This window comes from Eucalyptus grandis, chromosome 9 (genome assembly GCF_016545825.1).
Source record: "Eucalyptus grandis isolate ANBG69807.140 chromosome 9, ASM1654582v1, whole genome shotgun sequence".
In the NCBI taxonomy this organism is placed as follows: domain Eukaryota; kingdom Viridiplantae; phylum Streptophyta; class Magnoliopsida; order Myrtales; family Myrtaceae; genus Eucalyptus; species Eucalyptus grandis.
The window spans coordinates 15,751,412-15,823,500 of record NC_052620.1 but is presented as its reverse complement, the minus strand read 5'-3'; the positions used below and the strand labels follow the sequence as shown (position 1 = coordinate 15,823,500).

Below are 72,089 nucleotides of genomic sequence, written 5' to 3'. Positions count from 1 at the left end.
TAGTATAACCAAGTCCCCGTACCCATAGTCTCTGGTTCGTAGGAGTAAAGTAAATCTCCTGTTACTTTACTAGGGTTTCTAATCGACTCACCAAAAATAGATTAGTGGCGACTCCTAATTAAACAAATTGCTTGTTAACAATTCAAACCTAAGTCACGAATTGGTATGGGCTTGGGAGAGCCCGAGTTAAGTCTAGGCTTAACAATCCATTAGCCAAAACCTAGGTGGTTCACACCCCGAAAAAAAATGGGTCGCGACACCTGTTATAATGAAGTATTTGCATAAGTTGTATCATTAAAGATGAGCTTAACATGAAAGTAAAAAAAGAAGTAAGGAAAACCTGAATTTTACTCTCCCACCATTCGTCACTCGCATCAATGGTTTTCTTCCTTGCATCTTATCTTAATCTAGTTTCATTGTAAAGCAATGACCTCAATCTTTTCTATTATTCCTTGAAGTTATCCCATTTACTTTTCATTTGTTGTTTATCATACATTTTGCTTGCTAGCTTCTCAAACTTACTAATAATGACTGTCAATCTATCTCTTTTGTTGTTTACAGGATGATTGCATTTTTTCAATTTGTTCAATGCACAACTTACAAAAGGTTTCTACATTTTCCGAACCTCCACAATGCATTTTCCTTTTATAAACTCATCTACTAGTAAAGTGATATGAACAAATTTAAGAGACACAAACAAACAATATCAATCATGAATCAATCCAAATGAAGAATATAAACAAACAAGTACAAACAAATGTATTCTGTCAATTTACATTTGACAATTAGAGAATAGCACACAAAAGTAGAAATGACACAAACACATAAAGTTAAAGCACATGACTTCATTTCAGTTATTGCACCTTGCAGTGAAATGCCTCATCTTGGATCAAAAGCATTTTTAGCCATAAGAAGCAAAGAGCAATCAACCAAGGTCATTGGTTCACATGTCAAAGCAACATAGAGAATCTAACACAAGGAGAGTGAATTTCATTACTGGATTAGTGGTGTATGTGCATATCTTATCAACATATGAACAACAATAAGATATTCTTCCTAACCAATGAATTAATGCAATAGTGATTGCATGTGTGTATCATTTTATAAAAGCTAACGATTGTACACAACACTTGTAGATACTTCTAGCCTATGAGAACTGAAAAACCATTCAATAGTTGCTTCAAAATCCTCAATGTAACTGGCAAGTCAATTAAATTGCTGCACTTTGTGTAGCCTTTATCATGAAGATTGGATGCAAGTGAGGAAGCAACATTCGGCACTATTTTGAAAGAATATTGACATTAATGGGCAACATGAAAAGCTCCATATAGAGAGTCAATCTTGATACGTGTGTCAATACTTCACTAGAAACACTCCTCACATCATTACGTGGATAGCGAAATAACCACGACTCGCCTCCTAAAATATGACATCAAAATGAAATACATATCATATTTCTTTTCTCAATGTCCTTCCTAATTTATATCCATCTTGTTCTTCTAAGAGGGCTCTAGGGAAGAAGTTCATCGGTGCAAAAAAAAATAAAAAATTGCCCCCCACATTGCCCTTTTGTTTACTAGAAGTGCAACCAATTATTACAACATAAAATGCACTTCATGTTTAGGAGAGCAATTCTCTTCCCAAGGAGGATATCATTAGACGTGAATTCAAATAAAGCTACCCCATAGAACAACAATCCCACACAAATTGTAATCAAGAACCTAAAGTAACTCTAAAGATATAGAAGCGCAAATAGCCCACTTACAAACAAAAATCCCTAACCCTCAATTATTCAAGGCAATCCCACAAAATAAAAAATAAAAAAGAAGTCACTCGGGTCATTCAAAGGCCAATGTAAGTGGGATGATAAACCTCGATGCCTTCCAATCACCAAAAAGAGAAGTTTTTTTTTTTTTTTTTTTTTTTTTTGCGAAGGAAACAACCCTATAGATACCACTTAAAACATAGTTTGCATTATACCGACAATGGTAGTATTAACGCAGCATTGAGACAAATTAAAAACGAACATAGCAGAAACCAAATGCAAGAGGAGATCCAAAGATGAAGATGCACCTACACGACCTCAATAGAGAGAGAGACCAAATGCAAGAGGAGATCCAAAGATGAAGGTGCACCTACACGACCTCAAAGACAAAAAGAGAGAGACCAAATGCAAGAGGAGATCCAAAGATGAAGGTGAGAGCAACCTCAGAGGAAAGAGAGAGAGAGAGAGAGAGAGAGAGAGAGAGAGTTAGGGTCTTGTTTTGTAAATGGGTAAAATTGGAATTTTCATAATATTGAGGGTAAAATAGGCAACTAGCCAAAATTCATTAATTGAGAGGAGTAGCATTTCAAAAATGCTGAAAGCCTAAAGCAAGTGGGGACTTGTTTAGGCTTTTGGCATTTTTTTTTTTTTAGGTCAAAATATTCATTGCTAGCCCACTAAAGGGGCATCATCAGTTGGAACATCTAAACATAAGATGGAAATTAAAGGTTGAGGAGGATGTGATAACCAATTACTAGGAAGAGAATTTGCTTGATGGGCTTTAGTGACCCAATCCACGACTTTGTTGGTTTCTCGAGGCTCATAGATGATCGAAATTCCACTTAGCTAGGCTAGTAAGCTTTGCAATCCTCCACAATGGATTGGGCCGACCAAGGGGGCTCTTCCTAGCCCGGTAAGCAACACATAAGGGATAAGTGGTCTGAAGATAAGATCACCTACTCTTAGCTTCCCGCTAGAGATTAGTTCATGCGTTTCCATTCTGTTTAACCTATAACATAACTTCTCTCATAGTTAGGGTTTTGGCTACCCAAACGGACAGCACATGGATCCTCTTAGTGAAGCTCGTGATGAGAAGACCGACAGCATTCCCACACACGCCAGCCACCGATCTCGCCGTCGTCGAGGCACACCGGGAGCTGTCAATGTTCAACTTTAGCTCGTTTGTACCGGGTGGGTTCCATTTCAGCATGCTATTTGGGCTTTGTGTTGATCCTCTGTTGCCGCTGATCCCCTTGGCACACCATTTTGTGTACAGAGCAAGCGAGCAGTTCGTGCCTCTTCTTGGGTGTTAGTTGGATTAGGCGAAATTCCTTGGACAACCGTTGAGTTGCGGGTCCTCCAAATCCGTCACGACAGGCTTGCGAAGAGGGTTTTCGATTTAAGTTCTGCTCTTGAGGTGAGATTCTCAAAGATCCATTTGTCAACTCAGGTAACATTTGTTGGAGATGTGTCGGCTTGGAAATCAGGGGTTGACCATAAGGTTTTTGTTTAGTTGCATAAGAGGAAGAGATGCTCTGCTGTCATTGGTGCATGACCACAAATTTGACAAGTTGGATAAGGTATCATGTGTCTTTTATACACGTTTTTCTTTGTTGGAAGAGCATTGTTACATATTTTCCATTGTAGGGATTGAATTTTGGGGAAGGTAGGGAGTTTTCATATCTTGTTCCATAGGGATTTTTGAACTTGGTAGAAAGGAGATGGGTTATGTTTGGTGAGGATTGCTGCTCTATTATGTATTTGGTTGTAGCCGCTCTTAATGGTATAGGACCTCGAACTGTTGGCTGTCCACACAAGTTGATTAGAATAGGGATTTAGGCTAAGAGGGTTAGCTAAGATCTCTTAAGATACTATTTCCTCAAAAAATTCATTAACTCTTATAATATCCCATTCCTTGGCTTCGTTATCAATCAATTCAGCCACCACTCTTGGCTCATTCCAATTTGCTGGGCCTATGAGTCTTCCAGAAGGAAGCCACCACTCTTGGCTTATTCCGATTTTTTGTCCATCTAGTGGTAAGTTCGATTGCATCTCTCCCCACCAATAAACTTTGACAACCCCACGAAGGACGGAAACCTTTGTTTGCTACCCAAAAATCACCTCGAGAAAATAGATACTTTTAAGAACTTGACACCATAGGGCATTCAGTTGTTGAACAATTCTCCAAGCTTGCTTCCCCAACATTGCTTTATTAAAATCCACTAAATTCTTAAAACCTAGGCCTCCACAATCCTTCATAGTTTTCAAATCTTCTCAGTTTTTCCAATGAATACCTCTTCTAGTAGCATTTTGTTTTCACTAAAAGGAGGCTATTCGCTTTTTAATAGCGCGGCAAATGGAAGTTGGAATTTTAAAAATGGACATAGCATATTGTGGTAGAGCTTGAATAACTATCTTAATGAAAACTTCTTTTTTCACCTTCGATATCAGCCTCTCTTTCCATCCTTCAAGTTTCCTCTTAACTTTAGCTAGAATCCCTGCAAACATTTGCTTTTTTGTGCAAACCCAATCCGATGGGATTATAAGGTATTTCCCTATGTCTTTTGAGATAGGAACTCTCAACTCAACTGCTAAATTCTGTTTCAAATTATGTGGGCAATCCCTCTCAAAGAAAATGCCTGATTTATTGAGGTTGATAGCTTGTCTTGACACATAACAGTATTGGTTCAGTACATTGGCTACATTATGAGCTTCTCTTATCATTCCATCTAAGAAAAAGATGGCATCATCAGCAAAGAGGAGATGCGAGAGTGTTGGGCATGTTGGGTTTAGGTGAATCTCCTTTATACTCCCATCTTGGACAGCTTTACTCATAAGGGTCAAGAGGGCGTTGGCCATGACAATGAATAGATAGGGGGATAGAGGGTCCCCTTGCCGAATACCTCTAGTAGGCCTAAAGACAACTGAAGGCTCACCATTAACTAAGATGCTGAAGGATACCGATGAGATGCATTACTTTATCCAATTGACCCATTTTTCATGGAATCCTAGCCTCAGCATATAATCACATAGAAAGTCCCATTCAACTCTATCATATGCTTTTTGCATATCTAGTTTTAAAATGGCTTGAAATTTACACTTCATTCTTCTCACCCTTAGTTGGTGAACCACCTCTTGGACAACAAAGATGTTGTCTTGGATATGGCGATCACTTATAAAAGTAGTTTGCTCCACAAAGATTATCTTTGGCAGCCAAGTTTTCAGCCTATTAGCCAGTACCTTCACAATGATCTTATAATTGAAGTTGCAAAAGCTTGTAGGTCTGAATTGGGTAATGTTTTCTGGATTTGTTACTTTAAGGATGAGAGTAATAAGCATTCTATTGAGCTCTGGTTCAAACGTACCTTGGTTGAAAAAAGATTGCACCATGCTGAAGATGTCGTCATTAATGATAGGCCAATGACTTTGATAAAATAAACCATTTAGCTCGTCCGATCCTGAAGCCTTTGTAGTCCCTAGTTGAAAAACAACAGCTTTAACTTTCTCTCTTGTGATTGGTTTAATCAGATCTTCATTCATCTCCTCGTTGACCACTGCTTCACATTGATTTAATATAGGTTGGTAGTTCTTGTTACCCACCGAAGTAAATAAAGATTGGTAGAAGCTTCGGATATGGTGTTTGAGGGTGAGGGGTCCTTGCACCAGGTTTGATCATCAATTTGCAGCATGGATATTTTATTTTGTTGTCTTTGTTGGACTGTTGTTACATGAAAATACTTGGTATTTTGGTTTCCCCATTTCAACCAGCTGATTCTTGACCTCATGCACCAATACATCTCTTCTTGCTTCCACAAATCTGTAATTTTCTAATAATGTTGATGATCTCTTCTTTATTTTGCTCCCCATTTGCTTTGTTCTTCAGCTCCATAAGCTGAGATTTGAGGGAAAAGATTTGTTTTTGAGCACTTTTAAATTTCCTCCTACTCCATTTTATTAATTCAACAGCAACCAGCCTTATTTTATATACAAGATTGATTTTTGTTCTATTCTCTTACCAAGCTCGCTTGATCACCGCCTTATACTCGGGGTCTTCTAGCCAAAACGATTCAAATTTGAACATTTTCTTGATTTTCTTTTCCCTTTAATCGAGAGATAGTATAATTGGACTGTGATCCGAACCTATCGTCGATAGTGCAAAAGCCATCGCATTTGGGAATAGTACTATCCATTCCAAGTTACATAGCGCCCTATCTAATCTCTTATTTACTAATGCGCTGCATTCTCTGTTATTTGACTAGGTATAAGCATAGCCCTTACTTTTGATGTCCATCAAGGAGCAATCATCTAAAAACCCCCCAGAAAGTTGCAATTCGATAACGGTCCACCTCTCTACAGCCGACCTTTTTCCAATGGTAAAATATTTTATTGAAGTCTCTAAGCATAATCATGGGAGTGGATTGTTTTAGTTATTGTCTTTTAGCTCGCCATAGCCTCATTCTCTCTTGAAAATTTGTTGGTGCATGTAAAAATGATATCCGCATCAGGTCACCTCGAACGAGATCCTTGCATTGAATATTGATTAGTTCCCCGAAACTTCCCTCCACTTCCACTTTTACCTCCTCATCCCACATAAGCGCCAAGCCTCCAGCTTTACCAACTGGTTCAAGAATAAAAGAAAATTTGAAATGAGTCCTTTTTCTCACTCTCTACAATGGTGTTTTTGTTTTTTGTTTCCGTGAGGAAAATCAAATTGGGCTGTTCTTGAGCCACTAAGGCTCTGAGATGCTGGATTGTCAAGGAAGTGCTCAGCCCTTGACAGTTTCAGCTTAATAGTTTTATCTATTCTTTGGTGGCTTATTAGGGCCAGCTATCAAAGCCCATGCACTAGCCCCTTCCCATGTTTGAATTGGGGCATTCAAGAGTTTTTTTCATCCACCAAGAGATCCTGTGAGGTTTTCTTTTTCATAAGGACTAACCCACTTTTGTTTTTATTTTTTATTTTTTTTTTGCCACATGAGCTTTATACACTATCTTTCCTTTCTTAGAGGTTAGTGAAAGGATCTCATTGCCTATTAAAGAAGGGAGCATCATTGTTGTTTGCTCTGTGCATTGCCCACTGAGTATAGTAAGTTGCTTTGGCTTTCCTGACTCTTCCATAACCTTCTATGCACTATGCTGGACAGTAACAATTGCTAGTTCATTTGGTTCATTTGCCTCAAATCTTAGGGGTATTTCGGTAGCCATTGTTGGAGTTTCCATCACAACCTCTTCTTTTATGGCAGAAAGTTCAAGTTTGCCACAAAAAGTCTTTCAAAAGGGGCTAACCTCTTGGACTTCAGCCTTTAGCAATGAACAATACTACCTTGGTTAATCTTGGCAAGTTCAGTTTCTTCATAGGGTATTTCAGTGCAAAAGTTTGCATAATACCCAATGTGACCACAAGAATAACAAAAGTGAGGGAGCCTTTCATACTTGAAGTATTTCCACCATTTTTTCCCCATAATTAATCACAGTTCTTGTTTTGAGTGAGCAGGACAGATTTAGCAACACTCAAACCTTTCCATTTTTGCGTGCATTGTTATTTTGGCTTCAATTTTAACCTCCTCAACTTGCCCCAAGTGAGAAGCTTACAAGTGTATGGCATTTTCAGTGATTCTAGCACGAGGAAGGCCTATAAAATGCACCTAAAAAGCATAATGTGTAAACTCACAACAGTGTTCAGGTATATTTGGGTCTCTTTCTTTGAGGACTAAGAGATTACTTGTAAGGGACCATGGTCCCGATTTTAGCACCCTCCTTTTTTCTTCACTTGATTGGAATAGAAAAGAGAAAAAACCTGGTTTAATTAACTCACATTTTATTGAATCTATTTTCCATGTTCTTTTCATAGTATTGATGAAAGCCTGTAAATTAACATTTGGCTTAAAAAATAGCTTGTCGTAGAGAGTGAACTCACTTTCTTGCTTTTCTTCCTCTAGAATTTCAACCCCAAGATCAATGATATCCTCGTTTGATCACAAGTCTCCCATTTTTCGACATAGAGCTACCAATCGGAGATGGTTATCCTCACCGCCTTCCATTTCCTGTCACATTTGCCAGATGTGCTGAGAAGCTATAGATGGTCTATATGGACTGAAGGGATCTCTAAAGATGATGGCCATTCAAAATGGGGTTTTATTGAGAAAACAACAACCAAGGGATACTCTCTTCGAGCAAGTAGAGCTAATAAATGGATGCGCAAATACCTAGAGATCCAATACCCTCCTTCCACTTTACACAAATGGGTAGAAAAGACACTTAGGCGCAATGATTTCCATGGGTCGCCTGGATGAAGACAAATCTAGGGGATCTACAAAGAAAACCCAGTGAAATTTCAAGCATACATCGGTCACCTGGAAGAACGAAGACCCAGGGGAAATGCAAAGAAATCCGGTGAAGACTGCCAGCATTCTATAGGAGGAACACCATCAAAATGGGAGATCTGGATAATGATGGCTTAATCGGGGGGATATGCCTGGATTCTACCATGGGTAGACAAGATTAGGGTTTGAGATTTAGGAACTTGATAAAATAGGGTCAACTATCACCTAGAGGGATAGAGAGGAACTCCAAGGCTAGAGAGAGCTCAAACTAGCGTCCACAACAGCTAGCAACCCTTTTCAGTGATATCATAGGATTCACACGCTTTCGGCATTTCAAAAGCAAGTATTTGACCAATGAGACCTCAGAATGCTAAACCAAACACCTAATATTTTTCCCAATGAGCTTTAGGGACTCAAAGCCCCTTGGGAATGCTGAACCAAATGGAGCTTATATGTTGAGGTAAATCTTTATTTCCCTCGCCAACATTATTATGTATGTTATTAGAAATTTTCACCTCATATAATTATAAGTCCTTATTAATCTTACTTCTACTAGAAAGTTCTTCTCCAAAAACGTGACATCTCATTACTCCATTTTAGTCACACTTTTATCAGCACTTTTATCAGTTTGTTCATTTATGAACACATATTCTTAGGAGTGTTCAAAGTATCTTATAAAGATATTCTTTTCCCTTTATGGCTAAATTTGCCATATTTATGAGAAGAATTATGAACATATGTTGCACACCCCCAAGGTCGTATATTACTTAAGTCTGATTTCCTACCAATTCACAATTTATATGTGGTGAAATTAATTGATTTAGATTATATATGGTTAAGTGTATAAAAAGCAGTCAATAACACATTTCCTCTATATGGACTAGGTAGATTGCTTGTGTTATCTCTCAACAACCCCATTTTGTTGCGGAATACCAAGAACAGTCAATTGTCTTATAATTTCATTTTCATCACAAATAGTTTTAAATTATTTAGATAGATACTCACATCTGTGATCGATTCTTAATACTTTTATTATTGGGATAAATGCAAGAGAAGTCCTAAAACTTGTCACGAAAATGCAATTGAGTCTTAAAATTTGTGAAAAGTGCAATCAAGTCCCAAAACTTGTCAAATTGTTTCAATCGAGTCCTAAAGTTAACACTGTCAACTTTTTTAACGGAAAATGCTGACGCAATGCGGACATGGCATTTTAAATAATTTTTCATTTTCCACATGACTTTTTTAAATTATTTTTTATTCAATTTTTTAAGTTAGATTTAAAAACTAAAAAGAAAAGCTAAAATTTATTTTTCAAAATTATTATAAAAAAGGCAGCTCCTCCCTCGCCGGCCCCTTTGGCGATGGGAGGCGGCGAAGGAAGCATCGGCCTTTTTTTTTTTTTTTTTTTTTAACTGTTTTGTTTTTTAAAATAAATTTTAACTTTTCTTTTCTAATTTTTAAATCTAATTTAAATAAAAAAATTTAAAAACCACATGGAAGATAAAAATTAATTTTAAATGCCACGTTAGTATTTTCCGTTAAAAAAGTTAACGGTGTTAACTTTAGGATTCAATTGAAACAATTTGACAAATTTTAGAACTTGATTGCACTTTTTGCAAGTTTTAGGACTCAATTCCATTTTCGTGATAAGTTTTAGAACTTTCATTACATTTATCCCTTTATTATTTTATTAATTGATTCTCTAGCAAAACTATATCTTGTCTAAAGCAATCCAATGCTTTAGATTTGTGGGAGATAAGAAAGATTTAATCGAAATATGTGAAGTCATCTATAAATGTAGTAAAATATGAGGCTTTATGCTTCGCCTTCATGTTCAATGGACCACAAATGTCAAGATGTATGAGTTGTAATGAAAACTCAACTCTAGTTCTTTTACCAAATGGTTTTCTATTTATTTTTCTACAAGATAATGTTCACATATAGGTAGATCAATTTTAGCTAGCAACCCTAAAAGGCATTCTTTAGTCGACCTTTACATTCTTTATAACGTAATGTGATCTAATCTAACATGCTAAATGCTGGTATCAATTTCCACATTATTAGAAGATGCAATTAAAGAAAAACAACAATCAACATTAATATTGAATATGCCATAGTTAATGTGTAACATCATAAAACCATTCACCATATGACTATAACCATAATAAACTATTCCAAACACGATATCAATACAATCACCATAGAAATTCAATACATAACCTGAGTTTAGAAGAACAACTACAAAGATCAATTTGTGTCAAATATTTAAAGTATAGAGAACATTGTGTAGGAATAAATTTTGGAAAATTAGTTTACATGTGCCGATACTCTTTACTTTAACTTTAGTGATGTTTCCAACATATATCAATCTTTTTCTAAGTTGTATCCGACAATACTCCATAAATGTTCATTGGTCTCTAGTTATGTGGTCTATTGCTTCTAAGTCTATAGTCCATATAGAATGAAATTCAACAAACATTACAGTGCTAGAAACATAAGCATCACTTAAAATAATGGAGAATGTAATATCGCTTTTGGCTAAAGACATTCACAAGTGAAGTGACCCAGCTTGTCACAATTATAGCACTTCATCTTGGCCTTATCTTTCTTCTCACCATACTTCTTGCATCAGAGAAGCTTAGCTCTCTTAGGTGCCTGATTAATTTCTTTTCCTTTGTTCTTGAATTTTTAGTTCCTCCTGCGCTTGAAGCCCGAAACTTTGTGCGAACTAGATTCAACAATAAAAACATGTGTAGAAGATCTCATAGCCTTTAAGTGTTTATTTTCTAATTCCAAATGATGTGTTATTTCATCAAAAGTGACAATATTCTCATTGTGCATCATGTTGATTTTTATATACTTCAAACTCTCAAGAAGAGACGTTATAACAACCTAAACTTGTTGTTCATCAATAAGGGTATATCCTACCATCTTCAGCTCACTATCATGTTTGACATCTCTCAAAGTACCGCCTCATGGTTTGATTTTAGTGCTTTCTATATATGTCAAACTTGATGGTGAACCTCCTCAATTTAAAGGCAGGCATAGCCCTAAACTTATCTTTCAAGACAACCTAAATTGCTTGAACTTTGTCATAACTTTCACACTCACACATGATATCATCTTGCATACAACTCAACAATATGATGTGAGCAATGCTATTTTTCTTTTCTCAAGCTTTACAAATTTCTTGATCTCTTCTATGTTTTTTTTTTTTTTTTTTGACGAGAAACAAAGCTGGTATTATTAGATACTAGTCAAAGGTAATACAGCATGAGCATCAGTACAAAGAAGATCCAAAAGAGCAGAGGGGGGACTAGACACCCAGTTGTTAGGAAGAAAATCAAAATGCCGGGGCTTTTGCAACCCAGTCAGCAACCCGATTAGAATTCCTACTGCAATGAGCTAAAGAAAGACCCGAAATAGTCTCCAATTTGTGCTTGGCCCGGTCCACAAGGGGTTGCACTGACCAATTTAAAGTAGAGGACGACAGTAGATTGTCCACTAGCAACCGACAATTAGATAAAAGAAGAAATTCTTTTTCTGGGGAATTTAGGATTAGGGTTGAAGAGATAAAATCTAGGGTTTCAACCAAAGCGACGGCCTCCGCTTGATCAGCCGAACTTACCTCAATATGCTTTGCAAATCCATCTCGAATCCTCCCAAAAGAATCTTTGCCTACACAAGCAATAGCAGCACGAGGTCTTGATCTTGGATGCTGAGGACCAAAAGGAGCAGATATGGTCTGCGAAGAGTTGAAGACGACTGCCGTCGTCTCTCTGGATGGGGCGTGGCCCAATGCCGAAGGTAAAGGTCTTCTTGCAGCTCGATGGGAGGGATGAGGTCCGGGATGAGGGGCTTCGCTTGCTTCAACAGCACAGGTGCGTGGGTTGTTCATGCCTTCTTCCCTCTCTTCTATGTTAAGCAAAAGTTTCATGCTTAAGTTTATTCATGTTATGGTTGAGGGTTTCAAAACCTCTTGTTTCTCAAGGATGTGCTAAACTTTTTAGTATCAAATATCATAATTATCACCATTTAGCTTATCACCCTTATTGAGGTCAACCATTATATTCTTGGATGCTGAGGCTATGATCAATTACTATTACACATTATCATAATAAACATAGAATCAGTACTATCATATTTTTCAATAAAAACAAACTAAATTAATGATAATTCAACAAAATACACAAAATGAAAGTTCACAATATTCCTAATCAGCTTCCGTGTACGATTATCCTACTATCATTAGTTTGATCAATTTGCGCAAATTCTAAGCTCTAAGTGATAACTCATTTATATTCTACCAACCTACAAACTCCCACTTGTAAAAACATTACATGACTTTATATAATCATTAAATTTTCTATTAAAAATCAAAAGGTATAGCATGATGTGAACCAACATACAAAATATTCATACATCAAGTATAATCATATATGGAATTCAAGATGTAATGAAAAAACAAAGATCTCTAGACCATTATTTGAGTTTGCTCATAATTAGGAAAATGCAAGCACATCAAACCATAGGCATGCTTTCATTGAACCAAACTCTACACAACTTGTATGTTGTCATTTACATGTATGCTAGCTTATGTATCTCCAAAACCATAGGGAAATACAAGTGCACTTATATAAAAAAAATACACATATTTAGGGTTCCATACGAACTTTTATACCTTTAAAAGCTTCAAACATGTAAAATAACTATGCCACAATGAAGAGCATTTCAATATGAACACAAGACACCAACTATGCTCCAATTGGAACCCACACGCGCCAACACACGCCGCTTGACTGTGTGGTGCGTGTGGCACACATCCTAGGCCAAAAACCGGTTCTACTAGGCTGGTTTGACTGGCCCGATCGGTTCAATCGGCCAACCGGTCAACCCAATTTGATCGGTTGACCAATTAACCGGGTCGGGTTGTTCAATCGGATCTTTGGGTCAAGTCAGTGGTCTGGTTATGGTAATGACATTGTCGATGATGTCAGCAAGTTAGTTACCGATGGTTTGCTAATGTTCGTGTTACATGCACGATCGACACGCGTGTGGCCGATGAAGTCGCCCTTTATAACAATGCATGAAGTTGTGTTCGGCGTTGGTCGGTAGCATGTGACCCTCCTTTGTACTCGTTTTGACGAAATCTTTTACCTTGTATATTCAAAAACAATTTTCACTGTAAATTTTTTTGAAATTTGGCCGAACAGAACAGTCCATGCAATGTCCAAACCTGTTCTTCGCTTTGGTTCACATTGATTGTTGATTTTCCAATTTTCGGGCAATAAATATGTAGATGATATAAAGTTCAACCTTGTAATCTTCATATAAAATGGCAAGTGAAAAAATACAAAGGAAAAACAAGGCATGATCATAATACATGCTCTAATACCAATGTTGGAAAAAAGTTGACGGAAGAATCAACTAACCTATTTGATGTACAAACAAGTGAATTACTCATGAATGTACGTTAAATCGTGAGCAAAACGATAGATGATATGACCTCACGATGGTCCGAATACAATCACAAAGAAAGTATTCACATTCCACAATATTCATGCCGATTCTCTTTTTAAAGTAGTAATGGAAGTCTTTTGCATAATGTTCTTTGATGGAGAAAGGAGGAGAAGAGAGAACCGTTCTCTTTTAGAATGTTCTTTCTTCCATTGACAAAGGCGGTTATCTCTAGAAGTTATTATGTCTGGGAAGTTAAATAACTCCCACTTAATTAAATAAGCCTTCACACCTCTTGAGAATGTGTCTCTTCATCACATCACATCAAGACAAACCGGTGCATTTTATTGCACCCCATCATGGATGAACCAATGAAATATAACATAGATCATCCGTGAGCAGATCATTCGCTTTCTTGAGCATGAGGATTGAAATTATTAGGATATTACTCCCAATCATCAACCAAAATGTGCTAAAAAGTTATGTTAAACTGCGCAAAACAAAGTGATGGCACAATAGTCTCATGAGAGTGTGTGGTAGACTTGGATAGATTTTTTTTTATCAAGAAAATTATCCAAAAAGCCCCAAAACTTATTTTTTTTTCCCAATTGAGTCCATCTAACCAATTTTGACCAGAAATTGTTAACGTAGATGTTAGCCATCTTACATGGTGCAATCAATGCTTATTAGACAATTTAAATAATATTTTAATTTTTTTTCAATTTTTTATTTTTTTTCCTTTAATTTTTTTTTTCCTTCCATTCTTACTCTAGCTAGTCACCGAGCCCTAGCAACGGTTGACGATTGGCTAGAGGTGAGGGCCATCAAGGTCAACCTCACCCACACGAGGTCGGCCTCGGCATGTTTGGGCAAAGCTCGACCTCATTGGATTTGGCAAGGTTCACCCTCGCTAGCCCGACAATGGTGAACGTCACCCGTTATTGGCAAGGGTCAAGCCAATGGTCGAGGGTCAAGCTTCGTTAAAGTTGGCTCTCGCTTCAAGCTAGGTGCTAGGGCTTGACAACTAGCTAGAGGAAGGAGAGAAGAAATAAACAAAGGAGAAAGAAAAGGGAAAATAAGGGAAAATAATATATTAACAAAATATAAAAAAAAATTAAAAATTATCAACATCATTATTGATCATGTCACGTAAGATGACTAATGTACACATCAATGAATTCTAATCAAATTTGGCTAGATGGACTCAATTGACAAAATGTGAAAATATTTAAAATTCAATCAGCACAATAAAAAGATTCAAGACTCAATTGGCAATAGTACACTTTTTGGACTATTACCCCCACCCCCTTCTAATTCTTTATCTAGAGGAATTACTTAGAGAACAACTAGATTAGCATTGACTCCATTGCTTGAGCTACTACAATTCAATAGTTGGCTTTGCACGGGAATACTCTCATTCTTACTTGGATACTGGAATCCACATTTCCTCTTGCAGGTGGTAGCCAATACGCTTGTTCGATCATGAAAGGGGAATTAGATTGAAAATGACACATGACCATGAGGAAATGATTGGTGATTATACCCGCAATGTGCTCAATTGCACTCCAATAATCTCGCTGTAAGTTTGAAGCAAGTCAAATTTTAATATGAAAGTTCAACTTTTCATAAAGTAGAAGTTAGGTTACCAAATATCTGATCTCATACAACCACAAAATTTGATTGTGAATCACTTTTGAACTTTATACGCACTTTTTGAGAGCTTTGAATGTAATAGCAGAAAAATTAGAGATTGATGAGTAGGCATTAGACCAGGCATTCCTTCAGCTAAAGTGAAAATCCTACTTTCAAAAGAGAATGGTGGAAGTTTGAGAATTTGCATTTGAGGTAAGAATCTTGAATTCTTGCGGGGGTCTTTTTTAATGCTGGAAGGTGCGAGAAACAAGCCTCCAGAATCACGCCGAAAGTGAGCTGCTTTTAACTGTATGTCCGAGGTAAAGTGGTCCGACTCATCAATGGTTTACCAGCTTTTGGCAGAAAAACCCTTAAGAAAATCAGTTTGTTTAGCACAATAAATCACTAGTCTGAGTTTGGTGTCAATAATAGTGGAGCGTGATTCCGTCTGTTAATTGCATCTGTTTATGGGCATTCTTGTGATAGGCTTTTCATTAGACTCGCTGACAGAAGAAATTATTTTATAACATACATCATTGATTGTATGACATGCCTCGAGATTCGGCTACGTGACTTGTTCATGTCGGTTGTCTGACCTTTTCGCTTGGAAATTGAATGTACTTCTAAGCCAATTCCTTCCGCAAGAACCGTAACTCACACAAGGGAAGAAGCTTTTTAGCAGATGCCCTAGCGTCGGTTATGTCTATCTTTGCAGGACTATCAAACGAAACAAGAATCGAGGTTTTAACATAGACTGTATGTACTGGGTTAGAGTTCCTGAAACTAGCAAAATAATCCATTTGTGTTTTGGAGAGCTTCGCTACTTTAATTTATCTAACTTTTTATGTATCAGCTTCAGCAGGGCCGGTCACTCACCTCAGACTCCATCAGCAGAGAAGGAATGTTGGGCATTAAAGTCTGCTTCGAAAGAGAGAGATTTCTTTGTTAAAAAGCCAAATGAAAACTAGGATCGGGAGATTTGCGGGTGTAGATTTGGTGTGGATCTGACCTTTTTTCAAGACGGTAACAAAAATAGTGAAGTGAGTGTAACACTGATTGTAAGTATGGCATCTCGAGGTGATGGGCCAATATCCATTATTTTGGCAAGCCAGACAAGAGGGAAAGTTGACCCTTAATGGCAGAGTAATAGCATATGCTATTAGTGTAAAATGAATATTTCCACGAGCGATCTTGTCCACTCTTGATTTGATGGTTACCTAGTGAGAGTAGATAGTTAGCATATATGTGTAAAAAATTTCTTGACGTTGACCGTGTATGTCCAAATCAAGAAAACGTGAAAGCCATTCAACTTCCTTTCCTTATGTTGGGATGGGATCACAAAAAGAAGTCTCATTAAGGAAAGTGGAAGTTTGGCGAGGATCAATGGCTTCTCTTAAGTTGAACCAGACTATAGTGCTAAACTTTGTTGGCAGGCAATTGCTATTCGCCCCTAAGATTTTTGGGGTCATTGCAACTTGCCTTACGGTATCTCAATTTTGGCATAAATTCCCTACTGTTTTCAAATTGAGTTCGATGCCCCCAGCGATGATTGCAAACACATTGTCGCTTGCAAATGATTAATTGATGGCACGTGATCTTTCTTCTAGAGCCTGAATCACATTTTTGCCATGTAGATTTGTTGCATAGATCCAAATTACCATCTGGTGTTTAAAATATTTTGCCATATGCCCCTTGATCTTTTGAAATTTGTTGCATTCTTCCCCTTACAATAATTGTAAAGTCAAATGACATTAATTATGACTAAAAAATTAAAGAAACCTCAACAAAAGGAAATGAACAAAAAATGTGTGTTTTTTTTTCTTTTTATGAGAAACTTTATGTCGAAGGACATGGTTTTATCCGAACTTTATTTTCAAGAAAAGTGAACGATTTTTCCTTATTTAGTTGTGAGCATGAAAATGAAAGGAATTGCAGAGGGGGAGAGAGAGTTGCTTACTATTGTTGCACTGATGGCACCGCATTGGCATATGGGGAAAAAATAGTTCCTCTTTCATGAGAGGGGGGCATTTGTTTGGAGTGAAATTGTTAATTCGGAAAATGTTTTCATATTTTTCGGCCTCCCCCCCCCAAACTGATTTAAGAATAATCTTAATGTCATTTCTTTTAGGGAAAATTTCAAATAAGGACCTACAGTACCATCATTTTCTCAAAAGAGGACCTGAAGTAAAGTTTGTCTCAAATAAGGACCCAAAGTGCCTTTATTTTTCTCAAAAGATGACCTGGAGTGGAGTTTGTCTCAAATAAGGACCCAAAGTGATCATTTAGTCTCAAAGAATGACCTCATTTGCCAGCTGGTGAATAAATGCATATCCTATGCATATTCCAGACTTTGATCAAGGATATTTTTCTTAATTTTTTTTTAATTTTTAGTTGTCTTGTTCATTATTATTATTATTATTATTATTATTATTATTATTATTATTATTATTATTATTATTATTATTTTGGGTCAATGGTGGCACTGTTCATCATCTTCTTCATCCCTTGTTCGTCTTCTTCTCAAGAATATTAGACTTGGGAAGGGCCAGTGAGCGCTAGCCGTTGGTGAGGGTCGGCGAGGGTTGGACGCCCATCGTCAACAGTAGGTGAGGGCTATAGGTTGACGCTCCCCAGATCTGGCGAGGGTGGCCTCGGTTGCAGTTGGTGAGGGCTGTCGAGCCCTCGCTGGCTGCACGTGAGGGTTTGCAAGCCCTCGTCGGCCCTTATTAGTGGCCAGTGAGGTGGGCAAGCCCTTGCCCAAGGCCGACGAGGGGTGACCTCGCTAATGGCCGTGAGGGGCGACCTCCCCCACCTCCACCCGCTGCTCCACCAACAACCTCATCTTCTACTAGGACTACTAGGATGCCCGCGTCGCTTTCTTCATCCCTTCCTCCCACCACCGCTCCTAGATTGATGACTTCTTTGGCTACCTCTTTTTCCCTTGAGGACCTTCTTGTAGGGCCTCAATTTGGATGGCCCCCCTCCCCCATGGCCAGCGAGGGCTTGATGGCCCTTGCCCATTGTCGGCGATGGGCATGGAGCCCTTGCTCGCTGCCGGCGATGGGCATCGAGCCCTCACCGGCCCTTACCAGCGGCCGACGCTCACCGGCCTTTCCCCAAGTCCGGTGTTCTTGATCTGGGCAAGAAGAAGTGAACAAGGGACGAAGAAAATGATGAACAAGGCAACCAAAAATGAAAAAAAAAAATGGACGAAAATACCGTAATCAGGCCACAGGAATATACATTGAAGATGCATCTATTCACTAGTCGGCGAGTGAGGTCCTTCTTTGAGATTAAATGAATACTTTGGGTCTTTCTTTGAGACAAACTTCACTTCAGGTCCTATTTTGAGAAAAGTATGGCACTTTGGGTCCTTATTTGAGACAAACTTTACTTCAGGGTCTTCTTTTGAGAAAATGATGGCACTTTAGGCCCTTATTTGAAATTTTCCCTTTCTTTTAATTAAATCCAATAATTGATGATTCTCCTCTGGGTAGAAGGGTGAGATTGGCTTCAGATGTGGGAGAGTAAGGAACCTTTCAAAATTGATTTGCCTATCATCGCTAGAAACATTTACTTCACTTCCTTCTTCTTCTTCTTCTTCTTCTTCTTTTTTTGCCTTTTACTATTTCTTAATTAAAAGTTATATTTTTCATTTTACAATTAATGTTGGGAGAAGATTGCAAAAATTTCAAAAGATCAAAATGCACATTGCAAAAAAGTTAACATCAATAGGCAAATGTTACTATAAGGAGGCCAAAAGTAATTGTCCTAAATTTGTTGGATCTATTTGCCCCTCTAGTGGCAGCATCTCCTAGTTACGCGAGAGCACCGGATTGACTATTTGATGAGAATTTAGAGAGAGTCTACGTTAGGGTTACATTGAAATCGATTTGAAAACATCAGGAAGGTTTTTTCCAAAATTGAAATATTGGAAGGCAAATTGCGGCAACCGTATAAAACCTGGACTAGTAACGTTTCCAAACTTTGCTTCATCTATCTTGATAAAAGTTCTCTCCATGTAAAATACTGGTTAAGATTGTACAGAAAACGTAAAGCTTTCCCGCTTAATATATGGAAAGAAATTCATGAGTTAATTTTTCTTGCTCTTTACGTTCTTCTCGAGTGAGACTATGCTCTTTTTGGCTTGAAATCTGTATGCATTATTTGGACATCACATTATGTTTATATCTATGGTAAAAAAAAATGTTATTAATTGTTAAAAAGCGCCCTAGCCTTGAGTTTTATTATTAATTATGTCCATTGGGCCTATGTAAGCTAAATGGATCAGTGACAAGATGTTGAGTTATGTTTGCCATTTCGGAACGTCCTGGAGACTTTTCGCGTGGTGGGCTCAGAGATGGGCTCATTAGAAAACGCCTAACTCGGTCTTCCCCTAAACTCTTTTTTTCTAAAGGTGCTTAATGTTGATTCGTATCTAGATCACAAGGGCCACCTATCTTAACACTGATTGATCCACCACCTACTGATTACCGCATGGCAGAATCTCATTTAGCAGCCATTCTATGCATCTCCTTGTGCATGACAAGATCATTCGGGATTTCATGGTTGAAGAACGACAATAGTGCTCTCTCCAACAGCAAATGTGTCTCTCCTCAAAAAAGTTTTACCTTACCATGTTCTTCGCCATGTCACCTGGCAATCCAGCCTTCTAGGATGTAAATCCTCTCACGCCCCCTCGTGGGAACCCTAATTCTTCCTCGAAGCAAGAACTCACGTGCGAACTCCCGTTCAATGCCCTCGACAGCGTGTATACTAGAATCTGGTTTAGCCACCCGATTGTATATACCCAACAAATGTAGGATCTTCATTCTGAACGATATCTACGAACTATAAGGCTTAACCACGTGCGGTCCAGGTGTCGAATTGCTGGATACAAACAGAAAACACCTCCCCCCACCCTCTCTCTCCTCAATAAAGACAATGAAAAATGGGCAAAACCCCAGAGAGTTTCAATCGAAGGTATCGACCGAGTCATGAAAAAGATAAGATAGGATCCAAAAGGGGATCGCTTCAGATTGTTGTTAAGATCCATATCTTCTACTGTTCTTTAATTAATAGTATAATTATCGAGTTGGTTCAATCCAAAATCCATTTGATTATTCATTTGGGTTATTTTTTAGTTCATTCCAAGCTGGATGTTCTGTATATTTGAAGGACATCAAACCAAGCTGTCCTTATTGAAAATACACGTGGGGCTTCAAATGTGCAACTGACGTGGCTCAAAGTAATCACAAAGCTTGACTCCCAACTTGCCCATAAAAGATATGAGATGTGATGTAAGAGAAGAGATGAGATTTATTTGATAATTATAAAAATATATACACATATATATTTGTATATACACACACGTTATGAAGTTATTTTTCCTAACAGAAGATAAATTGATAAAGGTGATTTTATTATATAAAGATGGAAGCCATAGTGGAAATAAGTCAGTTAGAAAGGTAAAAAATGAAACCGAATAAGATAAAAAAAAAATTATGTTTTAAGTAAGTTGCAAATTAATATGATTTCCCTTTAAAATATTTTATTGTAAGTTTGAGATAAAAATCAAGCTTTTTGGTAATATTGAAGTAAAATGATTTAATTATTCCGTCTTATTCCCTCACAATTAAAATATAATTTAATAAATTGAGTTATAATTTAGGTTTAGTTTTATTATAATCTATTCAGTTTTCAAATTAAGTGATTGAAGATGCTTACTTTAAATTTTAATGCACTAAACCAAATTACTTTTTTTTGTCAGAAAAACAAATTACTTTAATAAAAATCAGTTATGTTTTAATTAGCAATAATATATATCACTAATATGTACTTTTAAAGTGGAACTTATTCAGTTTAAGTTATAAATTGATCCTTTTATATGTTGATAATTATATATTTTAACTTTGTCCATTACTAATCTGATTCAAATATTAAAATTAAGTGATATCTCATCATCTAATAAAATAATATATACTGAAAATTATGTACTTAAAGTAAATTGATTTCATTAAATTCAACATGTATGTTTTCAAAATAAAATATATCATTTAAAAATTGTATTAAACATCCTTTATCTGTATTAACTTTTCAAGTTTGAACTCAAATATTTTAATTGCCGAGGAAAAAAGGACAAAAGTTGTATTAAAAAAATTAAAACTCATGAACTTTCCCCTTATCCATATTTTTAACATATTTTTCTTCATCACTGTAATATTCTTTGATGTACTGAAACTGATCACTGGCATAAAATAACTCATAATTAAAATGAATAATACTATATTTATTATTAAAATATCCCCTTAGTTTGTTCTAGTTTTGTTTGGATTTTTATCAAAGGATTTATTTATTTTAACTACTGTAATTTGTCCAAAAGCGAATCTCATCATTTACGAATAGATTCAAAGATGTCCTCTCGTTATCTATATATTTGTTCTATTTAAAATTAAATATTTAACTTGAAGATAAAAAAAAAATGGTACTACAAAAATCTTTTTGATTGATTGTTGCTTACCAACTTTGTACTTATCCATAATTTTTTTTCTTTTTAAATTTTAAACTCGATAATAGATATAGATCCAAAAGGAAAAAAAAAAAAACTCAATAAGAGATGGAAATCAGTGGATGACAAATTATTTTAAGCTGAAAACTTATTGGTCGAATATGGCACTTGAGAAAACGATGTCATATTTCATACCATGTGGCAATCACAGAGGCAAATTGAAGTTCCACGAGACTTATAGAATAGAAAATATTCTCCTTAGCTCCCACTTTAATTATATATAATAAATAAATGGGGGGCGTGGAATAAGCTCGTTGTTTTTGTCCTAATCCAATATCAAATGTAATTGCTGGCTCTTAGATAAGTATATTTGATCCAACATTTTGCATATCCATCTGGAATTAACCGCATGCATTCAGGAAGAAAAAACCTCTCCCTTTTGTTAGAGTGTACGTGATTTATGGCAATTTAATTATATCGGTTATATAGTAAACTTGTTGGGATTCAACGTGATTATTGTTATAATACATTTAAAGATGTAAAAACTTTTGAATAGATGAGCAACGCAAACAACTCGTTTAGTCCAATGATCTTATTAAAGTTACTATTTCCATGAATCTTCCAAATACATAAGGGCAATGAGAACAGAAGAAGAAGAAATCGCATGGAAACATCTTTTTTACATCATGCATGGGTTCACTCAACAAACAATGTTGAACTATGCAAGAGTAAACGAAGGCCAAAAAAAAAAACTACCCAAAATCACAATCTTCACGGACTAAAACTTTGGCAAATTGGGTTTTTACAGAGGACGAAGCAACGTTAATCAACAATGAACCCCAACATCTTCATCTGAACCAGAACTTCAATAGTGAAGACCGCAGATTTTTCACTATCTCCTTGACCGTCAAGCTAAACCCATCATCCATCTGGCAAATAAATATATAAACAAACAAGTTAATAAAAAGTAGATAGTAGAAGTTCAAAATAAATAGAGAATAATTGTTTTGTTAGATCATTAATAGGTCATGAACACACGCAGAGAACAGGAAAGGAGAGGATCAAGCTGCATTTGGATTTCATAATTTTTTTTTTCAGCTTTTCTTTGTGCGTAGTGAATTGCTTTTATTTATTTATTTTTCATGAATCGTCACTCTTATACTAATTTTTCTGAAATGCACTACCTTTCTGAAGTTTTATCAATCGCCAAGCCTTTCAATGTTTTCCGCATCCTTTTGCTCTAGTCATGATTGAAAATCGAAATAGGATTAAAAAAATCATACCCTTTTCTCTAAACGCGATCTTCCTTGTATTTGAATTCGATAACATAAAGACCAAAGATTAGCAACTTTCAAGACAAAAGAGCCCAAATTTGCATTCAAAGATTTTACTTTCACAAAGATATAAAACTGGCAAAGATCTTCAAACACAACAATTTACGTTCATTTCAAGTGGAGTAATTTTTAATCAACTTAGAAGAAGATGCTCAGATTTATATTTACCTGAGCAACAATGGTGATGTCAAGAGTGGAGCTGCCAAATCTCACCACGTTGCTTTGAACAATGGAAAGGTTAAGCTTTTCAACCTCCCCAAAAATTCTTGCTGCAATAGCCTTTTGATTCTCGCAGTGAATGCGGATAAGCACGTCCTTGTCCGCAACCCGAGCTTCAATCTCCGGTAATGCTTGGTCCGCAGAATAACCGTCTGAGGACTCATCGCAAGACGAGCCATCATCATCATTGCTAAGCTGATATTTCTTTACGAAGACCGCCGATTCCATGGTTTTCTTCTTCGATTGCTCCTCTAGCGACTTCACACGTTCTTGAAGCTGTTTCAAGTACTTGATGGCATCTCCAAGAACAGAGGCCTTGTCCATCTGTACAGAAAAGAGATCAATTAAGATATTCGATTTCAAATTCGATCAATTAATCGACCACGATTGGCCTTTTGCTTACCACATGTATCCATTTTGTGGCATATAATGGAATCTGATTAATTTAACTGATAAAAATATCAATTAGTACCTTTTTTAGGCCTGGAACAATGGCAGATAGAGCAATAAACCTCTGGCTAAGCTTCTCTCTCCTCTTTCTTTCAGCTAAAATATGGTCTTGAGCACTTGATGGAGTCCGTGAAACAGGATAAGCTCTCTTAATCCCCAGATCGGCTTTGGGGCTGGAGTTTTGGCTGAGTTTTGGTTATTGGGATGAACACCCCCCGAGCTCAAAGATCCGAAGGTCATATTGTACTCTTGAGAAACTGCCTCTTTCTTTGGAGTTGCGGAAGGGTTTTGCAAATTCCCATAAACTTGCTGTTGCAGGTTCGAGGCCATTGAAGCCGATGTACTGAACGAAAAGAGGTGTGAGGAGGAGGAAGAACCGCAGGTACTGGCCTTCAAGAGCTTGGCGGGCCTCTCATGGCCAGTCCAAGATCTCTCGCTGGACGAGTCACTGCATGTGGTGGTGGTGGTGGTGGAGGTAATGGAGTTCTGGGAAGTGAAAGGAGGATACGAAGGATGGAGGCTTGGATACAAACAGTTCTGCAAATTACTGTTTTTGTTATTAGTCTCTCCCAGGGCAGTAGCAATTTCTTCAGTCATGAGTCCTCCATTATCAGGAGAGCTGGTGTTGTATTGGTGGATGAAGTTGTTGAAGTCATCCATTCTCTGTAACAATTATGATACCACATGGCAGAAACAAAAAAGTCCATTATGACACTACTGAAACAGATCTTTAATAAGTCACTGCATACATAGTTTTAATGGCTCAAAGCTAGAAATGTTTTGTGTTACCGTTTCGGTTATCCATTTTGCAGAGAGTACTTCCATTTATGAAAATAAAAACGATGCGGATGATTTCCTTCTGAGTTCTGCATTAGATCTTGCAGGAGTTAGACAAAATTCTAGTCCAGATAATAAATAGACGATGTATGATGCAAATGCGATTGAGGAGAAAAAGCAGCAGTAGTGACTGTGCGGATGCTCGGAGGAACACTGTTGTCGTTCACAAATTAGGGCACGAGAGATGAGATCTATGGGACATGTACTTATGATCTTGTAACACAAGGAGCTAAGACAGATTCAAGTGAAGAAACTAACCTTCTTGGCTTTTTCTGAAAAATGCTCTACCTGTTCCGTTCCTTGTAGGCCACAAGACAACCACAAGGTATTGCTTTTGAGCCTCCGTTTATATACTTGCTCTAACTTGCTATTGATCCTTCGTTTTCATTCAGTCCCACGTGTGAATTGTTCAAAAAATTCTCTCTCTAGCTGTTGAGTGTTGAGGTGGAGTTGCTTAGAGAATAGACCAGACAGATTCTTAAAAAATGCGTGCTGAGAAGATACGGAGACGAATGAAAAGATTTTTCGAGTTTTTATATTGTAGAGTGCCAATCGGAAGCCTGTCTGTGCCCAATAATGGGATTAGTTCCTAATTTAGTCTCTTTTTCTTTTGAGATGGATGGAGTAGTTTAGTTGTTAACATCGTATTTTATACGACTGGGCCATTTTTTTAGGGATATGCAGGCCTTCCGTCATAAAGTATCATCACCAAATTATACGAAAATAAATAAATTAAAAACACCAAAACTGAGGACAAAGCTCCTGGCTAGGAGCCATAGAGTGGACCTAAGGAGCCTTTCTTCTATAGGTGATTTCAGGCATTTACTTTGAAAGGTTCTAGTGAGCGAAAAAAATAGAGAAAAACGAAAGTTATCTAATCAAGTGAATTATTGACCTTATTTGGTCGGTACAGTCAAATCTTTCCATTATTTACCGTCCAATTTGATGAAGGTAGAGTAGGGGTGGTGGCGGTAATTGGCCTCCAACACATGCGAGCGTAGAACTCCGATGAGGGAGGGTCAACCCTCACTAGACGGGGTTCACTAGGTTCTTCCCAATAATGAGGCCCTGCAACTCTCAAATAACCTCTGACGGGGCCATTAGGCTTCATTGGCCCTCTCCATTTTAGAAGTAAAATATGATATGCAAATTAGGAAGATCCACCATCTAAGTACTCATATTTTATCTTCCTCAAAAAAGCAAAAACAAAAATATTTGAACCCAACAGAGAGAGATAATCACATCCTCCATCTCCCATGCCTTTCTCATTGTCTTTTGGAAAGCTAGGACATTAATGTTAGGGTTTGTCCGCAGCTTCGTAAAGAACGTCAAGTTGACAAATTGACATTCTTTCAACTTCACTCTTTATACAACTCCATCCATAGCTACGTTTTTTAACTTCTGACTATTACTTTCCCAATTTTCTGCAGAGATGGGTCGCTCGAGCATCTGGATAACCCCTATCATCCATTTTAGCCCAATACAGAGAAAGCAGCACCAGTCACAAAGGTGCAAAAATTAAAAAACGAAAAGAAGAGGACGAGGGAAAAGATCACCTGCTAGGGTTTAAGGGATTTTTCTAGGGTCTGGCGCCCTTAAAGGAGCTACCACTGACATGGGTAGAGACGACTCTTCCTAAGAGAGAAAAGACGAAGAAAGGCTATGCCGGACTCTTTCCTCCTTTATCTAATTCATCTTCTGGGGCACATTTGAAGTCAATTTGACTCTCACGTTCTTGTATACCCAGTGATATCTTGGACACAATCAAATGTAAGAGTATTGCTAGCCTAACAGTATCGTTAGCTAACGGTGCAATTCAAAGCACATGCTAAGAGAGTACTAGTTTTTTTTTGTAAAGAAACAAATCTACTCATATCATCCAAGCTGAAGATCTAAAGATAGAGAGATCTAAATGTAGAGAAGCCATCATTCATTGTGGAAAATTTACGGTACCGTCACATCATCATTTCCCCAAATATGGATTATAAAGAGTGCTCCATTATGTTCCATTCCCTTTTCTTTTCATCCCATTTCCATTTCTTCTTATATATTTTTTTCCACCTCATTCTATTTCTACGTGGCACACATACATCGTAATCGATCACCAAAAGCTGAAACCAGTTAAACATTGGTTTGCTTATGTTCTATGGAGAAACGGGCTATTCGTTACTAAATAAAATTGTCCTTACATTCCGAAGGAAAAAATTTTGTGAGGTGCAGCAATTCGCATGACGTGAGACATTGAAACCAGAGTTTTGTTTCATTACATATATTCAAATCACATCAAATGTGGCTTAATTACGGTGTTTAGGGCACGTAACAAAAGTCTCATTTTGTTATTTTGTTATAAAATGATATAACCACAATTCGATCGGGTGCGCGTTGAGGCCATAAACAAGAGTCGCCAAGGATTTATATTAGCTATTTTGTTGATAGAGAATCATTTACATAATATCATGGGTTTACCATATCTTTTTACAGATAGTGAGATAAGTGGTACTGGGAAGATAAAATAGTTCTTCAGACGGTGGAACAAATCCAAATTTCGAGAGATTCAGAGGACCATTTTGTTGTCCTTTTCATTAATTTTGAATCACCGAGTGTTATGAACTTCCTCTTTTCCTCTTGAAAGTATATTTTGATAACAACTTATTCTACCTGACAAGTTGAGTTGAAAGGGCTGGTCCTTTTTGAGTATTTTTATTGCGCGACTTCTTATGAACATCATATCTTTAGAATACCTATAACTTTAATAACATGAAAAAGGACCAGTAGTTTGGTTTTAGTGGTTTTCAACTGAGATGTCATTTGTTGTGAAATCGACTGGACTAAGGTCTGATTCTTGGTTGATATCCGTCGAATTAGCTGGTCCAAATTTAGTACGTAAAAGCTCTAGACATATATTAAGATAATAATAATGATTATTCTTTATTTTTACAAGAAATGAAATTATAAGAATTGGACGAAAAGCTGATGGAATTTAGTAAACTTTTTCTGGGAAGCATATTTTACAAAGACTTGTCACATGTACTCATGCCTCTTGCATGCTTTATAAAACCTAGGGTACTACCTGCACGAAAATGCTCTTTCGTCTCGATCTTGAGAACATAGTTTAGCATTTTATGGTCAGAATGATGTCGTTTATTTAAACAACGTGGCCTACTTAGTTTGACAGAAGCGGATTTCAAGGCTCTCCTCAGGGGCTGTGCCCTAAAGTCGAATTCACCAACAATTTATACCGTCTTCCTGTATTAGCTGGAGCCTGGTCATTATAGGTTATAGATTATCAATATTATAGACCAATGACGAAAGACATTGTTAATGCGTCTATATGAAGCCTAACTGTCCGTGGAAAAATATTTCAGTAGCCATATGTTCATAGGTGGAGAATTGTTTAAAAAAAAAAAAAAACAGAGAGAGAGCATATTCTTTAACAGCTTAATTGATACTTGCTAGGTTGGTCTTGAATTCGATTACCCATGTGTAAGAGTCTTCAACCCCTCCTTTAAAAAGACGGTTATAATCCATTGAAAAATGACATGGATCTACAGTTAATGGCCCAATCGATACACATAAAAATCAGTCATATGCCAATAGAATTTTCGAAATGTTTGATTTTTAAAAAAGTTAATGAGTCTCTTGAGGTTAATCATTAAATAAGCAATTAAAAAAAAAAATTACAGTTCTCAACACACTAGTTTCCTCGTGTTACGTAAAGTCACTATTTCAAAAAACAAAATGGTTCTATTAAAATGTGCCCCTAGATACTAGTTGAGAAGCCACATAAAGTAAGGTTGCAATTTCTCATTCACTATTTTCTCATATTAAGTATGCGTAACAAGTACTCATAAAACACTCATTAACAAGATTAAAAGTTTCTTAACTTACAAGGAAAAATAAATTTTATAGTGAGAAGATAATTGGCTAGTATTCACACAAAATCTTTTCATCCGGGAGCCTAAAATAAGAATCTTTATGCTAAAGAGAATGGGGCTTTGGCTCAACATGTTTCTTAACTTCGTTTTCTACAGATTCGAATCTTTGAGCGGCTCTAAAGAAGGCTTCCAGACAAATGGGAGATGAGGATGGTCCTTTCTTGAACCACAACTTTAAACTTGATCTGTACTTTATTTGCAACTGATATTCTCCCCTCCCCTTCCATGTGGTTCCTTCTGTCATTTGGTCAACAAATCTCCGTACCCATAAAGCACTCGATCTTGTTTGTCGCAACTTTAAGCCTTAAGTGAGACAAAAGAACATGGTGCTCTGAAAAAATATTCAAAAATCTTTCTTCCCATTTCATGACAATGATCCAATTAGTCATAAGTCTGCGATGGCTAGGGCTTGTATTGAGAATATTAATTTAATTACATTTTTATTTCATTTTACCAATTTAGTCATGACCTTTTTAACAATATTCCAATGTAATTCTTTTGGCCAAATTTAGCTGAACCATTAACAAGATGGTATGCCGCGTAAAATGATAGGTAATAACTGGATTACCACATCAGTAATTTTTTGTGAAAACTAATTAAAACAAATATAACCGAATTTTCTATAAAAGTTTAGGATTAAATTATCAAAATTGAAAACTTTATGACAAAATTGACATTCTTATAATAAGTAGGACTGATTGGGATTTCCCCTCTCCCTCCCCAAAAAGAAAAAAAGAAAAAAGAAAAATTATGGCTAAATAATATTTTTGGCCACAATACTCGATCTTGGTTTTAAATTAATTCAAGTATTAGTTTGAGGATGGTTCAAAAGCAATATCGTATATACTTCGTAAATATAAATAAAATAAGACGAGTATTGTTTGGGGGAAATCATCCGAAATCATTGAGAATTGTCTTCGCCGCATCACCCAATTACCATTGACACCTTCAGTCACTCTTATATATATATATATATATATATATATATATATATTTATAAAGACTTAAATCGATGGCGTGGAATTTTGACGAACTCGGAATTGCTTGTTTAGATCTAGAACTTAGATCTATAGTTGTCGATCCATGAGCCTTGCGTTTAGACAAAGAGAGATACTAAATAGTTAATGCACTTACTTCAACATTCTAGAAGAGCTGTGGTGTCAACATGGCAGGATGAGACACTTCATCATGAGATAAGACACATTCATTGTGGCAACAAATACACTATAAACATGAGAGTGCCAAATCATGATATGGAAAGAAAGGTCAATATCATTAGAAATTTCAAATTGATACCTTAATGATATATTTATCAAAAAATAATTTTCATTTCACCAATGGTATCTCATGACAAATTTACTCCATCACTAATTTTCCTCTAAAAAAAATTCAAATCGGTACTCTTCTCCGAATCTCCCTCTATTAGCATTTAGTTCAGTATACAGTTAAAATACATATGTATCAACGCGCTCATTATTGTAAGACGAATCTGACATAGAGAATGACAAATCTAACATGGAAAATCCACACATATGCATTATGACGAAAGGTAGACTTGGTTCGAGGGTAAGGTGTCGCAAAAGTATCAAATTGAGATTTTTACGAGACAAAAAATCAATTTATGATAAATAAATAATTGTGATACCAATTCGATATTTTTAATGGTATTGACCGTTTAATATAAAGCAAGAGTTTTTGTACATGTTGGTCTTTTTAAATAGATAAATCCCGTGTACAATCCTGTGCGGGCCATGTGTTCGAATGGGGAAAAAATAAACAAAGAGATATTCTCAAGAAGTTCCATCTGACCAAGTTATGGGAATGATAAACGGGATACGAAAAGCAGATCACATTGAAAGATTGTCGTTGAGATTCGTATATTCTGTTTAATATAAGATAGTGGTGTTAATAATCTTCCACGAATGTAGCACTAATGATAGTTCATTCGTCAGGCCAAAACCCCTTTCAACATTTTTTGTTTCCTCTTTCTTTATTGAAGAATTGAAAATTGGGCCAACCTGGCGATATCATTATAATTTGGGAGGACATCGAAGCAAGTACTCCTTTGTCCCGTATTAGCTAACTCGAGATTCTGTCATATTCAGAGCGAGAAAAGAATGGATTTTGTCATATGGGTTGTCTTGATTCTACAGACATGTTTGAACTTGTCTGTGGTGCGAGGGTTTTGCAAGTGAAGCCATTGTCCCCCTCAAGATCCTGAAGGGGACGTTCTTCTGCTTATGACTAGTTTTGGCGCCCTCAGAAAGCCGAGTTTGATGTCAAAGAGTACAATTTCTTTACATGTTTTTTCTTGCATATTTGCCCTTCTTCTTGTAATTCGAAGTTTGGTGTTAGACGACCAACCGTGGTCCTACTTTGTAATGAGCACATGAACCGAGTTCTTGCTCCTTTCTAGGTTGGAATTGTCTGTCAATCAAATATGATGGCTGCAATTTGACGTCGGAGATCATGAATCAGCTTCGTTTAATCAGCACTCAATTGACAATCGTTGTTGATGATTTTTGAGCGAATAACTAGCAACACAAGATACAAGAAATGATAATTGCTAGGTTTCCTAGGCTTCTCTATAGGATCAATCTAATATGGGATATGGCAATAATTTGAAAATTCATATTGGTGGGAGAACAGTAGCAACCCGAACAATATCGGATTAACGTAGCGGAATAGAATAATTTCCCATCTTATGTAAGTCTAATAGGAAATGATATAGTAAAGTAAAATAAATATCAAACACGTAAATACAAGGCGATTTTTTTTTACATGGAAAACATCCTTGGTGTGAGGAGATAAAAAATCACGGAACCGGAGTCCTCCCAAAAGCTTTACTATCAACAAAATTAGGTGAACAAAGTTCTCTAGTAAATACTAGAAGTATATAGTAGCAAAGATCTTAATAACATCATTCTTGGCAATACACATAAAATTCACAAGAAATCAAGGATAAATTGACAAAAAATGCAAGTTTTAATCAATCACGAAAAAAACCTAGAGTTTCAAACGAAAATTAAACTATCCAAATTTGAGAAAATGCGCCACGAATATGCTGATAGAATTTCAGCTCAATTAGACCATGAAGCGACCTCCAATGCCAGCTTAATGTAAATCAAACTGATCCGCAAACCCCAAAGTTTTTTTTTTTTTTTTTTCTCATTACTATATTTCAACTGATTTATTTGCCCTTACCACTTACAAGATAGTGAAAATCATATTTCTACATATAACTTATCGTATGGGCTTAAGCCATTTTAGGCTTATTATTTATTGGGCTTCTTCCACATGGATGTAAACCCCGCTAACACATATAAGTTGATCATAGCCACCACTATAATAAAAAATCTATCATAGGCAAATTTTACGGACCAAACTTCTGATGTATTCTCAATATAGTTTCTATGAAGCAATTGGTTACCCTTCACCCTTTTTCCCTCAAAAGATAGGCCTAATTCCCTAAAAGAAACCCCTACTTTAGATCCAATCTCAATTATACCTTAAACTTTTTTGTTGTCCTATAAAAATCGCCAATTCAAATTCTAATCCCAATTCTATCCTAAAAAACCACTAACTTTTGTTTGAGTCCCATATCTACCCCGTCTACCCCCCATCCAAAATTTATCTTGATAAACAAGATATGAAAAACTCTTGAGCTCGAGCTATTTAAGCATCATGAGTTGAGTTTCTCGAGCATGAGCTCTCTGACAACGAGAGATGGAAGACTCTCGAGCACGAGAAATTGAAGATTGAGCACAAAATCAAAGATCCCCGATCGAGATGGAAGGAATATTCTCTTAAGAGTAATAGCAATTGAAGAAATTCAACTCTATTTTTTACCCAAATTTCAAATCCAATATGACGTTGTTTGGGGTGACATGAAAATTCATCTCCAAAAGATATCTTCTTAAATATGAAATTTGGGAAAAAAAACCATAGCAATGACATGGAAATACCATAGCACTAGGGGCAATTTTGGATGGAAGGTTAATGAAAGCAAATGTAAAGCTCAAGTAATAGTTGGTGATTTTTATGAAACAAAAAAAAAAATTAAGGAAGAATTGGGATTGGATCTAAAGTTTATGATTTTTTATGAGATGAAAACAATTTCGGATAGGATTGGGATTAAAGCTAAAGTTTGGCTTTTTTTTGGGGGTGGTATTAGGACAAAATTTATATTCATGATGTCTATAAATAGTATAGAATCAGGGTCCAAAAGGCCCAATGGATCGGGTGAAAGGCCCAACGAAGAACTCGTCTTAGTTTTAAGTCTTAGTTTTTGTAGGTGACTTCGAGACATGCGACCTCTAGTTCCCAAGTCGCAAATTTCTTGGTGCTCCAACCAACCCCGCCAACCCTTGGTTAAAGAAAGAAGGGTAAAACAAAACTTCTCCTTATTTACTACTAAACCAAAAAAATTTCTATGATGATATAAAGTTGAGATGTTAACGCTGACACCAAAAAATGATCCAAGACTTAGCGGAAATTGTCGAGATTGAGTTATCAATGGATAAGGTCAACTAAATTGATTGCAAATTGACGAATGCTTGATTGACGTAACGAGACTATGGTACTATCAATGAAAAGAGACCAAAGAAGCTATCGACATAAACAATGGCAATAAAACTCACCCAAAGAAATTCTAATTGAAAGAACCTTAAAGATTATAATTGCCTCTAGATAAGAATATGCAGTTAAAGATCATGAAGCACAGAGCCAAGAATTTCAAAGGTAACTAAAGTTCATGATTTAGAAGATAACCACACATTGACAATTATACTTTGTATAAGGCTATATGAAGCCCAGTAGAATCAATTGTAAAGGATCCGCAATCAACAACACTCGAAAAAAATTCTACAGTTCAATTTATCGATTATCATTCTTATTTGCAATTCTTTATTCTTTAAGTTCTATTAGTTTCATTAGCATTAGTGATTCATTCCATACACATTGCTTCCTATCCAAGTTGCTTTAAAACCCAGTTCACTTAAAAACCCAAAGATCCATCCCTTGGTGAAAGATATTTTGTTAACGAATATTTTTGTCAAAACAGTTAAGAAGAAAGAAAAGTATATGAAAAAGGGGAAAAAAAAAAGTGCATTTTAGTTTGGTGTTCGGAATCTAAGGCTCGGATTTGTGTCCTAGAACCCGAGTCTGAGGTCCTCGTGACCAAACTATGCCGCGAGCTAGTGTCCATGTTGTCAGGGGTCTACTCCAGGATCGAGGGATTGAGGTTGGATTGATAGAATTAAAAATTGAGTGCTCGGTTTTGCAACCAAAGCAATTGTCTATGTACTTTGCGTGTCGGAGATGAAATTCTCAAATACTATTCCCAAAGGGGCAGTACTATTAGTTTACCTCTCTCCATGATTGGTTTGAAGAACTTTGAGATTCAGGCAATTATAAGTTATATAACTATTTACTCCAATAATGAATTAATGATTTAAGTTTATTTAAGAAACTAATTGAGATAGACAAACTTTTATCAATCGATCGATCATCTCAATTGGATAATCATCATGGAGGGAAGTTTTGTTATAGCAATAGAGATTGGGAAAACCACTAACTGTGAAAGCACCTTGTTGGGAGAATGTACGAATTGTTTGGTTGGTACGAGTGATTAAGTAGTAACCACTATCATGAGAGGAAATTTTGCATAAAATTCCTTCACTTCCAACATTGCATCCTAGATCATTAGAGGGGATCCAAAGATGAAAGGAGAGACAATAAAATATCAATGTAGTTTAAATACAAATTTTGAAAAGTAAGCATTGCACAGTCTTCAAAATCTCTCTCTAGATCATCAGAGGGGATCCAAAGATGAAAGTATAGACAATAGTTTAAATACAGATTTTGAAAAGTAAGCATTGCACAATCTTCAAAATCTCTCTCTCTCTCTCCCTCCCCAATATAAGGGTTGTAATTTTCTATCAATCAAATATAAGGGTTTGCAATGTGACTTTGGAGATTATCAATTAGGTTCGTTTAATCCGTATTGTTCAATTGGTGATCACCATTGATGATTTTGGAGCGAATAACTAGTAGTACACAATATAAGTAATGATAATTGCTATTTTTACTAGGCTACTTTATATAATCATTCTTTTAGGCTGCATTTGGTCATTCGTATTTCCGATTAGGATATGACTAGATAAGATGGAATATAAAATCATGAGATTTTGCTATATTCTATCAATTGTTTGGTGATTACAGTAATAAAGTCAGATATGTGCATATCATATCATGTATATTGTTTGATATAAATGATATATTAATATAAATGAATCAAATTTTTACAAATAGAGAGGATAAGAGATGATGAAAATCTCTCGCAACACTTTTGCCTACTTTATTTTCATTTGTTATTTTATTTTATTTTCCTTTATTTTTAAATTATTTTTAAATTTATTTTTCCCATTCCATTATTCTCTAATAAAATTTTATTAAATAGTAAACTATACTAATATACTTAAATTACTAAAATACCTAAAATATGTAATAGATGTAAATATATATTTATATTTATATATTGAATATATATTATGATATAGAATTAACTTTTAATATATAAATAAAAATAGGATTAATTAAAATAATTAAATTGTTATTTTTGTTATTTTGATATCTTATATTAGAATTCAAATATAATTTATATTGAAATATAATTTTAATTTGTTAATTTAATAAGATTGTCATTCAAGGAAAATAATTTTCCTATTATAAATGTTAGAAATCCTATCATCTTTTATCCCATCTCCTCAAGAAGATAATTTTATATAGTATATATCTCCATTTATATCCGACTTTATCATATCTTAGGCAAACACTAAACGCAAGATAGGATAAATTTTATCTTATCCTCAATTTTAGCCCAAGTGTCAAACACAGCCTTAATAAATATAAAAATAAATTAGAATTCATATAAGTCAATTATATTGATCAATACTATCACATCAGAGACCAATTATACAAGCCAACCTTCCGATATATTCTCAATATAGTCCTACGAAGTAATGGATTACCCTGGACCCCCTTTTCCTCGAAAGATAAGCCTATTTCCCTAATAAAACCCAACTTTAGATTTAGACCTCATTCTATCTTAAACTGTTTTTGTCCCATAAAAAACCTTCAACTCTAGGTCTAGTCCCAATTCCACTCTAAAAAATCAATAACTTTTACTTGAGTCTATTCAAAATTTCTCTTGACAATCAAGAGATGGAAAACTCTTAAGCATGATTTGTTTAAGCATCCCGAATCGAGTTTTTCGAGGAGCTCTTCGACGGCAAGAAACTAAAGACTGAGTGCAAAGTTGAAGGCCCACTAACGAGGTGGAAGGAATACTCTCTTAAGAGTAACAACAATTGAAGAAATCCAACTCTAATTGCTCTAATTTTTACTCAAATTTTCAAAAGGTATATTCTTGGATATGAAATGTGGGGAAAAAAGGTTGAGCGATGACATAAAAATGCCACATCACGAAGGGTGATTTGGAAAGAGAGTCAACAAAGGTAAATATGAGACTCCAGTAAAAGTTAGTGACTATTTACGAGACAAAAAAAAATCAAGGTAGAAGTGGGACTGGACATTAATTTGTGGTTTTTGATGTGACGAAAAGAGTTTAGGATAGAATTGGGACTAAAGCTAAAATAAGAGTTTTGTTTAGGGTATTAGGATAAAACATATATTCATTATATCCATAAATAGTATAGAATCACGGTCCAGAAGGCCCAATGGATCGGGTGAAAGGCCCAACGAAGACCTTAACAAAAGAGTAAAGAAACCCATCGATTGATTTATACCTTTTACTTATAAAATTAGCAAGCATAGAAAGAAATGTTTTAGGGGTAAATATGCTCTTTCGTCTATTGCGTTTTATGCTAGTTTTTAAGTTGTCCCTAGAAATTTTAATTGAATGAATTTAGGACTCAAATTTGCAATAGAATTTTATGGTGTCCTTCGGGAAGTTCCAGGAATAACACAAAGTCCATAGAGTTTAAAAATTGTACTTTCATTCTAGAATTCTTTCTGCTTTTGGTCATAGTACTTTCATTGTAGAATCCAAATACAAATAAATAAACAAATCATTCTCTCTTCTTTTCACCCCGCGTATCATTATTCTTGCACAACGAAGCAGTCCGCAAGCTCAATGAACCTGTTAAATTAAAATTTTGGTTTACGTCAGTGCCTTGGAGCCAAGTGATCTTTAGTTCCCAAGTAGCAAATTTCTTGGCGGCCCAACCAACTGCGCCAACCCTTGGTGGTTAAGCAAAGAAGGCTAAAACAAAGCTTTTCCTTATTTTGTTTTACTACTAAATCAAAATTTTTCTAAGTTGCTATAAATTTAAGATGTTAATGTTGACACCCAAAATAATCCAAGACTTAGTGAAAGGTGTTGAGATTGAGTTATCAACGGAAAAGGTCAAGTAATTTGATTGCAAATTGATGTAACAAGATTATGTTAATATCAATGAAAAGTGACCGAAAAAGTTGTCGACATAAAATAACAGCGGTCAAACACATTTAAAGAATGTCTAAACGGCAGAAACCCTGTGGACTATAACTACTTATAGATAAGAATACGCAGTTCAAGATTGTGAAGCGGAGAGTCGAGAATTTCAGAGGTAGTTGAAGTTCATAATTGAGAAGATAACAGCACATTGACAATTACACTGTGTACAAGGCTGTATAAGTCCAAGTAAAATCAATTGTTTCTATAGTTCAATTTATCGATTTATCGTTCTTATTTGCAATTCTTTATTCTTTAAGTTCAATTAGTTCCATTAGTTTCATTAGCATTAGTGATTCATTCCATGCACATTGCTTCCTATTTAAGTCACCACAAAACCCAATTTACTTAAAAAATCGAAGATTCAACCTTTGATGAAAGATATTTTGTGAACGAACATATTCAGTGGCACGGTTAAATGGGAGAAAAGTGAATGAAAAAGAAGAAGAAAAGAGTGCATTTTAATTAGGTGTTTGGATTTTGAGGCTCGGACTTTGGTCCTAGAACCCGAGTCCGAGGCCCTCCTGACCAAACTATGTTGGGGACACTACAGGATCGAGGGACTGAGGTTGGATTAATAGAGAGTTAAAAATTGAGTGCTTGGTTTTGCAACCAAAGCAATTGTTTGTGTACTTCCTGTGTAGGAGATGAAATTCTAGAATACTATACCCAGGGAGGCAGTGCTGTTAGTTTACCTCTCTCCATGATTGCTTTGAAGAACTTTTTTGAGATTCAGGCTATTGTTGATTATAAAACTATTTACTCCAATTATGAATTAGTGGTTTAAGTTTAATTAAGAAACTAATTGAAATAGACAAACTTTTTTATACGTCTTGTAACGATTGATCGATTGTCTCAATTGGATAATCATCATGGAGGCAAGTTTTGACATAACACTAGAGATTGGGAAAAACACTAACTGTGAAAGCACCTTGTTAGAGAATGTAGCGAATTGTTTGGTTGGTACAAGTGATCAAGAAGTAGTAACCAATATCATGAGAGGAAATTTTGCACAAAATTCCTTCACTTCCAACATTGCGTCCCATATCATTAGAGGGGATCCAAAGATGAAAGGAGAGACAATTAAACATCGCCATGGTTTAAATACAGATTTTGAAAAGTAAGCATTACACAATCTTCAAGATCTCTCTCTTGTTTCTCTTTTATCTTCTTTTTTTTTTTTTCTTTTTCTTTTTGTAAAGAGAGACGATCCTCCATTTTTATTCCCGTATGTCATATTTTGACACCAATAAACAATCTCGAGATTAGCTGTTATAGACCCTAGGTTGTGTGTTAGATCTCAAGTTTGGGAGTTGTGGACCCGCACCTAAGCCCCTAGATCTCAAGTCCCCTTACCAAGATCACAAGTTGTGAATTGGCAACCGAGTTAATAAGGGATCAAGATGGGATTGCGAATTCCAAGTTCGTATTATATTATCTCCTACTTAGAGTAACCTTGGAAGCATCTAAAGGAGATTCAATTCACCCAACATTGTTCTTAAAGGGAGATCTCATGTACCGAATATCATTCAAATTTATGGAGCTACTGTCATTGTCTATCTCTTAGAGTTGAATCCAATTACAACATCACAAGACCTGGAAACCATCTATAGGTTTGAAGGGTGATCAATTCTCAATCCAATCCAATGGAATCAATTTCTACTTCTTCTTATGTTTCCGTCAAGATATCTTATTTAGAAAGCATATTCAAAAACAAATTTAGAACTCTTGAGACAAATTTTATACTTCCATCTAAATATCTTATTATCCAATTACACTCCTATTTCTTCAAGAACAGTAAACTAAATCCACTAATTTTTTTTTAAAGAAATAAAATAATAATAAATATATGTAACTAGTCGGTTTGGTCCAATTTTCCTTTGAAATCATGAACAAGACATCCCGGACACCGGTTCCATTTTTAGGAACTGAGAATTGAACTAACACTTCTAGGATCGAACTGACCGGTTCGGTTCGGTCCAAGTGATTTCTAGGATTAGGGCAGTCCGGTTCGGTTGTCCAAGTGATTTTTGATTAGGGCGGTCCATTTTGCACAGCCACTCATCAAAATAAATCCAGTTCACAAACACTGCGCAGTTTTAGACACAAAGCATTTTTGTGTGTAGGATGAGACTCGTAAATGTACATACGGGTGATTTAGGCCCCGTTTGTTTGTGTTTTCTTTTTTGTTTTTAAACACTTTTTTTTTTTTTGTTCTGGGAACAAAAAGACCGTAAATACGTTTGGACGTTTAAGAAACACTTTTGAGAAACACTTTATTTTTTCTCTTATTTTCTTGTTCTTTTTCTTTTGGCCGGTCGCCGCCTCGGCCATGGCGGTGGCCGGCCGATGAGGGCGGCGGCCTCGCCCGGCCACGGCGAGGCTCGCGTAGCGGGCGAGGGTCGGCCTCGCGCCCGGCTGGGCGACCTCGATCTCGCCCGGATCCGGCGAGGCCGACCTCGCCCGGCGGCGGCGAGCCTCGGCCTCGCCGGATCGGGCGAGTCGCGTCGCAGCGGTGGCCGGCGAGGCCGCGCCTCGCCCCGCCGGGCGAGCTCGGCCTCGCCGGATCAAGGCGAGGCCGACCCTCGTCGGCTGGTCGCCAGGCCAAAAGAAGAAAAAAAAATGAAAAAGAAAAAAAGAAAAAAAGGAAAAATAAGAAAAAAATAGAACAAAATAAAAGAAATAAAAAAATTATCCAAATTTACCAAACATGTTTCGTTTATTTTTTATTTCCGGAACAAGTTTCCAAATGCGTTGTTTTGTTCAAAAATTGTTTAGGAGAGAAACACTTTTTTCTATTTCGTTTCGCGGAACGATTTTTTAAACGAAACGCAAACAAACGCGTTTATATGCTTCATCGCATAAGAAACAGATTAGATTTCCAGATAGGACTACAATGCATGGCCCAAACGAATTTCAAAGAATTTTACAAGCTGAAGTAATTATTCACAAAATCCCTTGGAAAGGAAAGCTAAATGTCAGATAAAATGAACCCATAAAAAGCTTGAGATTTCTTCGACGTTTTATTTAATCAACAAAACCTGTCCAAAAACTTGCAAAACAAACCAAAAGACTCAAATCCATAAATTTAGACATTAGCATGGCTTCACCATTACAGACAAATCTTTTATCTACATCATCTTCTACGTTGACGACTGTGTGTCATGCATCAAGCTCTGCATGAATCGCCCCAAAGCCCTTATATGTACAATTTAATCACAGAGTCCCCGATGAATACAAGATCCTAGCATGCCTTGCTGCACGTAGGTCACGCTGTTCCATAAAGAAATGGAATTTAGCAGGCAGCAAAAAGCAATGGGAATCTCCAGCAAAGTAACAATCGGGAGATAATTCTGCGCTAAGGAGTATTATATTATAAGTTTTCCCGTGCAAAGGAAGAGTATGAAGTCTTACAAGGGAAGAGACACGAGCACATGCCATAGTGCTTTGGTTGATGCGTCATACTTCATTTACGCTCTCTGGACTGCTCCCGTCGAGCAATGGTTTCAAGTTCGCTTTCTCAGTTGCGGGTGCTTGAGTTACACTATCCTCGTCAAACCGATCCTCACTTTTAAGAAAGATTCCTGACAAGAAGCATGAAATGACTTATGTCAATAACACCAATCCACCTCAAAACAAACATCCATGAGCAAAAGAAACTAACGAATTCATGTTTGCATCACAACAGGATCTGTCTCCTTTTGGCATTATTTACCCAGGTTTACTGAAACAAGGATCCAAATTACCCACCTATAAACCAAATTCCAGCAGCAAGAAACAAAATCGATGTCAGAACTAGTGCTGTCTCCCTCCAATTATTAACACGGTCCTGCGAATCATGAGGATGAACAAAATACCATCAGAAAGTGGATGTATGACAAGGATCAAATAATTGCATAAGGACTGCTATTTTCCACCTAAGTTCTTTTGGACATGATCAATTGAAATTTGAATAATCCAATGACATGAAAATAATTATAGTCCAGGAAAAATAACTAAAAATGGCAAAATAGTCAGAAAAGAAAGCAATAAAATCAGGATTATTTGTAAATGCCAGCACTTGAACAAATGTGAGCAACCAACAGGCCTTTCTTGCAGGTCAAACAGTTTGTTTCTTTGAAGAATAACACAAGAGAAGTAACAAAAGAAAATAAAGACCAGGGTATGATAATTCAAGCATCATGCTCAGCAGGCCATTCTCACTCTTAAATCAAGTTTGGGAAAACCACTTTCTGGTTGGTATACTAGCTTGATGAATAATCATAGAAGTTAGATATTAGCCAAAAAAAGAGTTGTTTGAAGCACACCTGGAAAACCCCAACAAGTGGTGACGATGGCACATCACCAAAGATGTGGATAGCGACGGTTGAAATAGCCATTGATAATGGCCTTAGACTAGGTGTGACACAATGGAGACAGACATAATTAACTGGAGCCTGCGAAGGAAGAATCGTGGAAGAATATTGTAATAAGTCAAGATATACAAGAAAAATGCCAGTTCATTTCAAGCAAAAGAATTTGAATGCTAAAATGCAAGGAATGCAAGGGATTGAATATAGAATAATAGGTCCTCAAGCTATCAACAGAAGTCACAAAAGGATAACCACTGATATGTCATTTGCACGTGCAAGACACGTCCTCTCGAAAGAAAAGGCAAGATACAATATCTACACGGTTGATAGCATCTACAAGACAAAAGGAGTACTGGTATAAACATGATAGATATGCTCAGCAAAGCTTGCAATAGGATGAAATATTATATGACGATATCATCAATCAAAGAAAATATAAACTGGAGAGTCCTTTGGAATCACTGCTCCTCCCATGTTCACATTCCAAGCCATTAAACATGTGATGGGGTGGGGTCTGGAGCCTATGCCCTATTATTGATGAGTGTCCAGCTCTTATCCAACTAGACAGGCAACTTCTTTGTCAGCATTGTGCCAAATAATTTATTCAAAAAAGATCTTAAGCTCTTCAGGAAAGAAGTATTCCTCTGAGTGACACAGTCTAGAATCCATGAACTTTATGAACTAAAAGCAGGCAGACACAATCTAACCAAAACATGTGTCAAAGGCTCCGTCATTAATGAAACTAAACCCAACAGTTTGGATCGTTTGACCATGGAACTGGTTGAATAGCAAACAGCCAGCTTCTGGTTTCTAAACAGTACAATTTTCAAAATATTGGCAAAAATCACATGAATAGTAGGAAATGCAACTCACATACATTTTCAAATACCATCAAAGCTGCATAGACAGAGTATAATAAGAAATTGAACAGTTTAATAGTAGTCAGAAGACTACAATTAATGGTAATTAGTACTCATTGCAAACTGCTTTAAATGGTGCACATGATTCTCTACGTTCAATTCACACGCAATAGAATCTTCACAATCTAGATAATCATGAACAGAGGTAACTTAATAAAAATTTTCTGCTTCTGGTAACTTAATTGATTAACTTAGTGTGAAATTCCCAACTAGAAGTGAAAATATGAGGCAAAACTTTCCACTGCTAGTACACAGCATAATCTACATCAAAGTGTCAGAATACCCAACTAAGTGAAGATGCGGTCTGTCTTCGGAGAACCACATTTGGAAAAATTCACTTGAATGATTACCTGTGTAGCAAATACAAGTAGCTCTCCCAGTGCAAAAAGAGCTATGAATCCATACAAGCTCCTCATACAGAAGGCAGTGAAGCAGAAAACAGCACCTAGAAAGGTTGTTCCACCAAGAAGCTGCATCAGAATAACAGAGAAATTACCAGTGTCAGAAGGAAAAAGAGAAGAGTCGATGCAAAAGGGGTCATAACAACCCCCACAAGAGAAACAAAACATTTGCTCTAGATTCACTGACATGATAGAAGACTTCTCCAAATGTATGACATAATTAGTACTTAAAGAGGCAGATGGGTTGCCATTGGGTGGAGATAGAAAGATATGGACCAGTGACCAAAAAAATAATGGGTCCAATAGAAAAGAAATTTTTATTTACCGGAAGATGAGACACTGTGAGAGAGTTTTGAAACCTATCTTAAAGAACATTACTACGGATCACATGTTACAGTTTTCGAACATCCATTTATCTTTGTTCAAGTATAAAAAGGCTCAGGGACCCAAAATATAGTAAACCTAAAACATTAATGGATTAATAATGGGATCATAAATAATGCCAGAACTTACCTTAAAAGCATTAGAGATGGTAGCATTCATGCGATCAAGAACAAATCCACCAGCTAATGTTCCAAAAATCCCACAGATGATGGTAATTCCACCAAACATCATATCTGCACTACTCTGTTAACCAGAAATATGTACTTACTAGATGGCCAAAAAACTGCTTATACTTTTTTAAGAGAACTTGCAATACATTAAAGAAAACACTACAATGACGCTAAAGGAAAGCAGCCATGATAAGCTAAATTCTGCAAACACTGATACCATATGATAGATGTTATAGCCAGCCTTTGGCCCCCAATATGAGTATGCTCCAATGACAAAGTTGTAGGCAATATAACCTGTCATTTAACAAGTTATACATGTTAAAAGATTTGCTGTGTCAAAACAATAGCAAATAGTAAACACATAATTAGCACAGTAATATCTTATTCTACCAATGTCATTAATGAATAAATAGATAAAATGTTGGTAAAATCTGCGATAGCCTAGTGGCCTACAAGTGAAGAAAACTAGAAAAATTGAATTACCCAAAACATTCACAACAAAAACTCGATCAACCAGAAGTGCTTTCATATCTTTTGAAAATCTTGCTACTTCATTCCAGATTGTGGACAAACAGCCTGATCTCCTGCAAAGAAATAAATAAGCTCATAAAAAGAAGGCACTGAGATACAAATATAATTCCTTCCCCTCCTCCACTCTCTTCCCTCCATTCTCTTTCTATCTGTCTCTACTCATTCATGCTCATATGCATCAATCTTCTGCCAGCGAATAGAAAATATAAGGCTCTAGTTGCAAAAACTTGAATAAATTATTCAAGTCACAGGCCCTTGAATCAGCAAAAAATTTTGCTGTTTCAACCTTAGTCACCAATTTAAAAATGTTTCAGGAACTATTTTCTCGTGGGCCCTTGTCATTTCAATGCTTCAACTAAAGGCATTGCCAATTATACTCCATTTGGAATCAGTTTTTGCATGTCTTAGAAGGCAAAGCTTCTACCCAAAACAGTAAGTGGAGAATGCATTAGGTGCAAATCAAAGATTCCATCCCAAAAAACTTTCATCCTTCTGGAAGAACAAATTATCAAAGTCCATTTTGGACCATGGATTCGCTTTTTCTGCCAGGCATTGTCTTGTGTAAATAATCATTGCAAGCCTCAAAGGAAACAGAACATCATTACAGCCTTCTTTTTACTAATTAATATTTGCAAATATGCTTTACAAGGCTGGCTCTTTCAGGCACTAACTCTAGACTCCAGCACTTTTCTACCAACGGTACAATCAAGTCTATTGTCACATAGAATAGAGAATTTCTATCCATCTACTTGATCAAGTTACTGTAGAAGCAGAACGTTGTTAAAATGATCAATGATCCTAGCTCAAGAGTCCCAACTTATTGTACATCTACTTATGAACAATTTCCATCTATGATTACCGAGAACCCTGAATTGCTATAATTCTATAATCAAAGCTCAATTAAATTTCTCCTAGTTCCTTTCTCAATTGACAACTTTTCCACTTCATGAAGCAAACACAATTCATAATGGTGTGCCCTACCCACTGCGAACTCTTTTTCCTGAAAATATTATATACCCAACTGATCAGCATTTATGAAACTCTTTCAGTTTTCCAGCCTTGTTGCTTCAAAATATTCGTTGCTGGAGATGCCATTTCATTGATGATTAACATATTTAATAGACATACATGCACAAATAGTAGATAAGTTAATACACCTATCTATCTACATTTATCTCTCCATCAGAGAACCACTTACTTGGATGGCTCATGATAAGCTTCACTGCCAGTACCTTCATTTCCAACCAGTTTAGAGGGATTAATACTCGATGCATCTGCTCAAGAAAATAGGAAACATTTAAAAACTAGAAGAAAGTAGGAACATTTATACAAACTACTGCCAGGGAAGTGGTTGCCTACATTAGAAGTAGGAACATTAATTCCATTTTTTCAGCAGATTCCAACAAATCATGTTGCAGACTGGGATGAGATAAGAGGTTATAACACCTTAAATTTATTAACTGAACCAAAGAATTTTTCCTATTATAGCAATCCAAAAAAAGGAGAAAAATCAAAGATTATCCAGTCGTCAATTGCAGATTTAAAAATATCAATCATGCAAATATTAATGATGAGACAGGTCATGCAAACTCTGGGAACAACACTTACATCATGAAATGGAGCAACGTGAGCACAATAAGACATCAATCCACCAGAATAATGAATTTATCCTTTGTTTGCATATTGTACCAGAAAAGCTACAAGACTATTCAAGTATTGTTGACCGATCACGAAGATTCAATACATGGTGTCACTGAGTTGGTGTACTTTCTTTTTTGTGCTGTATTATATCCACTTGCCAAAAGAAATCTTAAACCAAGCAAAAGAAAAAAAAAAGTGCAATATTTTGGTGGCCCTAACAAAATGCAAATTGAACTCTTCCATTCTTGAAGCTTGTGAGCAAGTATTGTACTGTTGCATCAATGGCTTTGGTTGCTTCTTATGGACTATAATAAGAAAAAGGTCTTACTGAAAGTTTTTGCGAAAGTACATGAAATAACACATTAAAAATTTTAAGATAAGACAAAAGAAAGTGGAATTCTATCTGGAAATTCTAGCACACAATATTAGAAGAATAATTACCTTCAGTCACAATGGCAGCTGTTTCAATGGATGCCACTGACTTTTTTGAATCAACGGGAGCAAAACCTGCGGTGATACGCTAATTTGTGGGTCTAAAAAACAGATATCTTTTTCTTCTTTATAGGCAAGACCAGATAGAATCTTGCTGCACTCTAGATGGAAATGCACCTTTTAGCTGCAGAGGCTTCATTACAAATCCCAAAACAGCAAATGGAAACATCAACACAGCCTCACCCCAAAATGCATACCGCCAATTGAAATGATCTCCAACCTAAAACAAAAGGGAAGAAGAGGTCAAATTATCAAAACTTCAGCAAATGGCAAATAATTATAGCTGGCAAATGCCATCAGGCAGCGACCGAAAGAACAAATTTTCCACCAGGCAGTTGACAAGTGATACTACTGCCTCTATATTGATCTACTTAGACTTGGCATGTTCAAAGGATGCAGATTGAAAGCCTGTCATACGACTAGCCCAGACATAATCAGCAAAATCGAAGAGCGAATGTGAGGGAATAAACAACTTACTAATCCTCCATACACATAGCCCAAAGCTACTCCAGTTGGTATACACATGTAAAACATTGCAAGCCATGCTGTTTTCTGCCAGAAATAATAAAATCTTAGCTAATATTGTTCCCAGGAATAAGAATAAAATTTACAGCAAACTTAACAATTACTTATCCACAAGAAGTGTGCTTATTCTAACAGCAATAGGTGTGGCACACCTGAGCAACAGGCGCATTGTCATCTATAAAAGGTGCTGCTAGACTTATGAAAGAAGCCTCCCCAACTCCAACCAGCCTTTAAGAAGTAAACCCGAAACCGTAAGCCCTTAGCACAATTTTAAAGTTAAGGTACCAAAATTTACAATTTAGAATGTAAAAGCCGCAAAGCTTCCGTACTCACATCCGGCATATCACAATAAACCAGAAGGTAAATGAACTACCACACCCAGCTGCAGCCAGTGTCCAAACAGATAGTCCAACTCCGATGAGCCTAAACGGATTGATACTGGAAAGTGAAAAAATTATGTAAGAATTTTTATAACAAAATGAAGAGAAAGATAAACTGTGCATACTTAAAACCTGTAACCTGCAGCAATCAGAAAGATGCAGCCAATTTTTTATTATAAATGGAGAATGTTTAACACTGAAACAATTAACAACAGGAATATACAGACAACAGATAACTTCTAATGATGATAAACATATATTTTCCATCAATAAGAGAGAAAGAGCGGGAGTTCTAAGAAATATTATTTAACAACTATCAACTTTCTGAAGAGAAAACTTCCCTTCCCACCATGGACAAATTCAAGAAGGGAAGAGAGAGAGAAAAGGGAAGAGGATAGGGGGGTGGAGGGCTGGGCTGAAATAGTTTAGAGAAGAAGTTATTAATAAGTCGATATTATAAACGATTCCTACAAGAGCGAACACTGAAGGTTGCAAAAACTGATTGAAGATTGTGAGAACTGAAAGACAGCAATAATGCACTCAGTTTTAGAGGTGCATAGGAACACAGTCATGGGATCCTTAAACTAGAACCAATCCTCTGGACACAAAATTCCAAATTTCAACAATTTATTCTCACGAAGTTTCTATGTTCTTTTTAACATTTTTTTTTTACAAGAAAAACTTTCATATCAACATAATTAACATATAAAACCAAATGGCACATTAGCTATAATTACAAAAGATAAACACATCAATAATAGAAACAAGGAGGGCAATTAGAAAAATTGGAGCTAAGTCACTCTTGTTGACGTCAAGGATTGGAAGATTCATAAAGGTTAAAGATGAGCCACTAAATGTGAGCGAGTGAGCTCAGTGAATGACAACTACAGTTTTTTTACAAATCAAATTGGAATCTCAACTTTCAAATGCTATTTTAGTTTTTCATTTGTGGTTGTATCTTGCCAAAACTAATGAAATAATGGACTAGTAACCTTATTGTTCTGGGCTTTCTTTCAGCTCATAAGAAAGTGATCAGACTAATCATCATTTAACCTAATGACAAAAGTGAGTACATTGAGCATGTAAACCCCCGTACCCATTTACGTTTAACATATATTATGTTACAGGTTCCTAATATTTGGAAAAATTTGATAAATGTAAATGTATGATAGAGTCCACAATCCTATATAAGCTAAATCTTAACCTTGGCCCCTCCAAATTGTTCATTGTATACCTGCTGTCTAAGTATGTGGCACTGAAATTATGAGCAAAGTTTTAAAGTAATGTACATCAGTACCTACTTAAAACTAGAAAAAAGAAGGCAGAACAGATATTAGTATAGAGTAGAAGAAATTCACCAAAGCATATGATAAAATTGCTTCAGCACAGGAAGATATAGCTAAAATACTAAATAATTAACACCAACTAAGGTTTTCAAATATATCATGCATAGGAGAAGCAGATACAATTCACTCAGAATAAAAGCAAGTGTAGTCTATATCATATTTTCAAAATGGTTATGTCAATATCATATTCAAAGCAGCTAAATTGATTTGAAAACCCTTCAGGATATTATGACAATATAAGCCAAGCCACCTTAAGTACTTGATGTGGAAAAATATTCAAGATTATCTTGTAGCGGCATGAGATCCCTGACTAAGAACATCTTCCAAGCCCACACAACCAAAGAATGACACCAATCAAAAGACCAAGGTTTCCATCATGACCTGTGCTGAACATGTTCAGGATTAATAGCCTTGCTCCGTTAAAACTAGAAGTGATTTAGTCACTCTCCCACAATCGTTCTCTCCCCATTCCGTGAATGACAAGTTCTTCATATATAATTAGTAACATTGGGCAAAGCACATAGGGTATCCAAGCTGTACTGGAATTGGGCATTACCTCTTTGCTAGTGAAGCAAATATAGGGGATGCAACAAGAAGTCCAACCATAAATGCAGATGACAAGACACCATCCTGAAAATTATTCAAGTCAAAGTCCCCCCTGCAACCAAAGTGCTATGATAAGGTTATAAGACATTAACACTATACTATAAATTCCTAAATGCTTGAAAAACTAGCTATGATTACAATAATGATGGTAAGAGAAAAATTGCCCAGAAAATTTTAAAGGAGAATAGGATGGAATTTCGGCTTCGACTTAGGAAGATGATAAACACGGAGACTGGTGTAATGCAATGGAGATTGTCAGCTTACATTTCTTCACTATTCAACAAACTTTTATTAATAGAATTATGTTGGACCTTCAGAAGTTTTTTTACATTAAACAAAACTGTATAGTCTGAAAACATAAAAAGGAACCCCAATAAGAAGAAAATCAAAAGCCTCCAAGAGAATACTAGATATGTCAATCATTGTGATATTTTCAGCAAAATGGGAAAAAGATGAGAATGGCAGTACAGGAATACAAATTCTGGTTCTTGTTCAGAAAAAAAAAGATTAACCTCAATTTCACATTCAATCTGCTTTAGATCGGCAACAACAACCAGAACCAGATCTCAAAATGTCCAATATAAAGGTCCCATGATACTGAAACAATAGACTTGTCTGCATAATCAGACAAAACAAAATTCTTTACTTACTGGATTCCTCTGCCTGAAGTGCATTTTCCATCCTTTGTGCAAGTACTCCGACTACCATTCACACCATTACTGGCTATCACTCCTCGATCCACGTAATTTAACATGTTAATCACACAAAAGATGACAAGCAACCTGCATACAGAAAAGTAAAATTCCTGGTTATTGCCCTAAACAACTCCAATATTTTAGTTACCCATTTCTTCGAGTATATTCTCTTAAAATCCTATACAATCAAGTAACTTCTGGTGTGTAGATAAACATTGCGTGATAGTAACTACAATTACACAACCAAATAGAACAAGTCATCTCTGCTTAAGATTAGACAACACATTCAGGAAATTTTACGCTTGAAGGTCATGGCCAGCCTCAGTCACACTTGTGAGGAAACAATTATGACCTCATTGACTTCTCAGAAAAGTTGAACCAACAGTTACCCAACCCACATTCTACTTTGGAAGCAATCTCCTTCATACAATACACAGTACAACAGGGCACTGTCAGCCGCAGGTGCATGCAACAAGATCACTCTCCAATCAGATGACAAAAGAAAACATGACAAGTCATTGACCTGCCATATTCAAAGTGAGTCCAATCTAAGCCGCACTTGATGCTAAGGCCAGAGAAGAACATCAACGGCTGAAACAATAACTAACAAAGCTAATCCCGATCAACGGGTAATTTTCTTTTTCCACAAATTTCACAGAAACTCTTTCCTCATAGAAACAAACGGACATCTCATACATGAGTAATCACTAGTAAATTGACCCAAACCCCAGCATGCTTTAATTCCCAATAACCAAATTACCACTCAAAAACCAACTGAACTCCGCAGTCCACAACGTGCTGCAATTGCCCAGCAACTATCAGCCCGCACCCACCATTCCTCGTCACTTCATCGGGCACCACGCCGCACCACAATTAACATAAAACAGCTAGAGAAAACGACACGAACGGAGCTTCAATGTCCCGAGAGGCGAAACAAGAGCAAACAAACTCTACTCCCCATTCACCAATTCCCCAGCCGCGAAGCAACCCACGACCCAAAATCCGACCACGACGCCGAAAAAGGCACATAGAGAAAGAAAAGCCGATCGAGTACCGTTTCGGCGTGAACCAAGAAGGAGCCAGGGGCGAATCTTTGAGGCGCCGCCTCGCCATCTCCTCGGCGTCGGCGGGCTTCCGCGGCTGCGCGGCGGCGGCGGCGGCGGCGGGGGCTGCTCCGGCGACTGCAGCCGTCGGGATCGCGGCGGCGGTGGGCCAGGGGATTCGGCCATGAGGGCGGAAAGTTGGCGTGAATTTATAGATTTCTTGATCGGCGTTCCCATGGTGTCACGAAACGGAAACCAGCTACTCCCCCATGGAAACGTGAACCCGCCGCAGCTCTCCATTTTATATGGGGCCAAAAAGAAAAAGGTGAAAATAAAAAAGCAATTTTTTTAATAGGAAAAAAAGGGTTAATATATCCTTTTCAAGGAACAGGTATTTACCCTTTTGCAAACTAAACCAAAAAATAGATATTATCCGGTTAAGAAAATTTAGAAGGTGAGGTTTGCTACAATAGTTCTGAATTTTCTTTTGGCTAAGTATCGTGTTCAAATGTTGATAATCATCATCGAGAATTTTAAAAGATTATTTTTGTCCGTTTCCTTCTTTTTTTTATGGGTATCTTAAAGAAAAAAATACATTCGAAAAATGTCGCCTGAGAAAAAAAATGCATTACAACACGTTTCTAATGTGCAAGGCTATAAAATTTAGGTTTCCTCTTTGAATTCACAGCAGACACTTGGTGCTAGGCCTATTTAATGTAAGTTCTCAATCAACTGCTGAAGTCAACTCAATGTCAGTACGAAGTCAATGCAATTATTTGGCATCCTTGTTGATTAAGTATCAACTACCAGTGCGGTGCAGACACTTGAAAGAAAGTGGGGTCCATTATATACCTTTCTGTATGATGTGCTTTAAAAGCATAACCTAGCATAATTTCATCAATATAATGTAAATGGTGCTCTTTCTATAGCAGTGAAGGACTAAATAAAATAAAATAAAATAAAATAAAACATGAGGATAAATCTATAATTTATATTATATAAGGGCTTGTAAATACTTGGTAAAATTTCCTTGACGTCCATGATATATCAACCTGAATATCATCTCATGAATTCATTATTCAAATGAATGTGTATACTATAAATTCTAAAACTTGTTAATAAAGTGCTATTGAGTCCTAAAAGTTTCAAAATTTATAATTAAGTTTTAAAATTTGTCAAATTGATTCAATTGAGCCATTCCATTAATACCGTCAACTTATTTAACCAAAAATGCCAACGTGACATTTTTTAAATTTATTTATTTATCTTATGTGACATTTTTTGTTACTTTTTTTTTAATAAGAAATAATAGTAAAAAAACTAAAAAAAAAAAAAGCTAAAATAATTTAAAAAACAAAATAGGAAAAAAAGGGTGGGGACCATGGCTAGGCATCGCCACCACTGCTACCATTGTCGAGAGGCCGGCTACAAAGGAGGGGCAGCCCTCGTCGACTCGGGCAAGGCTTGCCCATATCTGGGCAAACCACGCTGGCCCTAGCCAAGGTGTCCCTAGATCTAAGTGAGCCTCGCCTGAGCCTTGCTAAGGCCAAGATGGCCTTACTCAGGCCGGTGAGGGTCACCTCACCTCTACCACCTAGGGCCAATGACCTTCGCCGGCCACTATGATGATGGGCAATGACGTGCTCAACCATGATCCCTCCCTTTTAAAAAAAAAATTATTTTGGCTTTTTAAATTTTTTTACTATTATTTAAATAATATTTAAAGAAAAAAGTAATAAAAATGCCATGTATGAAAATAAATTAACTTAAAAATATCACATCAATATTTTCCGTTAGACAAATTGATAATGTTAATGGAAGAACTTGATTTCACCAATAAAACAAGTTTTATGACTTAATTGTATTTTTTGAAAATTTTATGATTCAATTACATTTTCATAATAAATTTTAGGACTTGTAGTACATATCCCTTATTCAAAATAAACGTTTGAATATTTTACACGCCATTCATTTGTGTCCGTAAATAAATCAGCCCCAAAGCCAATTTGGGTTCACATTCTAAAGTGTTAAATTAATATAGCTTAATCCTTTATTTAGTTTCTAAACTTGTAATTGTGATAATCTTCAAAGCAATTGACCCATATAAAAGCCGACCATGCGATGTATAGGCAAGAGCACTTTTTATTTTATTTTATTTTTTATTTTTTATTTAGCTTTATAGGCAAGTGCACACGTATCCGTCCTTCTTCTGCTCTAGTCCATAGTGGATAAATGTTCTACCAACAAACTACACGTATATCAAGGACATAGGTGTAAATGAGCACAAATAGGAAGCACAAATAATTTAGGGAAAAAGTCACTAAAAATTTTAAACTATGTCCACCGTGACATATTTACTCTAAAAAAGTTTTGTGACATAAAAGATCCCAAACTTATATCCATATAACATATTTATTCCAGTTTATTTTTTTATGAAATCAAAAATCTCAAATTTGTACTCATGTGACATATTAATCAATTTTTGAGGTGAATATGTTGCACGAATACAAATTTATGATTTTTTATATTACAAAAAAAAAAATTGAGGTATTATGTCATATAGGTATAAGTTTGAGGTTCTACAGGTTTGAGGGTGCTCTTTAACTATCATGTATTCTTTTCATTAATTTTTTAGCAAAGAAATAATAACAAGATTCACCACCCGTGGTGGCGGTGTAGTGGTTAGGCGCGGTTCCTTTCGTGAGAGGTCCAGTGTTCGAATCCCTACGTCGTCTGCCTTGTTGGAATGAAACCCATGACTTACTCGGGGAGCAAGGGTGGTGGTGACTTTGGAGTCCTTTCATGAAAGAGAAAGTTATAAATAGTTTTATACACATGTATTTAATGAAATATTATGAGGGTGTCATGTCTCTTCCTATATGCACCCTGCACAGAATAACATGGGACAAGGACAAGCCTACAAGGTATGGGGTGGACATGCCTCAAACGTTGGAACCTACTTTGCACTTCGTGTTTTGATATTTTGGAATTTGAACCTACCTTGGGATCTCTGATATTTACCCAGAATTTATCCGATCATGCTGGTTGTTGTAAGTTCCACAAGTTCTCTCACACACCCATAATTGTTATATAGAACAGTGAAGAACCTATACTATTACATCCCACAAGTATCGTATCCGTGGACATATCCGTATATTAGTGATTATCATCCATCTCTCAAATGCTTCAATATTGAAGTATAATCCTCTCTCTCTCTCTCTCTCTCTCTCTCTCTCTCTCTCTCTCTCTCTCTCTCTCTCTCTCTCTCTCTCTCTCTCTCTCTCAACCTTTGTAAATTGAAAACAATTTCAATTCTTGAATTATGCTTCTCTTATCACAAATATATATAGAAGATTCTTTTTTTTTTTTTTATTGTGTATTTTTACTAATACATTCACATCATTATTTAATACTTGAAATACATCATAATAAAATTATTTGCTTAATCTTCCAAAGTGATCTATGGGCAAGAGGACACTATCCTTTACAATTTTATAAGCACAAAGATTGATACACTTATAGAGAGCCAATAGATAGACAAATTACTGAAATGGCAAGAGATTGATAGGACACAAGAATGAGCTCAAGATATTATTGGAGAGGAGAAAAACACTAAAAGTGTCAAAAGTTGTGTACCGTGCTCATTTTAGGGTAAAATTTTAGTTAGCTGTGCTAAATCGAAGAAAAAACGATCACTTAAATACCATCGGCAAGAAATTCTTATCAGAAAAATTATGTGACTTTTATAATTAAAATTTTTATTTGAGGTGGCTTTTTTGCATTGAAGTGATCACATTTTTGTAATGATCGGCACTAAAGTTGTCATATTTTTAACAACAATTGATATTGAAATGATCACTTTTTAAGCTATTATATAACGTCGTCTAGCGATTATATGCTAAGTGGGCATGTCGGCAAGCCATGTAGGATTGAGAGATTAATAAAATATGGCCAAGTTGGATTTCCAATTATTCAAATCGGAGTTGACACTTAAGAACAAAAAATAAATGATTTTTAATATTTTTATTTTACTTTTCTATTTTCTTTCTTATTTTTCTTATTTATTTTTTCCTTTTTTCTTTTTTCTTCTTTGGCGGCGGCCTTTTTTTTTTTTTTTAAAGGTGGCATTTAGGTGATTTGGAAAAAAATTTGGCCACTAAAGTGAGTGTCGGGCGAACTTAACTTTTGAAATTTCCGTCGGCCGGTCCGGGCGGTGGCCGGCCATGGCCAAGGGCGACCGACCAAAGAAAAAGAAAGAAAAAGAAGAAGAAAGAAAAAAAGAAAAAGAGAAGTATTTCTAGAGTATCATTCTCCTATTATTGGAGAGTTGAAAAAAATTTTTTTTAAATAATTTAGACACTAAAGTGAGTGTCGAACTTAACTTTGAAATTTGTATCATTCTCCTATTAACGTTGAAAATGAATGACTCCTTTTTTTTGAAAAAATGAAAAATTTTTATAAAATTAATTATTTGTATATTTGAAATAATTGGTCAATAAAAAATATTTTTATTATCGACGGCATTTTATGTCTAAATATTTTCGTGAATAAAGAAAATAATTTTTCGTTTGTTCATTTTGATAAGAAATACAATCCATCATTTTTTGGAGAAAATTTTTCACATCATTTTTCGGAGTCTCCAAGGGGCCGACAAGAATCTAGCTGGGGTTTGCAATGGAGACATCGATACGATGGAATGCGCTCGGTGTGTGATCGCTGCTATGTGGCAAGTATATCAAAGCTGTCCCCTTGAGAGTTGGAGGCCAAGTCCAACTACAAGATAATGGATCGGACCCCCGATTAGTTCCGTTGGGAATTAGGTATAGCAAACCCATTAGTCCCAATCACTGTCAAAATTTACAAATAATCTTGGATTTAGCCATTTTGTGGGAACAACCTGAATGTCCCTGAGCTTGAGAATGAGGAAAAAGTGGAGTGAACCTGAGATCACCATTGTCGACAGGACTCTTTATACTGCATCTTCAACACCCATTCTATTTATCGTACGAGTCATGACACAATGATGCGGTGATCAGTGAAAAATCATCTGTACAGTACTCTCAGACTTCTTGATTGCATCTTCTACACTTTTATTGCCTATTTTGAATTATGCACACAGAGTGATATAGCAAACCCATTAGTCAGTTAAAGTTCCTATATCAAGCCTGCAGTATGATTAGATGTGCTAAAAGAACAATAGAACTACTTGACATTGAGACTTGACAACTAGTTCTCTGCTTGAATATGAAATATATTTTGTTATCTCTTCTTTGTGATATAGACTTGGAGGAACATGGACACTTGACATGCACCTCTGTTCCAACTGAGAGACACTGAGAAAATAAATTGCAGGAGAGCATCGTGTGATCCTACCAAAGAGTCCAACCAACTCAATCCCCTTAAAGTCTCCGAAAAGAAAGAAGGAAAAAAGGAATATATAAACTAAAAAAATCTTATTTACATCCATACCATATAAAATTGATGGTGCCATTTGCGGCGCAGAAGATGTAAGAGACCCTCTGCTAAGGTATGGACAAGTTTGTGGGAAGCATCCATTTTCTTTTTCTCCTTTTGTCTTCTATATCCAACAACTTTGTCCTTAATTGCATGTCGTTGCTCATTTTTCAGACTTGTAGTTTGCTTCTTCTGTTCTATCTGTAGATCATCAGGCAGATGTATTTTACTTCAGTCTGTTACCTTCAAGTTTAATGAGTTACACTTCCTAGATGACTACTTGCATAACTTCTGTGAACTTGTACTTTGTTGAGTAGATTCCTTGCCGCCCGATCGTCATTTATGGCACGTGTGTGTACATACATATACTCATACTACTAGTATGAGCTGAGTAGAACTTGCCCAAAAGTTTAGATCGCTCTAATAGAATTTACCGATACAGGTAATTACTGCAAAGTTTCTCGAACCTTTGCAATTAGTCTGTTATTTATGGAGGCTTGATTATTGTCAACGCATTACTTTGGGTCCTTCATCATTCCATTTTCAGCTCTTTTCTCTAATATGGCCGTTAAACTTCCAACGTTGCTCCTATGGGTTTTGATCTATTTAATCCAGATCTGTTACTTCCACAAGCATCATGATCAGCTCCTGTCTTTAAGTTATAATATGCTGTCAATAAGCAAATGAACAAAATGGCAGTGTTCTCGGCGGCCCAAGAACACCAACATTACCATCGTCCGGTAGATTGACTCATCAATCTCACTATTTCTGGACCAATATTGTGCATGGCGCTCATACTTCCACGAGCTAGAAACCGCATTACAAGTAACTCTTCATCTGATTAGGTAAACTGCATATTTCTTAGGTCACTCGCCTGTTTCTAAGTATTGATGAAATAAACAACTGTTTCCCACTCTTAGTTGAAAGGCTAATATTGCACAGTGGCGTTTTCTAGTTGTGGAAAACCACTTGGCTCATTTCTATTCAACAACCTTGGTGGATCTCATCGTTAAGATTTTGTGGGACCATTATCAATTATTATAAAAGTTTAAGCTATCAGATGAAGTATTATCTATAGACTAGAATTCAGGTTTCACGCTTCATGCAGTTGTACCCTAGTTTTTGTTGCGTGAACAAAGCATATGTAGATTGACTGTTATTTCATCAATGAAAGAAACTGTCCCAAGGAATCATACGGACTTCTTATGCACCCTCAAACCATCGAGGACATATTCACCAAGGGACCGCCGTGCTCGATTTTCCTCATCTCTTCAGCCAGTAGGGTGTCTCGTCCTAGATATCCACACTCCAACTTGAGCGGGACCGTTCACAAGCTAAATCCGCCATATCATGCCATCATCCTTGAATTTATCGTGTACTATGTTTATAGCGGGATGCAGGAAAAACATCTCAATTATCCCAACTTTACAGCTGTTCATGCTGGGTTTATCTATGAGTAAACATCTACGCATATGCCATGGAAGAAAAAAAGCAGAAACCATAGCTCAGTCCTTGATGCTCTCCAACTTTTCATCTTCAATTTTTTAAACGGCATATAAGAAAACGAAAGTCCCTTAACCATGCCCCCTGCATGTCATGCTGGTTGAGACAGATCCATCCCAGCTTTGTAACTCAAAAGTCACACAGAATAAATTTGTGTGAAGTCCAGTCACATGAAAGTGTCACGGCCCGAAAGAAAGCTGATCCAAGAGATTCTTATGGGCTGGCCGTGACATGTTTTTGATCAAGCGATCATCGGCTTATATCCCCGACTAGATTTTCTCAAGTATTCTAGAATACTCTTAGGGACGGGCGATACTGTAAATGTATTCGTATGTATGTAATAAATGCGGTTAGTAGATAGTTGGGGAGATGTAATCTCCACCGTTAGATTGAGGAGAGATCTATGGATACGGTTTGCTTTGTCTTTGTATAAATAAGGGTCTCCTCCTTCATTGTATCATCTCATTCACAAGTGAAATACAATCCAAAGCTTTTATCTCTAAAGTTTTTCTCTCATCTTAGGTGGTGCATTATTTACTTTGGATGACAGACTTTTGTTAATGATTCCAGAAGTGTATAAAACTTTAACACATCTATTCCATCTTCACGTGGGTCGCCATGTGGTGCATGTGATTTGAATAAATTTAATTTCTATCATTTGACAGATCTTTAGTGGACCCTTGCAGAATGTTTATATTCTTACATGGATTTGCCTTCGGATTTTTTACTGAACTATTGCTTTTTTCGTTTTTGAACTGAGTGTCGAATTTGTGCAATTACTATTTGTCCATATCTCGGATCAGATGACACATTTATGTCTCTAATGCAGTCAAACAAGCTGATGAAAGATATTTATATCTGCATTCTTGGCAATACCAACGATATAATGTCATTTAATCAGCTAGTTCATCAATCTTGAAATATATCAAATGCTTTTAATATATAAATTTCTTTTCGACCTACGTGGTAAGTTAGGGAATGATTTCTATCGGTGCATCAGATTCAGTTGCTTTTGAGTTAGATGTATTGATTAGCCAAGTCATCTCTTACTAGAAAATCTTGAAATCTAAATGTGCTGTGGCCATTGGAACCTTTGCATGCATCCGTTATGTTGATTCTTTTGGGTGGTATTCTTGACGGATTTTTTTTTTTTTTTTTGGTGATTGGAGGTAAGAGAAATTAGTAACAGTGTAAACCTTGCTATCACTCGTTGGACACTAGAAGCTTTATGTGCTATTCAGGAGGTATCGGTGCCTTTTGCTATTCTATATGCTTCATTCAGAGTCATGACCATTGAGCAAATTTCATTTGGGTGTTAATGACTCTTTGTTTTACTATAACTGACCCTTTACTGTTATAGTAAAAGAGTACAACCAACCACGTTAAGCCATAAAAAAATAAAAATAAAAATAAAAATCACAGACACTGCTGAATTTTTTTCGTAGCATTTGAGTATCAAATGAAACAGCTTTTACTCACAACACGTAGGTCGAAAATGAAATTTATATATTAAAAGATATGGACAAATATTAATTACACAAATTCGAGAATATTTTACAAGTTCAGTAAAAAATCCGAAGGCAAATCCATGTAAGAATATAAACATTCTACAAGTCCACTAAAGATCTATCAAATGATAGAAATTAAATTTATTCAAATCACATGCACCACATGGCGACCTCTGTGAAGATGGAATAGATGTGTTAAGTATTCTACACTTCTGGAATCATTAACAAAAGTCTGTCATCTGAAGTAAATAATGTACCACCTAGAATCTTAGAGAGAGAAAACTTTAGAGAGAAAAGCTCTGGATTGTATTTCATTTGTGAATGAGATGATACAATGAAGGGGAGTAGACCCTATTTATACAAAGACAAAGCAAACTGTATCCGTAGATCTCTCCTCAATCTAACGGTGGAGATTACATCTCCCCAACTACCTACTAACCGTATTTATTACATACGAATACATTTACAGTATCGTCCATCCCTAAGAGTATTCTAGAATACTTGAGAAAACCCTAGTAGTCGGGGATATAAGCCGATGGTCGCTTGATCCATAGACATATCATGGCCGGCCCATAAGAATCTCTTGGATCATTATCAATCAAAACAATTAAATTAAGCCCACTGGTAATTGACTATTTCTAGATTCACCAATTGTATGCCAAATATACCCAATTCATATGGGTTCAAAATATGCATAGATTCTCCAATTTATTAATCTGATAAGTATAGAATGAGCATGAGGTAATAATTCAATATTGATCCGAACCAACCCATATGTCATGCCCCGATCCTCGGGCACGCACACATCCTTTTCACTTGATCGATTTTATAATGAGATATCCCAATACTATGTATCGCCGACCGTTTCATTTCTTAAGCACATGCGGAATCAGTTAAAATCCCTAGACAATAAAACGATGGGATAAAAAAACAATGCCATATTTTTCATATTGAAACTAATAACCAAACTTTTATACAAAACACAAACCAGAGTACTTCACAACTTTTACTCTAGACTCTATTCACATCAAAATGGAGATCTCAAAAGAAGATAGAATCTCAGTCCATCCAAGCCGTACTCATGGCCCCTCTCGGTATTATCTTCTTCTTTCAAAAATCATTCCCCTCAAGTTTCACCTCCGAGATCTCCTTCCCAGACTCCTCTTCCTCAACTCCTCATCGGGGTCCTGAAATGATTTCCCCAAACTGGGATGAGACTACGTCTCAGCGAATTCTACCCCACTAAGCTCGATTAGTAAACCATTATACCATAGGCTGCCTAAACACGCACAGGGTAGAGGACTTACTTTGGCCTCAAATCCCACTTGCAAGTCAGTACAATTTACAATAGGCACCCATTTACTCCAAACAAATCGAACTAGTCGATCACATGTCACACAAATCATTCTCCACGGAGGAGTATCTAAAAGCTAGGCCACGTGCATTCTCCAGGATGACGTTCCAAGTCTCCGAGCCACGTGCCTCAAACCTTGGGCCCACGTGTATTCTCTAAGGCGACCTCTTCGCCAAGGTGATACATCAAGTCACTGAGCCACGTGCCCTTTTAAATGCTATTTCCGAACATTGGACCCACGTGCATTCTCTAAGGCACTCAATCGCCAATGTGACACATCAGATCACCGAGCCACGTGTCCTTTTTACGATGCCCAAGCCCACGTGCCTTCTTTTAGGTGCTATCTCACCAAAGTGATGCATCAATTCACCGAGCCACGTGCCCTTTTAGATGCCAAACTCTATCATCGAGCCATGTGCATTCTCCAGGAGGACATGCCAAGTCTCCAAGCCACGTGCATTCTCTTAGGCGACCTTTTCGCCAAGATGACATAATCAATCACCGAATTCACGTGAATTCTTCAGGTGATATTCCAATTCACCGAGCCCACGTATTTCGTTTCAATGATACCCAATACCCAACGATTTCTCAATCAAATAATTAACAATCAAGTCAATATGAATAACTCCTAAAAATTCATAATTAAATCAATTCCATACAAATTAAAGCTCAATTAAATAAACGGACTACGCCACGATAATCAGCATGAGATTTCAGTCGTCGGCCATCAAAATCTTAATATCCGAAAATAAATAAATAAATAATTAATTTCGAAAATTAATTAATAAATATTAAAAATTCAATTTAGCACAAAATAAAGCCCAATTATATAAACGGACTTCACCACAGCCATCGGCATAAAATTCCGGTTCCGGGCCATCCCAGTTGAATTTCCGGAAAATAAATAATTATTTAATTTAATTCCGAAAATTAATATTTAAATACTAAAAATTCCACTTAGGCCCGAAAAGCCTAATTGAAGCCCACTAAGGGTTGGGAAAAATCCCGAGATACTTTCAATAAATAGTAGACCACGTCTACTTGCTAATTGCACAATCAATTTATCTAATTCACATTACAATTGACTAATAAACACTAATCCATACTAATCTAACCACTTAAACCTAATTAATTAAAACTAAACCACCATTAAGCATAATTAGCCAACTAATCATGGATTAGCGAGATTACTCACCGGAATCGCGCGCAAATCAGATCAATCCGACGGGGCGCGCAAGGAACAACAAACTCCAAAGCACGGCTCGGGTTCGGGGCCCGGAAACGGCCCAAAAGCGGGCCCGAAGTCGCTGGATATCCACTCGGCCACTTGCTATTCAAGGCTGGCCGAGGCTGGCCCGGCGGCTAGGGCGGCGAGGGGAGGCCGGCGGAGGCCAAGGGGGATGCCGGGGAGGTCGAGCGGTGGCCGGACAAAGCTAGGCGGTGGCCAAAGGCGGTTGATCGGGGCGGAATCGAGCTAAGCAGGGGCGGAAGTCACGCGGGGGAGGGGCGGCAGCGAGCGACGGACGCGGGGTGGAGCGTGTGGCGTGCGCGGGCGAGCGTCGCGGGCACGGGTGGCGGGACGGCGGCGAGCGGTGGAGCAGACAGCAGTCCGGCGAGCTCCTCTAGTCTTCGGTCTTCCGCTTCCGTTCGAACTGTGAGGGAGACAGAGAGTGTCGAGAGTGAGAGAGAAAAAGAGATAAGAGAGAGAAGAGAGAGAGAAGATGAGGATTGACCGGTCAAAATGAAAAGAGAGAGAGAAGTCGGTGGTGGAAAGCTATCCGCACGAAGGGGGAGGGAAAGGGGAGAGAAGAGAGAGAGAAAGAGAGAAAAGAAGAGAGAGGGAGAGAGAGAAATAAAGTATTACCATTATACATTTTATTTCTTTTCTCTTTCCCTTTCTATTTTCTTTTGGTCTTCAATTTTTCCTCCGATAATTTCTTTATTGAAATTTCGGGCTCGTCAATAATTTAATGGACAATGAGACAGGATCCTAAAATGAATTGTGACAAAGTTGAATATTCGATTCAAAACCAAATTAAATTTCATAATTAGAATCAATCAAACGTGATTTTAATCAAATCCAATCGATTGAGTAGTTTTTAGGGATTTCACAGCAGATACATCCCGTAACAACTTCACCCAATAGGTTAGTTAATTCGTGAGTAATCAGCTCGAGAGAAAAAAAAAGACCCTAAGCACGTCGACGAAATGCCCATTTCATTTTATCGAAAACGGGGTCGAATTTCAGGATGTCACACCATATGCTCCCATTTTTAATAAAATTCCGGCTAGAAGCATACAAGTACTATAATGTGCCTCTCCATGGCTGTCTGGTAACCATGTATGTAAGGGTATAATCGGTAATTTAACAGAAAAAGCAATACGAAATCCAATATAAAGTATTATTTCCAGTGCCACCGGATATGATTGATTAGCTAATGTTTCCAAATTTAATGTTGGTTCGTTGGAACCATATAAACCGTAAAAGTTTTTGACATGAAATGTTACACTGCTGAATTTTTTCGTAGCATTTGAGTATCAAATGAAACACTTCTACTCATAGTACCGAGTTAAAGTAAAACAAAGAGTCGATGTAGTTAATATCCAAATGAAATTTGCTCAATGGTCATGACTCCGAGTGAAGCATATAGAATAGCAAAAGGCATCGATACCTCCTGAATAGCACATAGAGCTTTTAGTTTCCAACGAGTGATAGCAGGGTTTATACTGTTACTAATTTCTCTTAGCTGCAATCACATAAAAAAATTCCGTCAAGAAACCACCCGAAAGAATCAACATAACGGATGCATGCAAATGTTCCAATTGCCACAACGCATTTAGATTTCAAGATTTTCTAGTAAGAGATGACTTGGCTAATCAATACATCTAATCAATAACATTTATACTAAGAGATGAAGCTAATCAATGAATCTAACTCAAAAGCAACTGAATGCACCGATGGAAATCATTCCCTGACTTACCACGTAGGTCGAAAAGGAAATATATATATATATATATATATATATCTGTGTGTGTGTGTGTGTGTGTGTGTGTGTGTGTGTGTGTGTGTGTGTGTGGCAAAAAATGATCCATAAGGTTTGGAAGGTAAAATTTGAAAGTTAATAATACTCCCTAGACAACCTGTTCATGCTTAGCCCTTTCCATTCTTACACCATCTTGATTTTGCTTAGGTGATTACATTCAGAACATGTATGTGTGTAATACATTGTACTGTAAAGCTCAGGAAGTGGCTGATGAGAATCCCATTGAGAAGCAATATACCCCATTCACTCCTATTAATGCGGCGACGCCTCCTGCTGTTGACTAGAGAGAAATTGCTTGCATCACATTTGACATACAACTGATATGATCAAATCTCAATGAACTGTTAGATCCCAATGACCGCAAGGTCTCCTGATATTGATTATGTTGACAGCCACTCTCGATACTTGGACTATGATTTGCTTCACTTAAAATGTTATTTTGCTCTTTTCATCACAGTGAGAAAGGATTTTGAGCTGGCTCAACGGCTTGGAGGTAGGAGCCACCTTTGATGAATGTAAATAAAATTTACCAAGTTTATTTACCAAAGACCAGCAATTTTGTGGATGTGGGGAGGCTGTTGCTACGGTCCCGTGACTCCGATTGCCATACCTAATTCGTTTGAGATCCACAATAATCATTAGGATGTTAGGAAAATAATCTGGTAGGCACTAATTGCAATCTCTCAGTATTAGCATTTGTTTTGGAAGGAGATCTTCTGGCCTGGCAATTACATCGACAGGAACAGAGAATGTTTCTGTTTCTTCTTGTTTTGCATCATTTCAGAAGATAAACAAGGTGGAAAAAATGAACACAGAGGATCCATCAAATCGGCCAAGAAATATACAGGGGCACTTGTATCTCTGTGTGGACAATTAACGGCGTATAAACTAGAGAAAACAATACAAGGCTTACGCAATTTTCACCCAACAAAATAGCTTCGCACACTCCCTAAAGTTTAAATGAGCCAATTCACATAGAGCTCATTAATGGTAAGATTGACTGAAAAGTAATATGTTTAATGTATATATTCAATCAAACGATTTTCATTTTCTTACATTGTTGTTTCTATTCTTTTATATTAGAATTGGAGAAGTGTACATATTTGTTACCCTAGGGAGTGACGTAGTTGACTTTCCTAGAGTTTCGTTAACTTAATTCTACACGTTATCTAAGAATGTGTATACTACGATTTGAACATGCTAGCTAATTACTTGGAAGAAGATATTTTTTTTAACTCATGTCTCGATATAAGCAAACTAATTTTAGTCAAATTGCAATTAACTATCATACTGAACATATAGAGGGGATGCTCGGTATGAATTATGGTTTTTGAGTCTCGACTTTTACTTTCACTATTTGAGTTAAATCAATCTTTGAGGATGTTACTTTTTCTTAACTAGAAGAGAAAAGAGAACTTCATTTTCATGTTAAATTTTCAAATACTATTCAAATTGATGAGTGGGTGGGCAAGTGATTCCAGGATAAAAGGATTTTTGTGATTAAGTGTATGGGCTGGTGTGTATGAGAATGGATATTGAAGCATAAAATGCAGAATAAAAGATAGACTACGATCACCACCAAGGTATAAAAGGATGCACCATCAATCAAGGATGAGGATTGGGATTAATGAAGTTCAACATCAAGGCTTAAAGGACGAATCACTCACCAAGAATAAAGGACTTTGGGATAAGAGAAGCCCACCACCAAGGCCTAAAGAAAAATCTACCAGTCAAGGATAGAGGGCTTCTTGGCTCACTATCGAGGAGTAATCCACTCTCTACAAATAAAAAGATCGAAATAGAAGTTGTCACAACCTCAATTCCATCTCCAGGGTCGTGAGTGGTAAGGGTTATTTTCGCGACATCCCAAGCTCATCGCCGCCTTATTCTTTTTATCTTATTATCATGCACATGCGGATGTGAATAAATAACTCCCCAGATAAACAATAGTTTCTCCTATCCCGAAATCCTTTATTTTTGGCGGGTAGTTCATCCTTTAAGCAGAACTTGGTGATGAATCACTTGACCCCTTAAACCCCATTCTCAAAATCACTCGCCTATGCAAGCATCAAACTCTTGGCCATCTCTTCAAAGCATCTCAGCAATGACCATCATTCTAGTTATTGACTTACTTACACAAGCATACATGGCACAACAATAATTACAATTTATGAACAGCAATGACTTTCAACTTGCGATAATGGCATTGGGGGCAGCCTTTGATTTACATGTGTTGACTCGTCCAAAAGCCATTAAGTGGTTGATTTGTGACCAAAGGTTAGTGGCCATCACTTGTGTTTACAAGCGGTGGTCAATACCATTTGGTCCCAAATTGGGATATGTGTTTTTCCCGAGGTTAGCCACTAGTATGTGCCAACCCTAACATACATCTAACAATCACATACAAACTCAAGAAATAAAATATGCACTTAGGCTAAAAGGCTTTGATTCTCAATCAATCAACCAAGAAAGTAGACCTAAACGGATTGCTTGTTCATTATTTTTTACAATTCTGTCATTTTAAGTGTGAAAACAATATGACCTGTCAAACAATCATCACGATGGTTAGAACTGACCGACTTTTATAACAGAACAGACCTTATTCAAAAGGTAAGCAATTACGGCCATGCCCCAAATTTCCAAGCCCTAATTGAGTTTTATTCCCGAGTTCTCCTCACTTCTTCATCTGTCTTTCTCGTCCATGGTGTACTTCTTGTTCGCGGAGTCGGCTTCTTATTTGTCAATACTCATGTTCTTCTTCTGAGTGTCTGTTTTCTTCTTCCTCGAATCCCCATATTTCCTCTTCGTTCGAGCACAATGACGTTGAGTCCTTGTGCAAGAGCTCGATGAGGCCGACGCAACATTGGGTCCTCTTCGTTCGAGCCGTACGGCGTGAACGAAGGTGTTAGAAGCCACTACATCGAGCTTCATCTCCTTTCTTGTACTTCGCTTTCATTCCGGTGGAGGTATAGGAACTCATTTGAGGTGTTTTCTTGTGTTTATGTTGGACGCAAATTGCGCAACCCTAAGATCTCCATAACTAGAACAAGAACATGCATAACTGAGTAGAAAGATTAACTCACCTGTTTTGAGATCCATCGAACATAAAGCGGAATCAGAAAAGAGATTACCCACATATCAAGGGGATCCACGCATCAAGTCATTCTCCTCTATTGCCATTCGTATCACTGGCTCAATGAGGCAGCCCCCTTCACGTTTAGCGTTAGGTAAACGCCCCTTAGGTGAGGATACATGTGAGAATTAGGGTTAGAGAAGAGACTTGAGCACTATTTATAGAATTTCCAGTTAAGCCCCCTCATTACGGGCCGGGCTTAACTCGGCCCACACTAGCCAGCCTCATATTAGACTAATTAAAAAACTTTCTATCTTACCTTAGACTAACTCTATTTTACGGTAACCGTAAAAACAGTAAATTACAATATCAATTAATGTAGTCCACATTATGAAAACTCTTACACTCTTCCACTTGAACTATATTAATTGAAATCGCACTGTATGTGCGCATATTGGTCTAGAGATAATTCTTAATAGTCAATTATATCCCATAAAGTCTTAAACACCGAATCATGTCAGTAACTGCATATATGCACACGGAGCCTTCCATGGTCACGAATGTTCTCAACTTTATTGATATGGATTTAATATGGTAGTGTGTCAAATGGATAACATCTCTCATAGAGAGATCCTATTTGTCAGTTGCCATTCTCTTACCTTAGGCGTCACAAAAATTTGTGCCACTAGAGATCGTCCATTTTCCTACCTTAAGCATCACAAAAAACTTGTGCCCCTAGAGAATGTCTTTATGGTTCCAATGAACCCACATATGCCTTGTCTTTACGGTTAACATTTCTTTATATATAACAAGGCATATGCACAAGGCTAATAACCAAATGCCCCTAGCTTTCACTCAAGATTTATACAATACCTTGAGACTTTATCAATATGTATTCAACATAATAACAACACATTCACAAATATTTTATTGAATGCAAAAGTTGATAAATATCAAACCGTTACAAAGTGTAACGAATATAGATGGAACCTTTATTAGAGTAAAGCCAAAGTAGCTCTCACTAAACAACAGCATCTCATGATGCTCCTAGGCCCATGCTAATGACATGTCGCTCAAATACACATGGGCGTAGGCCTTTAGTTAGTGGATCTACAACCATATTTTTATGTTATATTATAACGTCACTTTTCTGTACCGTTTCTTTATAGTCAAAGAATTTGATTACCATATATTTAGACCCCTTGAGCCCTCTGTTGTTAATAAATAATACTACAAATTTATTGTCTCAACACAACCGTATGAGTCTATCCATAAAGTTAAAAACGGTCAACTCCTTCATGGGGTTCCGAAGCCTAATAGCCCAGGTAATAGTCTAAAAGAATGTTACAAACTCTACTTGCATAGTAGACATAGAACTTTATTTACTGCACTTCATGCTAACATAAATATGTATTCTGTTATTAATCTCATGTCATCATAACAGCCAGCAGAGTTTACATCTAAATACCCTACTAACTACAAGAACTGAACATGTCTATAAATTAGCATATAATTTCTTGTTCTCTTTAAGTACCTCAAAAACCTTCTTAGCAGTAACCTAGTGATCGCGTCCTGGATTTGACTGATATCTGCATAGAAGTCTCGTCATAAAGATAATAATTAGTCTAGTGCAAATTCGAGCATACATTATACTTTTATGTGCACTGACACAAGGTACAACCTTTAATTAGATTTTCTCAATATCTAAATAAGGACAATGTGATAGATTGAGTCCATCACCCTTAACAATAAGAGCAATTCCTGGCTTGCAATGATGTATATTGAATAATTCCAAAATTCGATTAGCAAATGTCCTCCGAGAAAATCTAATATAAGAATGGCAAAAACAATCCTTACGGATCTCAGTACAAAAGATAAAAGATGTCTCAAGGTCACTACTTGTAAGCAAAATATCATGTACATAGAGTATGAGAAAAATAAATTTTCTCCCACTGATCTTGCAGTATATTGAATTACTTTGTTCCTAATTGAACAAAATAACAATATTATGAAACTTTAATAGTGTTGCTTGGAAACTTGCTTGAGACTATGAATAAGACTTTTCAGTCTACACATAAGTTTACTTAAAACGTGTGCTGCAAAATCTTTCGATTGCACTATATAGATTTTGTATCTATTTGGCATAACTCTATATTAAAAAGAGACTATTAATGCCACGTTCACTCTGAAAGAATCTTTAAAAATACTAGAAATAAATAATTATTTCTTCACTATAAACTATCCACCCCTCTTTCAGAGTGAAAACTTTAGCTACCGGTTTGACTTTAAATTCCATAATCTTTCTTTAAAATAAAAAAAAAACTTTTAGTTTTGTATGCCAATTTGCAACTAATGAACTTATGATCTTTAGGCAAGTCAGTAAGTTTTCAAACACTATATTGTTTCATAGATTGCATATCGCCTTTTATGGCATCTAATCACATACCAAATTGATGATAAGAAACAACATATATATATATATATATATATATATATATATATATATAAGTCGCTAAATCAATCATGTAGTGGTTATTGTAATCATACTCTCATAAATAGACTATGTAGTCTAATGGTATAATTGATTGTCTTTCCCTAACAAATCTCCTAAATAAAGCTATAACCACTTCATTCTACACTTGAGAGGTTTTAGAAATTTCATCATAACTATATCAATAATAGTACCTTGAACCTCAATAAGTTTAGTTTATGATACAGGAGATTCCACAATTGTTTGTGCCACAATTGTCTATATAAACAAAGACAAAGACACAGTGATCTTACCACCGACCGTTGCAGCGTAGAGGGTAGATCCTTTGTTCTCTCCGATAGAGGCCAAGGTTCAAAGCCCCTGCGAAACAAAGAGGCTGAAGTGCTGTGTGGTGATTTACGCGTGTCGCCGGGGTGGTGGTTTCCCTGCTATCAACACCTGAGGGTTTACGTGGCGGCTGCCGGTCAAAGCGATTCCTCCAACACCAAAAAAAAAAAAAAAGACACAGTGATCTTCCATCGTACTATTACCCTTAATAGTTTAAGAGCAACTATTCTCTACAACTATGTCAAACTCTAAAACTTTACTGTTTGTGATTTCATAATTCAAAAGAAGTTTATGAAACAATTTTGGTAAGAACACATTTTTGTATGTGAAAAGAGTTGCTTTCAAAATATCAACCCATAAAAAACCGGATAAATTAGTCTTACTAATCGTACTTATCACCATGTTCATTATGGTGCACTTATGCATTTCGGCCAAATTCTTTTGTCAGGATTTTCAGGCATAGTAATTAAATTATCACCCCAGAATTTACCAAGTATTTGACAAATGACCCTTTAAGCTATTTCGCACTGTCATACATGTCAACATACTCACTACCACTATGAAACCCGACAACCTTTAAGACTAATTCTAACCAATTTATTCTTTATCACAATCAATTTTACTTCTACAATAATCTATAGAAATTTTTAGATAATCGTTAATAGTAAACAGAAAAATTTTGGAAACAACTTTTTCATCCTTATATGAGATGTATATATCATTAGGATTTAAACACAATCTTTGTAGATATGTCCTAATTTCGGTATTAGACAATACATTATTTTAAGCCACTAAGGCTTCTATCATCTTTTAGCAGTGCATCCAGTAAACAAGCTACTTTTCAAGTGTTCCAGAGTGGAATGCTTCATGGACAGTAAGCAAATTCTATTGTATTATCAAGCAACAAATCATATGTCCACAACTTAAAATTTAAAGTAGTAAAAACCTCAATAATAATGGAGTTATTAATTACAGAAAATGTGACTGAAAAACAAGTAATGTATATAATTAGCATCATGTGAGCATCGTGTAACTTGATATACAAGTACACATCTAGAGAGTTACACGCATAATCATATAATCATCTTTGGGCAAAATACATGACATACAGTTGTACACTCCCCACATGATAGCGGTTATGAGAATATATTCCAATATTCGTGAATTCATCACCTTTGGGCATATGAACCACTAGGATCAGTCACTCCTCCACCACACCATCATGTATCCCTCCATGAACTAATACACAATCACCTCATTTGGGAGTATGACCATACATTAGACCAGGAGACATTCCAATCATTATATGAGACCGATATTTCTCAAACTCAATCAAGCATGCCACTTTGACGATCACTACTCAATTGAATTCTTGAAACTCTCTCATACCAGAAGTATAAACTTTACTCCTCACATACACCATATACATATGATTTTAACTTTAGTGATAGGGGCATCATATCACCAAAATCACATATTATGATAATTATATTGCTTTGTTCATTAATAAAATATTTATTATACATACATACATATATATATATATATATATATATATATATATATATATAGCAAACCTGAAAGATAGATTCCAATGATATCAATGATCATGGCAACACAAGAAACTTCTCATAACATAGAAGCAAATATCTCTTGTGCACCTTGCTTACTGATTACTAGAACAACATTAAAAGAATGCTAATCTAGAATATCTCTCACAAATTAACATTAATAATAATACATAGTACACCAAATCGACAAGCTTGACAACTGATCCATTATCACTCATAAGTTCATAAGGCAAAAAATAACTCAAAGACCAACAACTGAATTATTAGCCAATTTTTAAGTAACAAATTATCATTGTAATCAACTAATGGCCTATTAAATGAGTCAAATCAGAGAACCAAATATCTAAAATTTAACAGTAGATACTATTGCTCTGTGTAAATGTTGTCATACTCCTTAACCATAAAAAAATATTCAACTTGATAGACATTAACAAGTGATCAGATGAGTTCATGTACAATATGCAATAACTTAATTGATATGCATTACTCACATTCAGCAGATGTGTTAATCAGTACAATCAGTTTGGTCACGAGTTCTTAAGACGTCCATCATTCAAAGATTATCAGTGTGTAAAGGAGTATGCTTAAACAATAAAAATTTTATAATCAATACATATCTCAATTACTATCCCATAATGGTTGTATCTCATTAAGCTAGCTTCAGTTCACAATAAAGTTTAATTTTTATTAATGAATCACACTATTATAATGTTTATGTAATAACATATCTGTAACCCAACACTTATATTTCCAAAATCACAGAAAATATAAGAAAAATACACAAAAATACACTAAAAATACATGTATTTAGGGTTCCGTATGTATTTTCACATCCATAAAATTATCAAACATGTAAAATAAATACACCACGACGTAGAGGATGAAAATACAAGTCCAACGCTACTGACCACGTGCAGATTGGAGCCTCCACGCGCCCGCACGCGCCTCCTGAGTGCGCGGCGCATGGAAACCATGTGTAGGTGTCAACGGCTGGTCAAAATCAGTCCGACCGACCGGTTGACTAGTCTGGTCAACGGTTGACCGGGTCGATCGGTCAACGAGTTGGGTCAGGTCCTGGGTTGGGTCGATCGCCATTCGAGTGGGTTGGGTCATGTGGATGCCGTCAGCATGACGTCATCGGGTCGGGTCGCTAACATCAGTATGACATCAGCGCCCACGTGCGCTGCATGCGTTAGCCGCACCCCGTGCATGGGAGCGTGGCCGCACGTGGGGGCGCGTGCAGCCTCCCTTGGCGATGCGCCGCCCACAATTTTTCTCCTCTCGTTGAGCCCAGTCTGAATTT

At 36.5% G+C, this 72,089-nt stretch overlaps 2 protein-coding genes across 2 annotated transcripts; both read right to left on the bottom strand.

The window, feature by feature from the left end:
* Positions 1–22,274: 22,274 nt before the first annotated feature.
* LOC104418401 (transcription factor bHLH18) lies at positions 22,275–25,636 on the bottom strand. Its single transcript, XM_039302399.1, has 5 exons — positions 25,460–25,636; positions 23,936–24,351; positions 23,711–23,885; positions 23,188–23,562; positions 22,275–22,614 (listed from the first exon to the last, which is right to left on the bottom strand). The coding sequence occupies exons 1-5, from the start codon at positions 25,634–25,636 to the stop codon at positions 22,534–22,536; spliced, it is 1,224 nt and encodes a 407-aa protein (XP_039158333.1). The 3' UTR covers positions 22,275–22,533.
* Positions 25,637–39,853: 14,217 nt separating this feature from the next.
* LOC104418400 (probable sphingolipid transporter spinster homolog 2) lies at positions 39,854–50,738 on the bottom strand. The gene is made up of 17 exons (XM_010029729.3): positions 50,473–50,738; positions 49,374–49,505; positions 48,674–48,775; positions 46,725–46,829; positions 46,544–46,619; positions 46,344–46,418; positions 45,984–46,086; positions 45,816–45,881; positions 44,932–45,007; positions 43,686–43,786; positions 43,420–43,496; positions 43,162–43,275; positions 42,598–42,717; positions 41,283–41,411; positions 40,726–40,804; positions 40,390–40,559; positions 39,854–40,248 (listed from the first exon to the last, which is right to left on the bottom strand). The coding sequence occupies exons 1-16, from the start codon at positions 50,529–50,531 to the stop codon at positions 40,435–40,437; spliced, it is 1,539 nt and encodes a 512-aa protein (XP_010028031.3). The 5' UTR covers positions 50,532–50,738; the 3' UTR covers positions 39,854–40,248; positions 40,390–40,434.
* Between the last annotated feature and the right edge of the window lie 21,351 nt (positions 50,739–72,089).

Excerpts from the sequence above, each read along its gene's own strand:
- LOC104418401 (XM_039302399.1), bottom strand. The coding sequence starts at position 25,636 with ATGAAGCCTAATGGCCCCGTCAGAGGTTATTTGAGAGTTGCAGGGCCT. Across the intron at positions 23,563-23,710 it reads TTGTTCCAGGCCTAAAAAAG|ATGGACAAGGCCTCTGTTCT; the intron begins GTACTAATTGAT and ends TTTTCTGTACAG. Across the intron at positions 22,615-23,187 it reads ACATCACCATTGTTGCTCAG|ATGGATGATGGGTTTAGCTT; the intron begins GTAAATATAAAT and ends TTTATTTGCCAG.
- LOC104418400 (XM_010029729.3), bottom strand. The coding sequence starts at position 50,531 with ATGGCGAGGCGGCGCCTCAAAGATTCGCCCCTGGCTCCTTCTTGGTTC. Across the intron at positions 48,776-49,373 it reads ACTTCAGGCAGAGGAATCCA|GGGGGACTTTGACTTGAATA; the intron begins GTAAGTAAAGAA and ends CTTTGGTTGCAG. Across the intron at positions 46,419-46,543 it reads ACAATGCGCCTGTTGCTCAG|AAAACAGCATGGCTTGCAAT; the intron begins GTGTGCCACACC and ends TATTTCTGGCAG.